General features: G+C 50.5%; 1 protein-coding gene, 2 non-coding genes and 4 pseudogenes across 6 annotated transcripts; 3 read left to right on the forward strand and 4 right to left on the reverse strand.

Annotated features, from left to right (window-relative positions):
• Positions 1-16074: 16074 nt before the first annotated feature.
• LOC139011305 (butyrophilin-like protein 9) lies at positions 16075-35249 on the forward strand. 4 transcript variants are annotated; one of them, XM_070416813.1, is made up of 12 exons: positions 16075-16353; positions 16624-16754; positions 20601-20732; positions 24728-25081; positions 26693-26974; positions 29638-29769; positions 30174-30206; positions 30439-30459; positions 31306-31326; positions 31559-31585; positions 32855-32881; positions 34327-35249. In XM_070416813.1, the coding sequence occupies exons 3-12, from the start codon at positions 20621-20623 to the stop codon at positions 34953-34955; spliced, it is 1638 nt and encodes a 545-aa protein (XP_070272914.1). In that variant the 5' UTR covers positions 16075-16353; positions 16624-16754; positions 20601-20620; the 3' UTR covers positions 34956-35249. The 4 variants fall into 4 exon arrangements, with proteins under 4 accessions (XP_070272914.1, XP_070272913.1, XP_070272915.1 ...); XM_070416812.1 differs by lacking the exon at positions 16624-16754; XM_070416814.1 differs by lacking the exons at positions 16075-16353; positions 16624-16754 and adding an exon at positions 18185-18354.
• LOC139010077 (glyceraldehyde-3-phosphate dehydrogenase-like) lies at positions 20829-23764 on the forward strand (annotated as a pseudogene).
• A 14534-nt stretch (positions 35250-49783) lies between the features above and the next one.
• LOC139010015 (snRNA-activating protein complex subunit 2 pseudogene) lies at positions 49784-51505 on the reverse strand (annotated as a pseudogene).
• Positions 51506-54234: 2729 nt separating this feature from the next.
• On the reverse strand, positions 54235-56322 carry LOC139010016 (mRNA export factor GLE1 pseudogene; annotated as a pseudogene).
• Positions 56323-62632: 6310 nt separating this feature from the next.
• TRNAV-AAC (transfer RNA valine (anticodon AAC)) lies at positions 62633-62705 on the reverse strand. The gene has a single exon. It is a non-coding gene; the product is annotated as a tRNA-Val (tRNA).
• A 287-nt stretch (positions 62706-62992) lies between these two features.
• Positions 62993-63068, reverse strand: TRNAP-UGG (transfer RNA proline (anticodon UGG)). The gene has a single exon. It is a non-coding gene; the product is annotated as a tRNA-Pro (tRNA).
• Positions 63069-66495: 3427 nt separating this feature from the next.
• LOC139011540 (splicing factor 3B subunit 1 pseudogene) overlaps positions 66496-70270 on the forward strand; it is a 5319-nt pseudogene continuing 1544 nt past the window's right edge.

Consider the following 70270-nt stretch of genomic DNA (forward strand, 5'->3'; position numbering starts at 1 on the left):
TAGCTATTGATATGAAAAGTCAAGGGGTCCAAACCACATGACCAGCAATATGCTAGTGGAGGAAGGTTACCCTGAGGGCAAGGTTCTTGTTTTCCCAGTTTTGCACATTGGAAGGAATACACATCAGAGTAGGGGAAGCCGAGAATGGGATCAATGAATTGGAAAATAGGGTAGAAAAATCACCCAATCAGAGAACAAAAAAGGAAAAAACAATTAAAAAACAGTAGGGCCCTAGCCCAGTGGTCGGCAAACTCATTAGTCAACAGAGCCAAATATCAACAGTACAACAATTGAAATTTCTTTTGAGAGCCAAATTTTTTAAACTTAAATTATATAGGTAGGTACATTGTTATTAACTTAATTAGGGTACTCCTAAGGCTTAGGAAGAGCCACACTCAAGGGGCCAAAGAGCCGCATGTGGCTCGTGAGCCACAGTTTGCCAACCACGGCCCTAGCTGGTCTGGCTCAGTGGATAGAGCATCGGCCTGCAGGCTGAAGGTCCTGGGTTCAATTCCGGTAAAGGGCACATGCCCAAGTTGCAGGTTCGATCCCCAGTACAGGGTGTGCAGGAAGCTGCCAATCAATGATTCTCTCTCATCATTGATGTTTCTATCTCTCTCCCCCTCCCCCTTCCTCTCTGAAATGAATAAAAATATGTTAAAACAAAACAAAACAATAGGACAGCATAAGAGAGCTGTGGAACAACATGACATGTAACAATACTTGTATAATAGGTGTGCCAGAAGGGGAAGAAAGTGAGAAACGGGTATAGAGGGTGCTTGAAGAAATAATGGCAGAAAACGTCCCTAACTTGGTGAAGGAAAAAGTCACACAAGTCCAGGAGGCACAGAGTCCCAAGCAAGAAGAACCCAAACAGGCCCATGCCCAGACACATCATAATTAAAGACAGAGAGAGAATCTTAAAAGCAGCAAGAGGAAAGCAATTTGTTACCTACAAAGGAGCTCCCATAGGCTGTCAGCTGATTTTTCATCAGAAACTCTACAGGCCAGAAGGGAATGGCATGAAGCATTCAAGGTAATGAAAAGCAAGAATCTGAAACCAAGATTATTATAGCCAGCAAAACTATCGTTCAAAATAGATGGTGAAGTAAAGTGGTTCCCAAACAAAGCTAAAGAAGCTTATCACTACCAAACCAGAACTACAAGAAATGCCAAAGGGATTGCTGTAATGAGAAGAAGAAATATATATAGAGAAACATAGGCATACAGAATTAAACTGGCTATAAATAAGTACCTATCTACACTAATAAAAGACAAACATGCAAATTGACCGTACCTTCGCTATGCCTTAAGCCACGCCCACCAGCCAATCAGAGCGACTATATGCAAATTAACCCAACCAAGATGGCGGCCAGCAACCACAGAGCTGGAGCAAGCAGGAGGCTTGGTTGCCCCAATGATGAAGGAAGCCAAGCTTCTTGCCTGCCGCGGCGGCTCTAAGCTCCACTCAAAGCAACAAAGTTTCAATTATAGAAGATAAATAAACCCCAGATACCTTCTTTCAGCTGGCTGTGGCCATGGAGCTGGAGCAAGCAGGAGGCTTTCCTCCCGCCCGCCCTGGCCGGCTCTAAGCTCCTCTCAAGGCTACAAAGTTTCAATTATAGAAAGTAAATAAACCCCAGAATAAAAAAGAAAAGAAAAGGAGAGGCTGGGAGCTTCTGTCGCCTGAAAACGGCCCTCAGCCCCTCACCCAGACTGGCCAGGCACCCCAGTGGGGACCCCCACCCTGAAGGGGGTGTGACCAGCTGCAAACACCCATCAGCCCCTCACCCAGGCTGGCCAGGCACCCCAGCGGGACCCCCACCCTGATCCGGGACACCCTTCAGGGCCAACCAGCCAGCCCCCACCCATGCACCAGCCCTCTATCCTATATAATCCTATATAATAAAAGGGTAATATGCAAACTGACCCTAAGAGCAGTACGACTGGGAATGACTGGTCACTGTGACACACACTGACCACCAGGGGGGAGACGCTCAATGCATGAGCTGCCCCCTGGTGGTCAGTGCACTCCCACAGGGGGAGCTCTGCTCAGCCACAAGTCAGGCTGACTGCTGCCAGTACAGCAGTGGTAGTGGGAGCCTCTCCCGCCTCCTCAGCAGCGCTAAGGATGTCCGACTGCAGCTTAGGCCTGCTCCCTGCTGGCAAGTGGACATCCCCTGAGGGCTGCTGGGCTGCCAGAGGGATGTCTGACTGCCATCTTGGGCCCGATCCCCCAGGGAGCAGACCTAAGCCAGCAGGTGGACATCCTTTGAGGGGTCCCAGACTGCAAGAGGGCATAGGCCGGGCTAAGGGACCCCTCCTGGTGCACAAATTTTTGTGCACTGGGCCTCTATCCTATCTAATAAAAAAGAAACATGGTAATTAGCCGTACGGCCGCTACCCTTCCCATTGGCTAATCAGGGTGATATGCAAATTAACTGCCAGCCAAGATGGCGGCCGGCAGCCAGGCAGCTTAAAGCTAACAGGAGGCTTGCTTGCTTCAGTGAAGGAGGACTCCAACGTTCCCCGCCTGCTGCTGCCGGCCTCTGAGCTTGCAGTTTGAAACATTGTAACAAATATAGAAGCTAAACAAAACCCCAGTAACCTGTTTTCAGTCAACCAGGTCAGCCAGACGGATACAACAAATTTTCAAATACAGAAGGTAAACAAAGGCCAGAAACCTGCTTTCAGCAGCCAAGCCTCAGAGAGAAAGCCGGCTCTCAGCTCCAGTGACAGGCATAGAAGGTAAATAAATGCAGAATTTTAAAAAAAGAAAAAAAGGAGAGGTTTGGAGCTTCAGTCACCCGCCAGCCTGAAAACAGCCCTTAGCCCCTCACCCAGACTGGCCAGGCACCCCAGTGGGGACCCCCACCCTGAAGCAACAAGATGGCGGCTAATTTGCATACTGAAGGCAGGCGGCAGCAGGCAAGGCTGTCTGCGGTCTGGGACCCGGATCTGTGACCCTGCCAGACGGGGGGCACTGCCAGACGCTGTCCGAAGTCCAGGACCCGGATCTGTGACCCTGCCGGGCGGGGGGCAGTGCTTGAGGCTGTCTGCGGTCCCAGGACCCGGATCTGTGACCCTGCCAGGCGGGGGTCAGTGCTTGAGGCTGTCCGCGGTCCCAGGACCCGGATCTGTGACCCTGCCAGGCGGGGGGCAGTGCTTGAGGCTGTCCGTGGTCCCGGGACCCGGATCCATGACCTGGTGGGCAGGGGGGGCAGCACGGGAGGCTGTCTGCAGTCCGGGACCCGAATCTGTGACCCTGCCGGGCGGGAGGCAGCGCTTGAGGCTGTCCACGGGACCAAGACACGGATCTGTGACCCTGCTGGGCGGGGGGCAGCGCTTGAGGCTGTGCACGGTCCCGGGACTCAGATCCGTGACCCTTCACGGCAGGGAGGCAGCCATCAGCGCCCAGGAGTGACTGCGCAAGATCCGCCTCCTGTCCCAGAAGGTGCAGGATCGCAGGGACAGCCACCGTGGTGGGCCAGACTGACGTCCTCCTGGCCGCACCATGGGGGTTTGCAGATCTGCAAAGCCAGAGGCCTCTGGTGTGCACATACCCCCCTGGCGTGCGAACATCCCCCAGCACACTGTCACCCTCCCACGCCTGCAACAGTTGCAAACCAAGGCATGCACAAGTTCCCCCCGCCTCTCCACCGCACTTCCATCAGCCCGGCATGCCTAACACCCCCACAGGATGTGCACACATCCCCTCTGATGCGCTCACGTCCTTTGGAGAGTGTCTGGGTGTTCTGGGTGCTGAGGGTGGGCGCCTGTGAGATGACAGTGAGAGGGCGGAGTGGTGATGCCCTGTTCCCACGGAGGCCAGTGAAGCTACGAGATCACCTCTGGGGAGTTAATGCAGGTGCTGAGGCAGGAGCAGGTGCAGACAGACACACCTGGTGGGTGCGGGCGGCTCTCTCTGAGGTGCCTTCGGTCAGCGTTCAAGATCAAGAGCCCAGAGGCAGAGAGGAATTCCGTCCTCTCAGTGAAACAGTGGGATAGTCAGGGCGACTGTAGAGAAGGAATGTGCACTTTGGGTGCCAGCACCCATGAGTGAAGGCTGCCCTGACTGAGCCTTGCTTGCTTGGGGCCTAGCGCACTCCTGCCAGACAACGGGTGACAGGACGTGCTTTTCCGAATTAATGAGAGAAAACAATTCTCCTGCTGCCCACGAAGGTGGAAAGTGAAGTGGGGAGACATGTGGGGAATGAACAAGGTTCCCGGTCTGGGGGTTCCAAATCTGCTATTGGTTTCTTTCACCACTGACTAGAGATATACAGGGTGTCCCCCCAAAATGTATACACACTTTGAATACCTACTAATTCCAATGGTTTTAAGCATAAGAAAGGAACAACAATGGAGCTATTATCTGTTAAAATGTGGGCACAAACAGGTAGTTGGACATTCCCTGAGGGGTCTCAGATTGGAGAGGGTGAAGGCCAGACTGAGGGGCCCCTTCTCCCCCCCCCACCCCAGTGCACGAATTTCGTGCACCAGACTACTAGTCTACACTAATAAAAGAGAAACATGGTAATTGGCGTACGACCGCTACGCTTTTCATTGGCTAATCAGTGAGTATATGCAAATTAACTGTCAGCCAAGATGGCGGTGGCAGCCAGGCCGGGATCAGGAGCCGAGAGGCCTCCCGGCCGCCTGGATCAGCGGAGCCGAGAGGCCTCCTGGCCGCCGGGATCAACGGGGCCGAGAGGCCTCCCGGCCACCGGGATCAGCGGGGCCGAGAGGCCTCCCGGCCCCTGTATCAGCGGAGCCGAGAGGCCTCCCGGCCCCGGGATCAGCGGAGCCGAGAGGCCTCCCGGCCGCCTGGATCAGCGGAGCCGAGAGGCCTCCGGGTCCCTGGATCAGTGGAGCCGAGAGGCCTCCCGGCCCCGGGATCAATGAAGCCGAGAGGCCTCCCAGCCGCCTGGATCAGCGGAGCCGAGAGGCCTCCGGGTCCCTGGATCAGCGGAGCCGAGAGGCCTCCGGGTCCCTGGATCAGCGGAGCCAAGAGGCCTCCCGGCCGCCGGGATCAACGGGGCCGAGAGGCCTCCCGGCCACCGGGATCAGCGGGGCCGAGAGGCCTCTCGCCCCGGGATCAGAGGAGCCTGATGGAAGCCCTGTGTGTTCACGCACCCTGGGGGTGCAGAGGTCCTTTCCTAGGCAGAGGCCTATGGCGAAAATTTCGACTCTGAGAAGCAGCCTACGGCCTGGAAGGGGGCTCCTCTGACCTCAGTGCTGGAGAAGACCATTAAGCAGAAAACTAAAGAAACCGATTTTACATCATTTCCCAGGTGGAGAACAGTTGGCATGTAAGCCCCTGACCAGTGCCCAGCCTCTCCTCTGTCAGTCTATCTCACTCTTAGGTACCATGTTCTTTGTTCTGTCTTAACTGCAACTCATTTTTAAACTAGATTGCTTTTAAAAGAAGACTAAATAAAGTTTCCCTTAAGTTATTTAGGTGGTGCTGGGGCTGCTGGGGCTGCTGGGGGCCTGATAGAAGACACAAACACGCAATGGGGGGCCTGTACCCAGCAGCCCCAAGGCCCGCCACCTTGGTGCTGGGGCTGCTGGGGGTATCAGAGACACAAACCCGCAGGCCTGGCACCCAGCAGACCCAAAGCCTTCGTGGCAGAACTAAGGAGCAGCAAGCCAAGCCGTAGGAAGCAGCAAGCAGGTGGGCAGTAACAAGGGAGGGGTCCCGGACTGCAAGAGGGCACATGCTGGGCTAAGGGACCCCCCACCCATCCCCAGTGCACGAATTTCGTGCACCGGGCCTCTAGTATATATATAAAAGGCTAACTTGCTAAGTGTCCAACCATCCAACCAGTCACTATGACACACACTGACCACCAGGGGGCAGACGCTTACCACAGGAGCTGCTCTAAAGCGCACTGGCCATATACAGAGAAACAGCACCATGGACCTGGTGCCCACAAAGCAACACTTGGCTTCCCCCAAGTGGGACACAGGTCCTGCCACCACCCCAGAGTGACAGCCCACCAAATCGCAGCTGACACTGCCAAGACCCCATGCCACAAAATGCGTCCCACAGCCCAGCCTAGCCCGGAAATGGTGGCTGTGGGCACTGGGTAATGACGTCACATAGCAATGCCCAGCTTCCTCTCCCTAGAGACTAGCCTCCTTGCAGTTTCTTCAGCCCAGGAACACAACTTGCTTTATAGCCAGGTGCAAACATTTTACAGTTTAACCAAATGTCTGTGAAGCATTTTCATGTGCCTCATCTCATTTGATCCTCACAGAAGTCCTGGAGTAGGTAGATAGGAGACTTGGTGGAATCCTATTTTCTTTTCATTAGCTGGAAAACGAAGATTTAGAAAGCTTAGAAACTTGACCCGACTGAAAAGAAGTAAGAAATGATGGACCTTGAAAATGATTTCAGGTTTTCTTACTGTGCAGAATATAGTCAAACACTGATGCAGTTAAATATTTTACCCTTTGTTCTCCCTGTGTGATCTACAATAATAATATGCCTCTTGTTGATATTTACTGCTCTATTGCTGACAATTACCTGAAAGAGAAGTTGGGATGCTCTACTAGGCTGGAAAAAGTTTAGCTAAATCAGAAAGCAGGTCTAATTAAGCAAGTTTAATAGCAAGCAGGTCTAATTAAGCAAGTTATATATATGGCTAAGTTGACTCGCACATGGGCGATACATATAAAGCTCTCACTGGCGCCAATCATACACGTGTGTTTCCATCTGTCATTGTAGATTGTGAATTTGGTTGACACTTCTATTATAGAGATAGGGTGAATAGTAATATTAAAATATTTCTTCTAACTAATTTCCTTTCAATGTGCACAAATTCATGCACTGGGCCACTAGTCAATAATAACCTTAAATGTATGGATTAAATGCTCCAATCAAAAGACATAGGGTAGCTGAATGGATACAAAAACATGACCGAATTATATGCTGTCTACAAAAGACCCACCTCAGAACAAAAGACTCACACAGGATGAGAGTGAAGTGATGGGGATAAAATTTCCATGCAAATAGAAACAAAAAAAAATCTAGGGTAGCAATCGTTATATCTGATAAAATAGACTTCAAAATAAAGGCCATCACAAGAGATAACAAAGGTCACTACATAATACTAAAGGGATTGATCCAACAAGAGGATATAACTCTGGTAAACATATATGCACCCAAAATAGGAGCACCTAAATATATATATTTAGAAAAAACTTCTAGAGGACTTTAACAGAGAGATCGACAACAATAGTCATAGTAGGGGACTTTAACACCCTGATGACTTCACTGGATAGATCTTCCAGACAAAAAATTAACAAGGAAACAGTGACCCTAAATGACACACTGGATCAGATGGATTTAATTGACATTTATAGAACATTTCACCCCAAAGCTTCAGAATATACCATTCTTCTCAAGTGCACATGGGTCATTCACAAAGATAGACCACATGTTAGGATACAAAACAAGTCTCTACAAGTTCAAGACAATTGAAATCATATCAACCATCTTCTCAGATCACAATGGAATGAAATTAGAAATCAACTACAGTAAAAACACTCAAAAACATTCAAAAACATGGAGGCTAATAACATGTTTTTAAACAATGAATGGGTTACCAATGAGATCAAGAAAGAAATAAAAAACTTCTTGGAAAAAAAATGAAAATGAACACACAGCAACCTAACATCTATGGGACACAGCAAACACAGTCCTGAGAGGGAAGTTTATAGCACAACAGGCCTACCTCAGAAAAACAAGAAAAATTAATAACAAACTATTTAACCCTACAACTTAAAGAATTAGAAAGATAACAACAAGAAAAGCCCAGAGTAAATAGAAGGATGGAAATAATAAAGATTAGAGCAGAAATAAATGACATAGAGATTTAAAAAACGAGACAAAAAGTCAATGAAGCCAAGAGCTGGTTCTTTGAAAAGATGAACAAGATTGATGAACCGTTAGCCAGACTCATCAAGAAACAGAGAATGACACAAATAAATAAAATCAGGAACCAAAGCAGAGAAGTAACAACTCACATCACAGAAATACAAAGGATTGTAAGAAAAATACTACAAATAACTATATGCCAACAAGATGGACAATGTGCATGAAATGGACAAATTCCTAGAAAAATACAATCTTCCAAAACTGAATCAGGAAGAATCAGAAAACTTGAATAGGCCAATAACAACTAAGAAAATAGAAGTAGTAATAAAAAAACTCCCAGCGCTAGCCAATTTGGCTCAGTGAATAGAGCGTCAGCCTGCAGACTGAAGGGTCCGGGGTTCAATTCCGGTCAAGGACACATACCGCAATTGCAGGCTCCTCTCCAGCCCAGGCCCTGGTCAGGGCACGTGGAGGAGGCAACCAAACGATGTGTTTCTCTCTGTCTTTCCCTATCATTTCCACTCTCTCTAAAAATCAATGGAGAAATATCCTCGGGTAAGGATTAAAAAAAAACACACACAAAACTCCCAGCAAACAAAAGCTCTGGTCTGGATGGCTTCACAGGGGAATTTTACCAAACATTCAAAGAACTAACTATACCCCTCAAACTATTCCAAAAAATCCAAGAGAAAGGAATGTTACAGAATTTACCAGGCGATCGGAAAAAATATGCAGGAGTACCGGAGGCACAGGAAAACCCATTTATTTCCAGACATTTCACATGTACTGTACCAGTACAGTGACTCAGGGGAGTCTATTTTGAAGAAGTGGCATTAGAAGAAGTGGGGGGTGTCGGTCGGTCAGGTGACGGGAGAAGTGGTGTAGGCGGGCCATGGGTACGCAGCGGCAGGGGGAGTTGAGGATGGGTGAATTGGAAGGGGTCGACCTCAGCGAACGTACCTCCATCAGATTGAGGACGTTTTTAGCAAAGGCCAGCTTAGGAGTACCCTAATTAAGTTAATAACAATGTACCTGGAGAAACCAAGATGGCGGCATAGGTAAACACCGGAGATTGCTGCCGCAAACAACCACTTCAAAAATACAACTAAAAGACAAAACAGACATCACCCAGAACCACAGGAAGGCTGGCTGAGGAGAGATTCTTCAACTAGAAGGAAAGAGAACAGCATACCGAGGCTCAGAGGAGGCGCAGTGTGGAAAATACAAAGGTACGGAGGTGCGTGTGAAGCCGGCTGGTGGCTGAGGGCGTGGTTGTCATTTTCAATCAGGAGGGAGTCTCAGACTCTGAGCTCCAGATCTGGGCGAGTCTCTAGGGACTCAGACTCAAACGGGAGAAGCGGGGTTGTCTGGCATCAGTCGGAACGTGAGGGCAGCTTTCTCTCTGAGGTTTGCAGTGGTTGCTGGGGTTCTGAGAAGCAGAGCCTCTGGGAACGGGACTGAGAGCCACCATAACTGCTCCCTCCACCCGCCCTGTTGATCCCCTGCGACCCGACCTGCCCAAACCCTGCACAGAGCCATTTGCCGGATCGCCTCAGGCAAAGGCTAGATTAGCACCTCTCCAGAGGACAGAAGTTTTCCCACTGCAGACACAGCTGATTCTCACAGCCAGTCGGCCTGGTGGTCAAATCCCTCTAGTATTAACTACAACAATCAAGGCTTAACTACAACAAGACTGTGCACAAAGACCACAAGGGGGTGCACCAAGAAAGCATAAAAAATGCGGAGACAAAAAAACATGACAGAAATGGAGGATATAGAGCTAAAAAATGCACTTTTGAGGGCTTTCAATAATTTGCTAGAAACTGCCAATAAACTTGATGAGAGCCTCAAGAAATCTAATAAGACCCTCGATGTTGTGATAAAGAACCAACTAGAAATTAAGCATACACTGACTGAAATAAAGAATATTATACAGACACCCAACAGCAGACCAGAGGAGCGCAAGAATCAAGTCAAAGATTTGAAATGCGAAGAAGCAAAAAACACCCAACCGGAAAAGCAAAATGAAAAAAGAATCCGAAAATACGAAGATAGTGTAAGGAGCCTCTGGGACAGTTTCAAGCGCACCAACATCAGAATTATAGGGGTACCAGAAGATGAGAGACAGAAAGATATTGAAAACCTATTTGAAGAAATAATGACAGAAAACTTCCCCCACCTGGTGAAAGAAATGGACTTACAGGTCCAAGAAGCGCAGAGAACCCCAAACAAAAGGAATCCAAAGAGGACCACACCAAGACACATCATAATTAAAATGCCAAGAGCAAAAGACAAAGAGAGAATCTTAAAAGCAGCAAGAGAAAGAGACTCAATTACCTACAAGGGAATACCCATACGACTGTCAGCTGATTTCTCAACAGAAACTTTGCAGGCCAGAAGGGAATGGCAAGAAATATTCAAAGTGATGAATACCAAGAACCTACAACCAAGATTAATTTATCCAGCAAAGCTATCATTCAGAATTGAAGGTCAGATAAAGAGCGTCACAGATAAGGAAAAGCTAAAGGAGTTCATCACCACCAAACCAGCATTATACGAAATGCTGAAAGGTATCCTTTAAGAATAGGAAGAAGAAGAAAAAGGTAAAGATACAAATTATGAACAACAAACATGCATCTATCAACAAGAATCAAGTGAATAAAGAATCTGATGTACAGAATGAACAGGGACATAGAAAGGGAATGGACTGACTATTCTTGGGGGGGGGGGGGAGGGGAGTGGGAGATGTGGGAAGAGACTGGACAAAAATCGTGCACCTATGGATGAGGACAGTGGGTGGGGAGTGAGGGTGGAGGGTGGGGCGGGAACTGGGAGGAGGGGAGTTATGGGGGAAAAAAAAAAGAGAAACAAATGTAATCTGAACAATAAAGATTTAATTAAAAAAAAATAACAATGCACCTACCTATACAGTTTAAGTTTTAAAAATTTGGCTCTCAAAAGTAATTTCAATCATTGTACTGTTGATATTTGGCTCTGTTGACTAATGAGTTTGCCAACCACTGTGCTAAGCGAAATAAGCCAGTCAGAGAAAGACAAGTATCACATGACCTCACTCATATGTGGAATCTAATGAACAAAATAAACCGATTAAGAAAATAGATACAGAAACAAAGAAGCATAGAACAGACTTTGAAATCTGAGGGAAGGTGGGGGAGGGTGGGTGGGTGGAAAGTGATCAACCAAAGAACTTGTACGCATATATGCATAACCCATGGACAGAAAAAATAGGGCGCTCCCTGGCTGGTTTGGCTCACTGGATAGTTGGTTGGCCTGGGGACTGAGGGGGTCCCAGGTTTCATTCCAGTCAAGGGCATGTACCTTGGTTGCGGGCGCATCCCCAGTAGGGGGTGTGCAGGAGGCAGCTGATCGATGCTTCTCTCTCATCGATGTTTCTACCTCTCTATCCCTCTCCCTTCCTCTCTGTAAAAAATCAATAAGATATATTTTAAAAAATAGGGTGCTGAAAACCTGGGGTAGGTGGCGGAGTGGCCTGGAGGGGGACATATGTAATACTTTCAACAATAAAGATTTAATTAATAAAATAAAATTACAGACTGTTTGGAAATAAACAATAATAAATAAACTATATATGGGATGTTGTCTAGGGAATACACACAGAGAATAACAATTAGCCTTACATGTATTTATTAGAAAGCAAGAGAGATACAAAATAAATAAGGTCACAGGCCTATAAATCAAGATGTCAAAACAAGGGTAATGAAATGACCTCCCAAAAAAGTAGAAGAAAAAAACCAAAAGATAGCCCAGCCAGTGTTGCTCAGTGGTTGAGCACTGGCCTAGGGACCAGGAGGTCATGGTTCCATTCCGGGTCTGGGCACATGCCCGGGTTGTGGGCTTTATCCCCAGTGTGGGGCGTACAGGAGGCAGCCAATCAATGATTCTCTCTCATCATTGATGTTTCTATCTCTCTCTCCTCCTCCCTTCCTCTCTGAAATCAATAAAAACATATATTTTTTTAAATGTCCACTCAAATAAATAAATAATCCGTGGTTGTGCCAGTGGCCCCTCGTGATATTGAAAACACACATTGTCCACCTTTTGCCTTATTTAGAAACTGTAAATACTTTTTCTCAAAATGGCTTCACCCTAACGGAACAAACAGGTACTATTTGTTAGCCAAAGGCGCCAGGAGAGGCTGTGGCTGACCCAGGGCAGCCCGCCCTGTGCTGGGGGAGGTTTGGTGCCCTTGGGTGTAAAACACTATCTTTCAGAAACGACCTAATCATTTTTTCCCGTTACAACCTCTTTATGTAACTCAGTCTCCGGCAAATTCTGAGCTTGGGCTGGCTCCTTGAAAAAGCACCATCAAGGTGCACCCACCAAAGCCATCCACTCCCCGCTCCAACTGGACAGGACTCCCGTGGGCGCTGCGCTCCCTGGGCCTGCATTCAGCTGGTGGCGCCTTATTCCACAGGGCGGAAGGCAGGAGCCCGGGTTCCCTGTCCCAGCCACTTGTGAGTAAGAGAGGATGCGAAGGGAATCCTGTGAGGTGGGAAGTGCCTGTTGACCTTGGAGAGCTCGTGCTGGTTGGGCAGTGAAGGGTGTGTGCAGCTTTCTCTGCCCCTTATGTTCCTCGGGACCCAGAGAGAAGTCAGTGGGCTTCCCTCTCTCTCAATGTGTGTGTGTGTTCACTCCCGTGTGACAAAGGCACAACGGTGGGTGCCATGCCAGCTGACAGCACAGGGCTGTCGGTCTGACTTCCTTGGAGAACAGAGGAAGGTGTGGAAAGAGGAAGGTTCAGGGGCCCACACTTTGGTGCGGGGAAAGGTTGAGAAGTTAGCAAATCAGTTCCTTCTGCTCCTGAGCCGCGCAGAACAACCACCATCTCCCTTCCTGGCGGTCTCCTCCTCTTTTATGTGTCAACCCACGGCTGCCGGCTTTCTCCGTGAGGAGGAATTTCTGCTGGTGCCTGTGAGAATGCACCAAGGGCCCAGCAGACTGGGTTCCTAACTCCAGGGGCCAGCATTGTAGATGGAAAGAACAGCACCGTCACAGAAAGACAGCTGCCGGCGTGTCCCCTGAGACGTCCATCCAAGTTCCCACTATATCGGGCAAATGGGGAGAAGGAAGAGGGGTCCGCACGGAGGAGCTGCAGTTCACCCATGACATGGGGAGAGGAATGTTGGGCAGGACCTTGGGAAAGAGCATGGATTGGCGGAGAGAAGAGCTGGGGAAGGTGCCACAGGCAAAAGCATGAGGGTGGAAGTGCCAGCTGCATGTGCTTGTCTGGTGACAATTTGGAGCCAAGAATAAAAGGAGAGAAGGTGGGAAATGCTAGGATGAGCCCCGAGAGGCGGGGATGGAGGCGACAAAATCCCTGGATGGGTCTGAAGATGAGGAAAGACATTTTATTTTCAAACTCAGGAGCAGAGGTGGCTCTCCATTCTTCCAAGCCCACCTCCGTACTCACAAGTGTTTTTCTTTTTAATATGTTTTTTATTGATTTTAAAGAGGAAGGGACAGGGAGAGAGGAAGGGACAGGGAGAGAGGAAGGGACGAGGAGAGATAGATACATCAATGATAAGAGAGAATCATTGATCGGCTGCCTCCTGCACGCCCCACACTGGGGATCCAGCCCGCAACCCATACATGTGCCCTGTCTGGGAATCGAACCGTGACCTCCTGGCTCATAGGTCGGCGCTCAACCACTGAGCCACGCCAGCCAGGCTCTGTGTTCACAAGTTTATCTTCAGCTGCTCTAACTGCCCATTCTTTTGCCACCTTTCCTTCCTTGGCAGAAGAGAAAGATTGAGCTCTGGGCGGTATAGTTCAGTTGGTTGGAGACTCGTCCCATGCACCAGCAGGTCATGGGTTCGATTCCAGGTCAGGGTACATACCTAGGTTGTGGGTTCGATCCCTGGTCAGAGCGTGTACAAAAGGCAACCAATTGATGTGTCTCTCTCACATTGATGTTTCTCTCTCTCCCCATCTCTCTAAAAAAATCAATAAGCATATCCTCATGTGAGGATTAAAAATAGATAGATAGACAGATAGATAGATACTAGTAGATAGATAGATGATAGATAGATAGAAAGATAGATAGATAGATGATAGATAGATATATGATAGATAGATAGATAGATAGATAGATAGATAGATGATAGATAGAGAGATAGATAGATAGATAGATAGATAGATAGATAGATATAAAAACAAGAGAAAGATTAAGTCATCTACTTGTGAGTTTGGCATGACTGTATTCCATCTCCCTGGTGCCCCATACTGGGTGGAGATGGCCTTTACGCTGCCCCTGAATTCCCTCAAATGGCCTCATTGTGAGGCTGATGGGCACCAAGGAGACTCTGCCTAAAGGACCCAATGAAGAAGCTGTCACAGGTGGGGGGGGGGTTCTCCATCGTCCACCGAGAGTCCTCTGCTGGTCCAGCCTTCATCGTTCTTGGATACAACCCTCTATGCGTCTCGTGAGGCCTTGGATGGAGATGCCCTGACGTGCAGGCCCCGGCAGGTGGGGTCTCTCCCACTTGCCCCCAGGACCGTGTCTGGGGCCGCAGCATGGACCCTGCCTGCTACCGTGGCACTCTGGCTTCGACAGCCTCCCCCCTCCCCGGGTGGCATGGAAGACCCCAGGGAAGGGTAATGAAAAGCCAGGATTAACATTCCCAAATAGCCCCTCCATAAGGTTGCCATTTTTCTTCAGCCTGAATTGCTTCAGGTCCTTCACACTTTCAAAGGGCTCCTGGCTGCTCCTAGAACAGTGATGGCGAACCTATGACAGAGGTGACACGCGAACTCATTTTTTTGGTTGATTTTTCTTTGTTAAATGGCATTTAAATATATAAAATAAATATCAAAAATATAAGTCTTGCCCTAGCTGGTTTGGCTCAGTGAATAGCCTGTGGACTGAAGAGTCCCAGGTTCAATTCCAGAGATGGGCACATGCCCGGGTTGCGGGCTCGATCCCCAGTAGGGGGCATGCAGGAGGCAGCCGATCAATGATTCTCTCTCATCATTGATGTTTCTATCTTTCTATCCCTCTCCCTTCCTCTCTGAAATCAATAAAAATATGTTTAAATATATATATATATATTAGTCTTTGTTTTACTATGGTTGCAAATATCAAAAAATTTCTATATGTGACACGGCACCAGAGTTAAGTTAGGGTTTTTCAAAATGCTGACACGCTGAGCTCAAAAGGTTCGCCATCACTGCCCTAGAACAACGTTCTCCTGCCCTGCGTGGCATGAGAAGACCTCGGCGATTTGGTCTTATCTGTTCTTGTCCAGCCTTCCCTTCTGCGGGAATTTCCATACACTCCCCCAGCAAGCCACATGCTAACCACGTGCCCCCTCCGAGAGGCTACCGCCTCCCCTGCGCCCTCATCGCTTCCCTGGCACTGCTCCTTGGTTAGTGTCCATTTTAAGTTTCATCTGTCCCTGAGCTCTCCTGTGTCTCCCAGCCCCGGGGACCTGCCTCCGTCACCTGCGCTCACCACTCAGCCCCGTGTCCTAGGACATCTCTGTGCACGCATGAGCCCAGGATGCATGCACCGGCTGCTTGCACGTAACAGGTCACCCACCCGCCCTGGTCACCCAGAGCCTAGCACCTGCACAGGCCACCGAACAGCAGGCATTTCTGGGAGTCCCTGGGGCCGTGTGGCCCACAGGTGCTGGGCGGCCGTGTGCCACTGTGGTTGCAGCCAGGCTGCTGGCACCTCGATCCACCGCACTCCTCTCACTGACACCGAAGTTGTACAGCGGCCTATGGCACAGCGGGGCCCACGGTGAATGGCTGCCTCTTTCCTGAGCTCCTCTCCTTTAGACAATTCCCAGGACAGGCTTCATTTCATTTCCAAGCTGTGTGTGACCAGCTCCTGCAGCTTTACTCACGGCGGTGGCCCCAGCCTATCCTACGCCCTGGCCTAAGAGGAGGGCAGATCTCATTAAGAGCTGGGCACCAGATCTTTCCTAACCCTCAGTTAGTGATGTTTCAGGCCAGTCTGTACCTTTTGCTGTGATGGTGAGGAGGGAGGGGCCCGCTAGCGAGGCCGGCCTGCCTCCCTGGAGCCCCAAGCCCCCGTCAGCCAGCTGAGTGCCCCCCCCCCCCCCCCCCCCCCCCCGCCCCACCGCTCTGAGCATCCGCAGTCTGCCGTCTCTACCAAACCCCCAGGTACCTTTGCCCTCTTTTTAAGCCCTTGGAATGGTTTTCATGGAAATTTAATTCACGATCTGCCTCACAGAGACAGGATGTGACAGGGACTTCCTCCTTTTGTCTATCTCTCGTGGCTTTTATAGCAAAGGGCAGGGCAAGCAGCGGGTGTGTTAAGGTAGAAGGTAGATGGGGACTTGTCACCCGTGAGCTGCCCCTCAACTGGACCAAGACTCTTTACAACGAGCATCTTCTTTGCCCCAGAGTTGGGATCGCCAGGACTCGTCTGCCACTTCGGACCCTCGGCCGCAGCCTGCCAGGTACGTGGCTCACTCCCAGGCCTGTCCGAACCTCCGCCTCTCAGAGCCGGGAAGCAGAAAATGATGGCTGCTTGAGCGAGCACAGGTTGGCCCCATCTTCCCAGCAGGGCCTGGCTGCAGGGAGGGGGTTTGGAGTGTGGCCACGGGGATGCAGCTCCGCTGAGGGCCCCTCTTGGGGAGGTTCATCTGCCTGGGGGTCGGGGTAGAAGCTCCCTGTGGGCCTGTTGAGATCAAACCAAAGCGAGCCAGTGAGCATCGGTCCATCCGCAGCTTGTGGACGGCCAAGGTGCAAACCCTATCCCGGGCTCGGGTTTGGGCGAAGCTCACGAAAGTAGCAAAAGCACAAACTAACCTTTGAAGAGATACTCAAAGCTGAGGGACCTGCCATCTGGAGACCGTGGGTGAGTTCTAGGAACTGGAGAAGCAGGAGGAGCAAACTGGAATGGGTTGGAGGGGGCCGGGGGGCGGGGGGGGGGGAGCGTGAGGAGGAAAGGAATGGGGACACCTGGGCTTCCCCTGGCAACGGCGGCAGCATTTGTGCGCCCGTGTGGCCGAGCCTTCCTTCCCTCCACCCCCCGCCTCCCGGGTCCCCAGGAGGGAACACGCCGAGGCTCCCTGGAGAGCAGGGAGAAGGTGCCCACCAGCAAAACTTAGCTCCCGCCTGAAACCCCCGCGTCTGTCCATCCCCTCCCCACTGACCCCTCCATCTTCCCCGAATATTCAGCGCATCCAGGCCTTTCCCACAGCAGAGCCTCCTCACCCAATCCAGAACCTGAAATCCATGCCCTGTGGTGTCACAGCTGAGGGGGAAGTGCGCCCTCACAGGGTCCTTGCTCTCCGGAGGACCGAGCCTCTAAAGCAGAGGTCAGGAGGGTGAGCTGCAGGCGGCAGGCGGCAGGCGGCAGGCGGCAGGCGGGGGATTTCCCTGCGCAGGATGCAAGGGTGGTTTCTTTCCCAGGCTCTTGTCCAGGTGGAGTTGAAAAATGAAGCCACGGACAAAAGATGGCAAATGAAAATAGTGGAAATTTATTGGAAACAAGTACAGACTCCCACGTGGGGAGGGGGTCCCCAAGGGGGTGGCCCACTGAGCCCCTTTTTTCTAAGGTTTCTTAAGGCTGCAGTTCTTTGCTTCTTGATGCTGCCTTCCAGTTGGTAGAACATCAGCTTCAAAGCTCACACTCCCCCTGTTTCTCCCCCTTCAGCGGTAGAATTCTCTGTCTGCTGTGGAAATCTGTTTCCCCCTTCTCCCATGTGTGGGCATTTCTCTGTTCCCTGTGGGAGTCTGCTTCCTTTCTCCCCGTGCCCGTGGCTTCCCTATCTTCTGTGAGTGGGTGTCTCCCTCTCCCCTTATCCTGTGGCACCTTTGTTCTCGGTGAATGGATGCCTGTTGGCAGCTCCAAGCCCCCACCTACGGGCTCCAAGCCTTCCTCCCCCAAGGACCCTCTTAGGTTCTAAAACTCCCTAAACCCGCCTATTTTACCCCTAAAAGCTCCTTTCGGTAGCACAGGGCATTCAGCCCCTCTGAAGCCCCTTCAGGAACTGCCAGACTGTCTCCCTCTGAGTGAAGGCTTCCCTGGCACAGCCTTGTGTGTTGGGAGCAAAGAGACCACAGGGCACGTGCCTTCTGTTCGAGAAGATGCTGCTCACGCGCTCTAAGGGAGACTCCGTTTTGAGGGGGCTTTTAGAATTCTATTCATTGGCTGGTGGTTGGTTGGTTGGCTCATTGGTTTTGGGGCTGACGCCTGGGGACTCAGTGCACAAGAGGTGCTGTCAGGGCAAGGGCTGTGGCCGGGAGGTCCCTACAGGGGTCACGATGGGTGGGGGACAGGAGACTGAGGGGGCACCCAGTCCTGACACGTGGCACTGCTGATGAGAGATTCAGAGAAACGCAGAGCTTGAACCCCCTCTCCACCACCACCTCTGGCGCAGGCTGGTCAGCTGGCCTCTTCGTGCCTCCGTTTCCTTGTCTGTGGCAATAATAGTCTTAATACTCTGGTGTAGGTAAGTGATTGGTAAGATACTAAGGTCTCGATTTGTGCTAATTTTTTATTACTGTGTGTGTGTGTGTGAGAGAGAGAGAGAGAGAGAGAGAGAGAGAGAGAGAGAGAGACCGCCTCCTCCAGCCTTGGTGACAGAAATCACATGGGTGCATCACAACAGACACCTGCAGTCCTACAGTAATCTCAGGGTCTGGAACACGCTGACAGCCCCAGCCCCCCGGAATATCGGGGCATGCGCTCCTCCTGTGAAGCACACCCGCTCCAGCTGTGGGCCTGATGAGCCATGGCTGCCACAGAGGACTCAGGTCACAACTACCGTAAGACTGGACTAAGTCCTCAGAGCCCGGCCAGTCCAAACAGAGCCGTCAGGTGTCCTGAGCCCTCCTGTCTGGCTGCTGCTAATAGACCTCATGGTCTTGCCCTCCTGAGCCTCTAGTTAAGAGTCCAGAAGTAAAGACCGAGACCCAAAAGAGAAGAGAACGGGAGGAGAGGAAACGCACCCCCCTGTTCTGGGATTCTTGCTGCTGGTTTCCAGGCCTGACACATACATGTTGTTGCCCTCAGCCCGGAGGGTGAGAGGCTGGACTGTCTGGTTATTGTGTGAATAGTCACCGCAGTAGCTGCTGGCCTGGAACACAGCCAGGACCCTCCAGAAGGGACTCTGACTTCCTCCCCCTCAGAGGCCCCCCCGAAGCACAAACCAACTGGTCCAGCCTGTCTCCCCCTCCCCCTTCCTGTGAGCTCCTGGAGGGCAGGGCCCCTCGCCCCTGGCCCACTCACCTCACAGGCTGTCACCTCCCACCCCCATGGTATTCTATTGACCCCGTCCTTCCAGCTCAGGGCCCCCTGGGGAGTCTCCCCTCTCCCATTAAGTCAGCCTCACACCTCCTCTGGCCCCTCTCCTGCTGAATAACCCAGCAGCTTTCAAGTCTTTCATCTCAACCCGGCCAGTGGTGTTGCTGACCGTTGGTTGGGGCTCTGCGGCCACAGGACCACAGGAGCATGTGCCGTGTCCCAGGTCTGTGTGAAAGGAAACCAAACCGCGGCGTGGGAGGGAGAAGGAGGGGGAAGGGAGGCTGAGGATGATGAGAGTGGAAACTTCATGGGGCTCCCTCACCCCTTGGGGTGCTATGATGGAGTGAAAGGAGGGGGATGCGTCTCCGGAGGAAGGTGGAGGGTGGCGAGCAGCTGTTTAGAAGGTGGAGGCGGAGGGGGGAGGTGCTGACTTTTCTTTAGAGCACCCAGCCAAGCTGTGGGAGGCTTAGCGACCCTCTGAGTTGGCATTGGTTTCTTCTATTGTTCAAGCAAAGAAATTGAGGTTCCGCCAGTTATAAAATTTGCCTACAGTCCCACAACTAAACAAAGGACAAATGTAGAGAGGATTGTGTATCTCCCAAGATGCGTCGGCTGCCCGCACTCACTGGCTATAGGACTGTGGGACATGCTGCAAGTCCCAAGGTGGTGTCAGGAGTAAGAGGGACAGCCCTCACCTGTACTGGGGGTGGGTTTCCTGGACCACATGTGGGGGTTGGTGTAGCTAGATGGGACCACACCATCACTGTGGCCTCAAAGATGCCATAGACTCGGGGCAGTCACCAGCTAACCTCCTGGAGGTCACACCTGAGGGTCTAGGACCGGAGGGAGGTGTCCCAGGTGCAGTTGAAGTTGGTCAGCAGCTGCCAGGCATGCGTCCCATTTCTGAGAGATCAGAACTCGGTGTTTGTTCATCTGTTTTGTGGACCTGATGTTCCAGGCCAAGGGAAATGGGAACAGGGCTGGCAGGGAGAGTGAAAATGCATGTGAGAGTTTTTATAGATTTCCCTTTGTAGAAAGTCACTAAATACTAGCTGAGCCCCAGTATAACACGTGGCTCTATTTCTGGCTCTAAAACAATGTGAACCTCAGGAACTGCTTCCTCTGGGACCTTGGGCCCTGTCCCCATGTGGCTCCGTGAGGCCAGGCAAGGCCAGTGATGCCATTAACAGAGCTGCCTGGTAAAATTAGAAGCAGCTCTCACATCCGGCTATGGTTTAGAAGAAGCATGTTAAACTCAAAGGCTAACACAGGCCACATAAATGAGGCATGTGGCCTGCAGGCCACGAGTTTGACATGCTTGGTTTAGAAGAAGCCAGGTACTGGGGTTGTTAAAAACCAGACGAAAGATCATTAAGGCACTGATAGACCTCTGGCCCGAGGGGCCGGGTTCCAGCTCTCCTGTGTCACCCCAGCATCTCTGTCCCTCTACAGGTGACCCTACTGCTGAGGAGATGGTAAAGTCCCCAGTTTCCCTGGACTCGTTTCAGCGGGTACCTCAGCCCAGCAGTCTTGTCTTCCTCATCCACCTCCTCCTCTTCCTCCAGCCTCGGGAGTCAAACTCAGGTAGCGTATCCGATCTGCAGCCCAGCCAGCCAGGACGTGAGCATATCAGCTCCTACCTACCCTTCCTGCAGGTGCTCCCAGCTGAGATCTGTAGCCATGCCGGGTGCTAGTATTTAAGAACATTTCCATCCCAGTGGTTAGAGCAGCCGTGGGCAAACTACGGCCCTCGGGCCGGATTCGGCCCGTTTGAAATGAATAAAAAAAATAAAAAAAAAAAAAAGACCGTACCCTTTTATGTAATGATGTTTACTTTGAATTTATATTAGTTCACACAAACACTCCATCCATGCTTTTGTTCCGGCCCTCCGGTCCAGTTTAAGAACCCATTGTGGCCCTCAAGTCAAAAAGTTTGCCCACCCCTGGGTTAGAGCCATCGGCCCCACACACCAGCCAGCCCCACCCGCAGTGTTCTTTCCCCATCTCTCCAGCCACCCAGCATATTCCTACACACTCCCCACAGCTCACAAGCATGGCCGGGGCAGAGCAAGAGAGTGCCAAGAAACTCTTACTGGTCTGTGCTTGGGCTGAGCCAGTTGGGAAATACTTTTAAATCCATCTGTCCAGCTGTTTGTGATCAGGGTGCAAGAGAAATGTACCCAAGTTTTGGGAGCAGAGCTAAGAGAATCATTTGGGGTTTTTTTTTTTCCCAGAAAGCCAAAAAGAGCCCTAGATAGGAGGACGTGTCTGAGCAGAGCCTTGCAGGGTACATATTAGGCAGAAAGATGACAGGTGGAGGGTAAACTGAGGGAGGGTGCACCCAGGGAGAGGGCCAGGCATCAGGTGTGGGGGTGAGGGAGCTGGAGAAGGAAGCTAGTTGGAAGGGTGTTGGGGCTTCACCCGTGGCCACAAGGGATCTCAAGTGGAGTGAACAAAGAAGGCACCACCATGCCCCACCGAAGTGGGGGTGGATCCATGATGGGAGAGCTGGGAGTGAGGTTTTAGTTAAGCTTGGGATGAATGTAGCTTTTAGCTGATCTTCGAAGGAAGGAAAGGAGGTTCCCAGAAGGCAGAGAGAAGAGTGAGGCATGCTGGGCGGCAGGAAACAGCTCGTGAAGAACGGCAGCAAGACTAGCACCTCTCCTGGGAATTGCAGAAACCGGAGGGACCAGATGGACACGCCAAGAAAGAGGATGATCAAATGAAAGATCCTGGTGAACAGAAGTCTCCACGGCATGGCTCTCTGCTCCTCCTGCTCATCACACAGCCTTGTCTTCCCGCTCAGAGCCAGCGGCAACCCTGACACACAATCGTCAAGGTCAGAGTGAACAACTGTGGCCACCTGGTCACCAGGCTGCTTTTAAATCTGGGAAAGTGGACATCGTCCCCATCAATGACCCCCTTCATTGACCCCAACTGCATGGTGTACATGTTCCAGTAGGATTCTATTCAAGTGCAAAGGCACAGTCGAGGCTGAGAATGGGAAGCTTGTCATCAGTGGAAAGTCCATCTCCATCTTCCAGGAGCGAGATCCCGCCAACATCAGATGGGGAGATGCTGGTGCTGAGGATGTTGTGGGGTCACTGGTGTCTTCACTCCCATGGAGAAGGCTGGGGCTCACTGGAAGGGTGGAGCTAAGAGGGTCATCACCTCTGCCCCTTCTGCGGCTGCCCCCATGTTTGTGATGGATGTGAACCATGACAACTCCCTCGAGACTGTCAGCAATGTCTCCTGCACCACCAACTGCTTGGCCCCCCTGGCCAAGGTCATCCATGACAACTTCAGCATCCTGGAGGGACTCATGACCACAGTCCGTGCCGTCACCGCCACCCGGAAGACCCTGATGGCCCCTCTGGGAAGCTGTGGTGTGATGGCCGAGGGGCTGCCCAGAACATCACCCCTGCTTCTACTGGCGCTGCCAAGGCTGTGGGCCCGGTCATCCCTGAGCTGAAGGGAAGCTCACTGGCGTGGCCTTCCGTGTCCCGCCCACAGTGTCGATTTTGGATCGGACCTGCCGCCTGGAGAAAGCTGCCAAATATGTGACATGAAGAAGGGAGTGAAGCAGGCGTCAGAGGCCCCTCAAGGGCATCCTGGGCGACACTGAAGACCAGGCTGTCTCCTGTGACTTTAACATGATACCCATTCCTCCATCTCTGATGCTGGAGCTGGCATTGCCCTCAATGACCACTTTGTCAAGCTCGTTTCCCGGTCTGACAATGAATTTGGCTACAGCAACAGGGTGGTGGACCTTATGGTCCCCATGGCCTCCGAGGAGTAAGAACCCCCTGGACCACCAGCCCCAGCGAGAGGAAGGGGGCCCTCAGCTGCTGGGGAGTCCTGGCCCCAGATCAATCCCTCAACACACTGAGAATCTCCTGACCTCCACAGTTTCCACCCCAGACCCCTGAAGAGGGGAGGGGCGTAGGGAGCCCTACTTTGTAGTGCACCATCAATAAAGTTCAGTGTACCCCCCAAATAAACATCTTCAAGGAAGGATTTGACCTTTTTTTAAAATATATATTTTTATCCACTTCAGAGAGGGAGAGAGAGATAGAAACACCCATGAGGAGACAGAATCATTGACTGGCTGCCTCCTGCACGCCCCCCACTGTGATCCAGCCAGCAACCCAGGCATGTGGCCCGACCAGGAATCAAACAGTGACCTCCAGGTTCATAGGTCAATGCTCGACCACTGAGCCATGCCAGCTGGGCAGGATTTGACTTTTAGGTTAAAAATTTTAAAAAAAGTAAAGTGCCCTAGCTGGTTTGGCTCAGTGGACTAAAGGGTCCTGAGTTTGATTCTGGTCAAGGGCCGTACCTTGGTTGCAGGCTCAATCCTGTGTGTGGGAGGCAACCAACCCATGTTCTCTCTCTGTCTCTCCTCCTCCCTTCCACTCTTTCTAAAAGTCAATGGAAAAAATATCCTTGGGCCCTAGCCGGTTTGGCTCAGTGGATTGAGCATCAGTCTGCGGACTGACGGGTTCCGGGTTCAAATAGGGTCAAGGGCACGAACCTTGGTTGCAGGCTCCCAGCCCTGTTCAGGGGCATGCAGGAGGCAACCAATCGATGTGTCTCTCTCAGATCATTGTTTCTGTCTCTCCCTTTCCTTTCCACTCTCTCTAAAAATCAATGGGAGGGGGGAAAGGAGACATATGTAATACTCTTTGTAATACTTCAAGCAATAAAATATATATATATATATATTAAAAAATCAATGGAAAAAAATTTCCTCGAGTGAGGATTAAATATATATATAATCTCCTCAGGTGAGGATTAACAAAAGAAAAGGCAAGGAGCCCCATAGATTATTATTATTATTTTAAAAATATTTTTTTTATTGGTTTCAGAGAGGAAGGGCGAGGGAGAGAGAGATAGAAATGTCAATAATGAGAGAGAATCGTTGATCGGCTGCCTCCTGCACACCCCCCACTGCAGATCAAGCCTGCAACCTGGCATGTGTGCTTGACCGGAATCAAACCTGGGACCCTTAAGTCCATGGGCTGCCGATCCATCCACTGTGCCAAACCAGCTAAGGCCCCATAGATTATTTTAATACCCTTTGCTGTTACAGAGGCTGTGTATATGTACACTATAAAAAATATAAAACCAGACAAAACAAAAAAAGAAAATATTCCCATTATTCAGAAATTACCAATTCATTTCTTTTTTAAAAACATATTTTTATTGATTTCAGAGAAGAAGGGAGAGGGAGAGATAGAAACATCAGTGATGAGAAAGAATCATTGATTGCCTGCCTCCTGCACGCCCCCTACTGGGGATCAAGCCCGCAACCAGGGCATGTGCCCTTGACCAGAATCAAACTCGAGACCCTTCAGTCTGCAGGTCGACGATCTACCCACTGAGCCAAACCGGTTAGGGCCAAATTCCTTTCTTTCATGACAATAACTTGTTCAAGAAACCTGATGGCTGTCTTGTAGGGTGTCTCACCTTCCTCGTCCGAATGGTTTACTGCAGATTTCTGAGCTGCAAAGGGATATGACAAAGGCCTATATGTGAGGAGAGCTGTATTTGGCCATTGTTCTGTCTTCTTATCCTAGAGGAGGTCAAGGTGATTGGCCCTGGGGAGTCCATCTTGGCGAATGTTGGGGAAGAGGTGGAGTTCCCGTGCCACCTGTCCCCCTACCGAGATGCGGAGCACATGGAGATCCTCTGGTTCCGGAGCCAGGCCTCCAACGTGGTGCACCTGTACCAGGACCGGCGGGAGCTCCCGGGGCGGCAGATGGCGCAGTTCCAGAACAGGACCACACTCATCAAGGACGACATCTTGGATGGCGCCGTGATCCTGCAGCTCCAGGACGTGCTCCCCGCCGACCAGGGCTCTTATGGGTGCCGCTTCCTCTCCCGCGAGGACTCCTTCTCCGGGGAAGCTGTGTGGGAGCTGGAGGTAGCAGGTGCGTGAGCTGTGAGCTGGCCGAGCGCCAGCGGGGGGGGCCGTAGGGAAGGGTCCATTGGATGTAACTGCTTGGCTTCAGAGTAGACGGGGAAGCGCGGAGAACAGGGGAATTGCTCTGTTAAAAAAATTAGGAAATGAACAACAAAATGTTGTTCACAAAAAAAAAGATACACAGATAGCCCGTAAACATATGGAAAGATGATTGATCCCTTTTACTCATCGTGAAAGGCAAATTAAAGCCACACTGACATGCAATTTTTTACTTCTCAGTCTGGCAAAAACTTTAAAATTGGTGGGATTGTGGGGAGGAGCCTCTGCACCATGTAGACAAAGTTCAAGGTCCCAAAGCGCCAGGGCCTGGGGATTCAGCGAGTGCAGGGTCGTCTGCGCACCTACCTTTGAACACCAATTTCACCTCTAGGAGTTTACCCTGAAGAGACACCGCCCGCAGCTAAATAGAAGAAAGGCATAGGGATAAGTTTAATCTGTGTAGCATTCTTTGTAATTGCAAATTAGCGGGAGCAACCTCAATGAGCTAGCGCGGGTGCTGAGTGTGGCCCGTCACATGTGGGATGATCCATACCGCGCACCTGGAGACACAGCAGCTCTGCGAACTGGTGCGGAGTGATTTCCAGGTTGTTCAGACAAAAGGAAAGCAAGATGCATGAGATGTTCTATAGTGTGTAAACTTTAGTGTAAGAAAGAAGGAGAAACACTGCATAAGACAAAACACAGGGAGGATACGTAGAAAAGAATGAAATGAGTTCCCTAAGGCAGGGGCTGCGAGGGGATGGAAAGGATGGAGAAAGGTCTGGGGCTCTCCTGACATACATCTTTACAGTATTGGCATTTAAACCATATTAACGTTTTGCATATTTAAAACGTAAAGCTAGCACCACAAGGATGAGTCGATAAAGGAATGTGTTTATCACAGGCACTTGAGCCGTGGTGGGATTCAGGAGAGAGAGAAGACAAGCTGTTGAACTCTGGGGAGAGATTATTCTTCATTCTCGGGGACTGTCCCTTGCATAATATGACTAAACTAGAGGCCCAGTGCATGAAATTCGTGCACTTGGGGGGAGGTCTCTCAGCCCAGCCTTACCCCCCCTCACAGACTGGGAGCCCTCAGGGGAATGTCCTACTGACAGCTTGTGTCTGCTGGGGTGGGGGCGTGCTCCAAGCTGTGCGGAGGCCACCGGGAGCACACCCCTAGCCCTGCATTGTGTCTGCTGGGCTGAGGGCATGCTGCCTGCCCAGACACCCTCTCTCCCTCCACCGCTGGGGTGTGGGACGCTGGCCTCGTTGCTGGGGCAACAACGCCAGCGTCCCGCCCCGGCTGCTATGGGCGCCACCATCTTTGTGACAGAGGGACAGTTAATTTTCATGTTACCCTTTTATTAGATTAGATGTCAGTAGCCCCTTCGAGTGCCTCCTTCATGTTTCCAAATGTTCCAACGGACTCCTCGTTGGCAGTCCGTGGGTGGAGGCTAGGAGCCCATGTGTGCTCAGAGCAGTCATAGTTCGTGATGCCTTATGGTGACTGCAAATGATAAGCTTTAACCAAAACTTCTGGAAGGAGCCTAATCCTTCCCACTCCTGCCTCTCCCAGGAATGGGGTCAGACCCTCACATCTCCCTTGAGGGCTTCAAGAAAGGAGGCATTCAGCTCAGGTGCAGCTCCAGTGGCTGGTACCCCAAGCCTCAGGCTCAGTGGAGAGGCCACCTGGGACAGTGCCTGCCTCCGGAGTTCGAAGCCATCACCCAGGACGCCCGTGGCCTGTTCAGTCTGGAGACATCTGTGGTCGTCCAAGAGGGGGCCCACAGCAACGTGTCCTGCTCCATCCAGAACCCTGTTCTGCTCCAGAAGAAAGAATTTGTGGTCCAAATAGCAGGTCAGTGGGTGCTGGCTCACTTTCATCTTCCTAATCATCACATCCTCCATGTCCATTGTCCCAAAGTCCATCTACAAGGTCACAATAGTATGGGGGCCTGGCTGGGGTGAGCTGACCTTGACATCTGAAAAGCCAGCAATTTGGATATCAGGAACCTACTAAGAATGCAATTGGCAACCCCACCCGTAAACAGAGAAGGCCCCCGAGAGCCACCATTACAAGACCACCAGCTAAAACCCAGAAACCCTACTCACAGGAGGCAAATGTTCCTAATGTGATCCCTAACAGTAGTTACTGAGGCCCGACAATGTGCTCCAAACCCCTATCCTCAGTTCACATTCCAGTGGGAGAAACACACAAACAGGTGAATTACATTGTACATTAGAAGGTGTTAGGCCTGTATGGAATAATGAAGCAGGGAAGACTGATAAGACAGGGTGGGGGGTGTGTGTGGACTCAAAAGTGGTGGATCAGGGAAGAAGTCAGGCAGTGAGTTGAAGGTGAGGCCATCATTTAACATCAAAGTCTTTTTCTGAGGCTCCCGCTGAAAGGTTTAATGTTCATGGCTCTAGTTGTTTTTAAGTCTTGAGGACAAACCCAATCTATGAGCCGTTTATCCATATAGGGTCCAAATCAATAGTTATAATAACAGAAAGAGATTTCATCCTTATAAATGATGATTTATCCTCAGGTAAGAGGACTTGACAGTCCACATAGTTCATTTAAATATGGCTGGCAGTTGGGGTGGCCATCTGTGTTAGCTAATTGTCCTTTTTACTTATTTATCTATTTTAGAGAGAGAGAAAAGGCAGGAAGAAGGGAGAGAGAGAGAAAAAAAAATCTACTTGTTGTTCCACCTACTTATGCATCCATTGGTTGAGTTTTGTTGGTGCCCTGACCCACAACCTTGGCACATTGGGATGATACCAACTGAGCACCCAGCCAGGGTGACCTTAGCTGATGGTCCTTACCCAAAGGGAAGCTAAAACATCGCATATCTTTATGACAAGGATGTAGCTACAACTTGGAGCCAGGTGCCTCCGTGAAATTCCCAGGACACAGGATAGAGGTGTTTTCTCTTGGATGTTTACATTTCAAAGAGATGGCTTTGAGCTCCCGAAGAGAAACGTTCTGGGGTGTAAAGCTGGCTGGTGGGAGGCTTATTTAGCTTTCAAAAGAATTTGCATACATCTCAATAGGCTAGAGAAAAGATTTACAAGTTTTCCAAAGAAAATGGTCTAAGAAAGGGGAAAGGGAAGGGGACGTCTCTTTTCTTACACCAGGGAATTTTTATTTATTTTTTTAGATGTGTAGATGTTTTGTTGATATCAGAAACCCAGTTTGCTTCTTGTAAACACTTAGCTTCTACGTCTCATCACATCTTTGGAAGAATCGATAGCAAAGCCGCGCACGGGGCTTTATGAAGGGTGTGAGTCACATGGATATCTATTAGGGGGGCGTTGAGGTAGAGGGAAGAGGAAGTGCAAAGGTCCTGAGGTGGGACTGTGTGTGGCTATTGGAGGAGGTGGGAGGGGAAGGAACAGGGACAAGATCAAGGGTAGCTGGTCAGGGTGGCATCACATCCTGAGACTTTGCTCTCAACCTGAGGTGAAGGACCAATCCGCGTGGCCCAGTAGTTTCGTACCAGATAATAAAAATGCACGGCTAGAAAAATTAAACAAACAAAAGAGCACATTGTGCTAAGTGGAATGTCAGACACAAAGGGACACCTGTTGTCTGATTCCACTTTCATAAGGTAGTTAATTCATAAAGACGGAAAGTAGAATAGAGGTTCCCTGGGTAGGAGGGCGGGGACCTGGGAAGTGAGTGCTTACTGGGGACACTGTTCCTATTGTGACCCCTAACAGTATTTACTGAGGACCAACGACGTGCTCCAAACCCGTCCTCAGTTCACATTCCAGGGGGAGAAACACACAAACAGCTGAATTACGTTGTAGGGAAGAAGAAGAAAAGTTCTGGTGGTTGCACTGAACTGTAAGCTTAAGAACGGCCAAGATGGTACATTTATGTGATGTGTATGGAACCACGATAACAAGAAGAAAAAAAGTTTTAAAAGGCCACTGAGATGAAAGCACCAATTTTTTATAATTACTGCCGCAGACACAGAATCACCCTGTTAAACTGTCACTCGGGTTTCCAAAGGGTTAGTCTCCGTGCTGCACCTGTGAACTGTCGGCAGCGGCCTCCGAGGGGACCCGGGGAGGAAAGGGCGGGCTGTCCGTCCGCCCGCGCGGCTTTGCCATCGATTCTTCCAAAAGCGATGAGACGTAGAAGCCAAGGGTTGGCAAGAAGCAAAGTGGGTTTCCGGTATCAGCAAAAGCCCTGGCCCGAAGGCGCCGGGCGACAGCAGTCAGGGCGGGGGAGGGTCATTGACTCCCCGGTTCATTCTCCCCGGCGCCCGCTGGTCCGTCCCCAGTTTGCGCGCTTTCCCTCCCCGCGGAGCCGGTCCAAGGCCCCGCAGCTCCTCGGGACCCACCTTCCCCGAGCCTGGGTGGCGCCCCTGGTCGGTGGCGGCGCGGCCCCGGAGGCTCAACTCCCCAACCCGTCGCCCGCGGGGTTTCCCGGCCCCCGGGGCCCAGCCCCCGGGGAACGGAGCGCGCAGAGACGCCTCAGTCAAGACAACGCCCGTGGGTGTCTTCCAGACGCGTTTCTCCCCGGACCCGCGCCCTGGAAGACAGCCTTCCTCTGGACGTCGGTGGTCGGCCTGCCGCTCCTCCTGGCCCTGCTCGCGGCGCCGGCGCTGTGCTTCTTCCAGCGGCAGCGGCGGGCGCTGGGTACCGCGGGGAGCCGTGCGCGCGGGGCGGGCGGGGCGGGCGGGGCGGGAGGGGCGGGGCGGGACGGGGCGGGGCGGGGCGGGGCGGGCGCTGGGTACCGCGGGCGGGGCGGGGCGGGGCGGGGCGGGGCGGGGCGGCGGGCGGGGAGCGGGACGGGGCGGGCGCTGGGTACCGCGGGCGGGGCGGGGCGGGGCGGGGCGGGGCGGGGCGGGGCGGGGCGGGCGCTGGGTACCGCGGGGAGCCGTGCGCGCGGGGCGGGGCGGGGCGGGGCGGGGCGGGGCGGGGCGGCGGGCGGGGAGCGGGACGGGGCGGGCGCTGGGTACCGCGGGCGGGGCGGGGCGGGGCGGCCGCGGGGGCCCTCCCGGGACTCTGCCCACACCTGCTCCTTTCCTTTCTCCGTTCAGAAAAGCTGAAGGTGCAGGCGGACAAGGACCGAGGTGAGCGGGATGAGGCGCCTCCAGAGGGGCCCTGGGCAAACAGGGGGAGTCAGACTGGGCGGCTTGGGAGCAGCGCGGGGACGCCCTCGCTTCGGAGCCCGGGCCCGCTCCCCGCGCGGTCCAGCCCAGCCTGGTCCCCAGAGCGCGCGGGGACCGAGGCTGTGCACTTTGGAAAGCGAGGCGTCAGCGTTTCGTTGATGGAGATTTCCTCTTTTCTTCGTTCCTTCTCCAGGGAAACTCACCGCGGAGCTGGGTATGTTCTGGGCGCCGCGCGCACGTAACGCACCCCATGCGCGGCCTTTGGACGGCGATAGATGGCAAAGATCTCATTCTTAACCCGTCCCTCCGCGCCTCCCCATCCTCTCTCACAAACGGACTCTAGCGAAGCTGCCCCGGAGGCCCGGCCTCACTCAGACCCTCTGGACAGACCCTCCCAGCCCCTTCCCTGCCGCTCACAATTCCACTTAAAGGTGTAGCCCTCTGGCTCATGTTCCTAGGATGGCCTTCTATTTTAAATGCAAGTGCCACTGGCAAGGGTGGCACCGTGAGCTTGCACGGAAGTGGTATAGCATATAGTATCGTCTACAGGAGTGCGTAGCGCTGCCCTGCTCAAGGGCATTTACTTTTAAAAGATACAGGGCGGACAGGTCAAAGGCATGCATTTCCAGTGGCAAATGATCAGTCCTGGCATCCGGCCAGGAGAAACAACTCAGTGTGCTGTCCGCCCCGTCCCTTAAATAATGCACCACGCTCCTGAGGCGCAGGCGGGCTGCGCTCCGTGGGGGGACTCAGCCAGGACAGCTGGTGATTTCAGGGCGGATGAGCAGTAGTTTCTTCAAACCAGACCTGAGCCCTGGGAAGAGGCTCCTCAGTGCCAAGACCTGCTCCCACTCCCACGCCCCTCCCGCGGTGGGGATTTCTGCCCTAAGAGCAAAGACTGGGACAGGTGTAGGGATCCTGCAGGGGAGGGTGCAGAAACTGGGATGGGCTTGAGGGGAGCGGTGGGATAAGACTGAGGAAACACCTTCCCAGTGGCCTGGCTGCCTTGGGAAATGGTCCAGCCAGCCCAAGGCTGATGCGTCCTCTGTTCTGCTTATAGGAAAGGTGCAGTCAGAGCTTGGTAAGTGACCCCTCTTGGAACTGTTCCTTCTTGTCCACCTTTTAGCATCTGGTTACCCAGGTACGTTCTGGTCTCCCAACCAGGTGTGATGGCCAGGCTGGAACCGCTGGCTCTGTGGGCCTGGGCGGCAGGAGGAAGGGGAGGGGGCGGAGTGGGTGCAAATTCCACCTGTGAGCAGGGAAGCTGCAGGAACCTGGTGTTCTAATTCCGTGTTTTTCCTTAACTGCTTCAGACTGGAGGAGGGCTGAAGGCCAGGCTGGTGAGTGAAGTCCATTTCTCCCCCATTGTCCACTTTACATCTCAGCGTCCCAGTCACTCTCTCTGATCAACCAAACCACATCTCCTCCCATTTATTCCACAGCCTCACTCAGCATAACTTAGTCTATGCCACTGGTAGAGGTTATATTCGAGTTTTTCATATTGTCCTGAGGTGTATGCATACTGTACAGCATGGGTGCCAAGCCTGGCTGCAAGTAAGAATCCCCTAAGCTCCTGGTGCCAACCCTCAAAGACTGACCTGTGGGTCTGGGGTGGGCATGCTACCCCACACGTAAACATTTCTCCCTGTGTCTCCCTCCATCCCCCCATAAAGCAACCAATCTAAAACCCACCTCTGTTCTGTGTATTCTTGCAAAATGTGCACTTGTTTTGTGCACATGCATTTTAGTTTATGTAAATTACCTTTACATCTCATGCTACTCCTGGCTTTTCTCACCATCACGGTGTTTTAATACCCATCCTGCTGCCACATGCACATCTGGCCTGCTTCCCCTTGGTGCCGAGCCTCCATTTCAGCCAGCCGCCCTCCTGAGGCAGCAGCCAGCCTGCTCTAACCCACTCCACCACACGCAACACAAGCATGCCGCCTTCTGGCTGTGTGGAGGCTTCTCCGGGATGGACGCCCAGGAAGGGGATTGCTGGCCCAGGGAGGATGTCGCCAAGTAGGATAGAGGGGTCCCGCCATTGGCAGTGCCTGGAGCCCCACGTGCCCCGTTCCCTGTGAGCCAGGTGCTAAGCTTGCCAGGCAGTAGAGAGCAGTGATTCTCGCTGTTTTCTCAGCGTGCATGCCTCTGAACACTAAGGAGTTTGGGCACCTCATGTGCTAGTTGGCTGGTGGGGGTTCCTCTTCTGAGGTGAATGGCTCCCGCTAAGAAAGGAGGCAAGACAGGTTTCCAGAGGACGCGTTAGGACAGGAGCCAGCCTCAGCGGGGCCTCCTGGGGACCGAGCTGGCCAGTCCCAGGCGGAGGCTTTCTCTCCATCCTGCAGACACCCGCACTGCTTGTCCTGGGCTCTGTGCTCTGGTCCCACCCTCCTGAGCACACTTTGGCTTTGCATGCAGCTTGGGTATAACCTAGCACCGACACCAGCCCCTTACTCCATCCTGAATCCTCCGGAAAATGGGCCGAAACCAGCTGTCATGGTGGGAAAGGGCTCTTCAGTGTTACAGTGTCCCTCCTGCATCCCTCACAGTCCCAGGGACACCGACTCAGCCCCCTGAGCCTCATTTTCCTCTCTGTTTGGTTTCAGAGTGGAGAGCAGCCCAGCAATATGCAGGTAACTGGAGGTGGGGCCAAGGAATGATGTGACTTAGGTTGGCTGGACTTTAAACAGAGGGAGGTGGAGCGACCTGAGATTAGAGGAGGAGTCTGTCCAGAAGCCGAGTATGAGCCTGCATACACAGACACACAAGTCCACTTGCACAGATATAACACCACCCACACGCCTGCGTATGCACATATGCACACATACATGCTTGCATGCATAGATGTGCTTAGCTCACACAGGTATACATTGGTGTGCACATACATACCCCCACAAGCATATATCTTTCTTGGTCTTATTAATCCTCACCAGAGGATATTTTTTCCCATTGATTTTCGTTGAGAGTGGAAGGGAGAGGGAGAGACAGAGAGAAACATGATGTGAGAGAGACACCTCGATTGCTAATTGGTTGCCTCCCGCTTCTGCCCTGACCTGGGCCGGGGATCAAGCCTGCAACTGAGGTGTGTGCCCTTGACTGGAATCAAAACCACAACCAACCCTTCAGTGTGTAGGGCCCACGCTCTAACCACTGAGCAACCAGCTAGGGATCTTTCTTGGTTTTACTGGGTCTTTCCATCTGCAGGAGGCTGTTTGCAGGAGCCAATGCAGAGTTGCAAGGAACCTTTCAGATGGTCTGGCAGAGGGATCCTTTGGGTTCCCATCCATCAAATGGGTGTGTTCCGGCAGCTATGGTGATGGCAGGGTACTGGACTAGATCATCTCAGAGGTCCCCTGCAGCTTTAAAATCCTAGACTTGTGCCCTAACTGGTTTGGCTCAGTGGATAGAGCGTCGGCCTGGGGACTGAAAGGTCCCAGGTTCGATTCTGGTCAAGGGCATGTACCTTGGTTGCGGGCACACCCCCAGTAGGGAGTGTGCAGGATGCAGCTGGTTGATGTTTCTCTCTCATTGATGTTTCTAACTATCCCTCTCCCTTCCTCTCTGTAAAAAAATCAGTAAAATATATATTTTAAAAAAATAAAAAATAAAATCCTAAAATTGCTGTAAAACTGAGGCAAACACACACACACACACACACACACACACACACACACACACACACACCTGAGGCTCAGAGCTCAGTGATGCTCTCTAGGCCACACTGATGGTGAGACAGCTGGACTAGCCCAGCCCAAGGCTCCCTCCCCTGGACCAGGACTTGAGGGCCGTGAGCTCCCCATCCCCAGGAGCCTGCCTGTTGCTGTCTCTCCTCTCCAAGGCACTGGCACCAGGCACCGGTATAGAATTCAGGAACCTTCCAGGTCAGGAAGGAAATAGGGTTCCTCTTATCACATTCAAATGCCCCGGGTGCCTGCAGGCCACTTCAGTCTCCCAGTGTTTGGGGTGACGGTGGGGGTGAATATTCCACCAATTGCTCCAAACATAGAGGTTGGCCAGTTGGGAGGAGACAGGTAGGGCCCGGCACCCTGCAGGGCACTGACTCAGAGCCTCTGCGCAGTGAACGTGACCCTGGATTCGGCCTCAGCGCACCCCAGCCTGGAGGTCTCCCAGGACGGCAGGAGCGTGTCCTCCCGCGGGGCGGCCTTGTTCCGGGCGGTGCCGGGAGACCCGCAGCGGTTCACCGAGCAGACGTGCGTGCTGAGCCACCAGCGCTTCCGGACCGGCCGCCACTACTGGGAGGTGGACGTGGGCCGGCGCAGCCGCTGGTTCCTGGGCGCCTGCCTGGAGGCGGTGGCGCGCGCGGGGCCGGCGCGCCTGAGCCCGGCCGCGGGCTACTGGGTGATGGGGCTGTGGAACGGCTGCGAGTACTTCGTGCTGGAGCCGCAGCGCCGGGCGCTGTCCCTGCGCGTGCCGCCCCGGCGAGTGGGCATCTTCCTGGACTGCGAGGCCGGGAAGCTGGCCTTTTTCAACGTGTCCGACGGCTCCCACATCTTCACCTTCACCGACACCTTCTCGGGGCCGCTCTGTGCGTACTTTAGGCCCAGAGCCCCCGACGGCAGCACACGCCCCGATCCGCTCACCATCTGCCCGTTGCCCGTTCGAGGAACACGCGTCCCCGAAGAGGAGGACGGTGACACCTGGGCACAGCCTTACGAGCCCTCGGCGCCCCCCATGGACCCTTGGTGAGGCGCGCGCTCGCCGGGGTGGAGGACTAGCCGCCAAAATGCCAGCAAAGGCGACAGACAGACAGCACAGCGGAAGGGAAACAGACAGGGGCTTGGCCTGCGTAGATGTGTCTGTGTGTTTATAATTTTCTTCTTTTAAAAAATAGGCAATTCCCAAGCTTGTCTGTGTGTATCATAGGATTGAGAACATATTGATGTTGCCAGGAGCCACTGTGCTCACTGCGCAAAGGGGGAGGAAAGGGGGAAGGGGGGAGAAGGGAGACATATGATTGCATTAAAGATATCCATTAACTTACATATTTGTATACAGCGTATTTATTTTCTAGTTCATAAGGAATGAATTCACCTAGGGCTCATATCCCAGTTTTAAATGTCAATTCCCACTAACATGAACTTGGGAAATGGCTGATTTCCGGGCTGGGACTGAGAAAGCACAAGGCGGATCTGGACCGTTTTGTGCCTTAAAGTGTAAACGTGCTCAAAAACTGATGGGACACAGCCAAGGACACAGGAGCGAGGTGAAGAGGCGCCGCTGGCCATGGCGGGACGATTTGAACTTTAAAGAGAATCTTTTTAAAAATATATTTTTATTTATTTCAAAGAGGAACAGAGAGGAAGAAACATCAATGATGAAAGAGAATCATTGATCGGCTGCCTCCTGCACACCCCCTACTGGGGATCAAGCCCAAACCCAGGCATATGCCCTTGACCGGAATCAAACCTGGGACCTTTCAGTCCACAGGCCAACGCTCTATCCACTGAGCCAAACTGGCTAGGGCTTAAAGAGAATCTTGGCAAGAATGAATTGTGACAAGAATTGCTCAACACGGGGCTGAGCAAATAAATGTCGTGAAGTCTGCTGAGCATCAGGTTTCTCAGAGAAAGAAAACAAACAAAAAATACAGAGAGGGGCAAGGAGAGAGCGGAAGAACGCCTCCGAACTCGTGGTTTTCACGATGTGCAGGTGGGCGGAACACGTGTGAGATGGGGCGGAGGGCTGTGTGTATGAGCATGGTATTGTTCCTGGCTCTGCTTTGAGGACTTAGGAACGGTAACATCCAGGACCAATGAGCACACACATCTGGCACCATAACTTGTTGTTTTTTAGCCTTTTCCACTAAAAGAACAAGGCTCCTTGGAGAAATGATGGGCTCTGGGTCTGGGAAAACAGACAGGTGTGACATTGAGATTTATTATACATCCTATATAATAAAGAGCTAATATGCTAATTAGACCGGATAGCGGAATGACCTTCCAGAGAGACCAGTGGGTGGGGGGGCAGGGCCATGAGGCAGCCTGGGCTCAGAGGCAGGTGGGGTGGGGTGCGAGGGCCTACTCTTGCATGAATTTCGTGCATTGGGCCTCTAGTTTATATATAGTTTTTTACCCAGGTTCTGGTACAGAGGTCCTAAAACCCTTGGAATTTCCTCAGTGATAAGAGAAATAAGGGTGTCTTTTGATGTCTCTAACAAGCCCCTCTCAGATACTCCAGAGCTCATTTTAGTCAAGGCGATGACTTTTGGAAAGCCGTGAGGATCTGGTCTAGCTGCCTGGGGAACCACCTAGTCATTACAGAGTTGTAATTTGGCCCCACCCCCATCCCAGCCTCACGGAGGGGCTGGAGATTGAGCTCTATTGCCAGTGACCAATGATTTAATCGATCATGCGAATGAAATAAAGCCGCCAGAAAAATCCAAAAGGACTGGGTTCCAGAGCTTCCGGATTGGTGAACACCTGGGGATTCAGAGAGAGTGGCACTCAGAGCATGGCAGCCCTGTACCCCTTCCCACACACCTTGCCTTTGCGTCTTTTTCTTCTGGCTCTTCCTGAATCATATAATCCTAGTAAACCTGGAATCTAGTAAGTAAACTGTTTTTCCTGAGTTCTGTAATTCACTCTAATAAATTAATCAAACCCACGTAGGGTGTTGTGGGAACCTCTCACTTACAGCTGGCTGGTCAGAAACACAGGTAACAACCTGGACTTGCAATTGGTGTGTGAAGTAGGGGGCAGCTAGACCCAAGGAGAGATATCACTTGAGGGATATTAGGCAGGAAAGATAGCTCTAGGGCATGAGGGAAAAGGGAGAGAAAAGGGAGTTTATCTCACCCACTAAACAAAGAAGTCAGCCACCTTAGTACTTGCCAAACAAGATGACCAGATGTCTGTACAAACATTCCAGAATAAGCCACAACAATGCAGAAGGGGACTTTGAAACCTACAGGGGGAAGGGTATAAAACCTCTTGAACCCTCACTGGGCACACTCTCAGACTAGCTGAGTTGCCCACTTATGCTTTATGTCAAGTGTATTCTTTTTAAAAAAAATTTTTTTAATTGATTTCAGGGAGGAAGGGGGAGAGAGAGGATAGAAACATCAATGAGGAGGCCCTAACCGGTTTGGCTCAGTGGATAGAGCGTCAGCCTGCGGACTCAAGGGTCCCAGGTTCGATTCTGGCCAAGGGCATGTACCTTGGTTGCGGGCACATCCCCAGTGGGGAGTGTGCAGGAGGCGGCTGGTCGATGTTTCTCTCTCACCGATGTTTCTAACTCTCTATCCCTCTCCCTTTCTCTCTGTGAAAAATCAATAAAATATATTTTTTTTAAAAAAACATCAATGAGGAGAATCATTGATTGGCTGCCTCCTGCAGACCCCACACTGGGGATCGAGCCCACAACCCAGGCATGTGCCCCAACCTGGAATTGAACTGTGACCTCCTGGTTCATAAGTTGATGCTCAACCACTGAGCAATGCCAGCTGGGCTCAAGGGTATTTGTAATAAATTTGCTTTCTTTGCTTCAACACTGCTGTCACTCATCCGAAGTCTTTCTTGCAAGATTGACAAGAGCTGAGGAGAGAACAGCCCCCACCTCTGACTCAGGGGCTGCCAGGTAACATTAACATGCTACTACTTGTCTTGAGAACCATAGAGGCTGTGCCGGAGGCCACCCAGGAGGCCAGACCACTCAGAGTAGACACTTGTCCCCTTCCAGCTCTGCCCATGACTCTTTGACAAGTTTATAAAAACAGAGCATGATATATTTAGTTTTTCCTGCTGTTCACATGTCCCATGCAGCTATCCCTCAGAACTGTGACAGGTGAATCATGGTACGGATCCCTATCCAGTGTGCAAACACACCTGTGACATATCTGGCTGTGAGGCTTCTGCCTGAAGCAGCCTGGGCACAACTAAAGCACAAAGGCTATCAGAGCTAAGAGAGGATCTTGACCTCCACTGGGAGGGCGAGGAGAACAAATCAAGTTATCATTGGCCCTGCGGGAATCTTACATGGAAGACAAAGACCCCAGAGACATGGACCAGGCGCTCCCACACATTGTTGGTGGCTTATAAGTTGATGCAGCCGTTTTGAGGTCAATTTTGGGAATGCCAACCAATTTCTAAACGTGAACATCCTCCGACCAGCGGTTCCACATCCAGGATCTGTCCTACAGAAATGTTCACACAAGCACCTGAGACAAAGGATGCTCACAGCACCCGTGTGAAAACATAGACCCACTTGCCAGTAGGAGGATAAATAGGTTGAAATGGCCTATTCGTACTTCGGGGACTACCGCACCCTAAGTTTTTGTGGTGTACCTCAATTTCTTCAGGGAGAACATATTGCTTATGTTATTGAAAATGTGAGCCAATGCTTCTTTCCTTTCTGCTTCAATGGTAAACAAGCACCAGAAAATCCTTTTAAAATATACAAAAGGAAGCCATCTGATGGACATCTTAGCACTCAGGGGCAGTGACGTGACTTCTTTTGTCCTCTGAGTGCTCAAATCGCTGCCTGTGATCGCCTCTGCGGAATGCTTTCTTGTTCCTCTACAGCATCTTGGGTAGAGCTCATAGTGTTCATATAACTTTCATTGTTCAATGATCTGTCCAGTTTGCAAACTCTTGTTTCCTATTCAATACGAACAGTGAAGAGGGAGTCGTTCTGCCTCTGGAAACCCTTTCCTCCCTCTGTGCTGATGTAAGGAGAGATGCAGCCATAACTTCCCAGGGCCAGCCCCACTGCTCAGCTCCCCAGTGTCGCTGAACACCTCACCTCTACTCCACCTGCTCACAGGACACCCCAATGCTCCTGTGATGCTCGCCCTCACCTGCAGAGGGCGTGCTTGGGAAGGATGCAGCAAAGTGGCTCGGGTTGGCCAGGTTTCCAGACGATCTTTGACCCCCACCAAACTCCCACGCTGTGTGTGTGCCTGCTGAGTCGGGGTTGGGTGGGCTCCTCTGGGCAGATCAACAATCCTATCAAACAAGATGCCAGGCTCCTCTTCTTGCAAGCATCCCCCAAAGTTACATTTGATTCTTCTAGGGTCGGCTTAGGGCAGTGGCAAGTACTTCCACTTGTGGAGGGCAGGAAATTGCTTCTGGAATGTTCCACCACCCCAGGCCTCCAACGGACGCCAGTCTCCCCATCCCACACTCCGAAAAGGAAATCAGTTCCTTTTGTGCCACTTATTTCACATTTATTTCTTTTATTTATAGCTTATGGTCAATGCCAATCAACTCCATAAAGTGAAACATTATTAAAAAATTAAAGCATTATGATGCAAAAAGCATAAAAGCAGGCTCAGAGGCACACTCGGCCGCAGGAGACCCAGCGGCTGCTTCAGACAGAGGATGCCTCGGCCGTCACTGTGTGCACATTCGAACCAAAATCTGTATCTAAAAATGTTTTTCCCATCGAAACTGTTGTTACTCTGATTCTTAACGGTTAAAGCAGGTATTTTCAGAAAGAATTTAAAAGAATGATTACAAACTTAATCCTGCTGGTGCCCGACCAGCCTTCCTCCAGCAGGGGCGTCCTCATGTCTGGTTTGGCTTCTGAGGCTCCGGGCCGGGCCTTCACCCCCACCCCCACCCCCACCGCTGCTGGCAGCTCCACCCCGGCTCCAGGCAGCATTCTGGCTGTGGCGGCACCTGCTTCCAAAGTCCTGGCCTGGAACCCCGTCCCACAGGGGCCAAGGCTCAGGAACGCCCCCGCAGTGCTGAGACTGGGGGGGCTCCTCCTCCAGCCAGCGGACCCCTGCATACTGGCTGCCACAGTTTACATCGGGCTGAGGAGCTTCTACTGTCTTTGTCTTTCCCAGCAGCAATTTGGAGATTTTGGAGATAAAGGTCCAGAAACAGGTCATTGTCTCTGTCACTGCCGCTGCCTCCCTGGGGGAGTCTCCAAACCTCCCCGGAGGTGATCTTGCAGAAGCGCTGGTCAGCGAGAGACCTGGGAGAGCCTGGGACTGGGAAACAGAGAAGCAGTAGGTGAGCTGGGCAGCTTGCGGGGAGGGGCGGAGGAGGGGGAGAGAGTAAGGGGGTGGCTGGAGTCCTCACGGGGCCTGAAGCTAGTTTCAGAAGGGTGAACGCAAGCAAGTGGGGGCCCAGCTCTCATCTGCCTTCTAACCTGGGAGCTCAAGCCTCATTGTAAGGCCAGGTACTTACTTAGCTGCTTTGTAAACTTTTCAAGTTGTCACCGTCTTGCTGAACAGGGTGCTCACAGTAGATCTAAGAGGCAAGAGAAAGAACCAGGATCGTTAACACCAAGCAGGGCCAATACATGGAAGTGGGATGCTTATGTGGAATTAGGTCCTTCTGTGGGCATTTCTAGGAGGGACCCCGAGATGCAGTAAAAAAGGATCCGACACTTCAGGCTTCTGCTCTGCGATGCAGAGAGCTGGGAGCATCACTCTTATCCTTACGACAAGGAAAGAACTGGATAAACTAAAAGCGATGACTCTCCTTAGGTCCATCAGAGATTTGGGGTCACAAGGCAAACGGTTGCCTTGAAAACCAGAGACAGGCCCTGGCTGGTTTGGCTCTGTGGATAGAGTATCAGCCTGCGGACTAAAGGGTCCGAAGTTCCATTCCAGTCAAGGGCACTTGCTGGGGTTGCAGGCTAGATCCCCAGTAGGGGGCGTGCAGGAGGCAGCTGATCAATGATTCTTTCTCATCATTGATGGTTCTATCTCCCTCTCCCTTCCTTTCTGAAATCAATAAAAATAAAAACAATGATTAATATGCTAAGGATTGTCATGGAAAAAGTGGATAACATTGCAAGAAAAATGGATAATGTAAGCAGAGAGATTGAAACTCTGAGAAGCAAAGAGCCTCTAAGTTTGAGACTGGGGATAGAAACTTCCCAAACTGAAATACAAAGAAAAAAGTGAAAGAAAACAAAAACAGAACAGAATATTCAAGAACTGCAGGACAAATACAAAAGGTATAACATATGCATATAAGAATACCAGGAGAACCAAGATGGCGGCATAAGGTATAGACCTGTGCGTGCTGCCTCCCACAACAACATCGAAACTGCCAACTATAGGGCAAACAGCTATCATACGGAACCATGGGAAAGCTGGCCCAGTGGAAGCTCTACAATTGGAAGGAAAGAAAGAAGAGCAATGAGACTGAGTAGGATGTGCAGAGACACCAAGTACAGAGCCCAACCCAACAAACTGCAGATTTCAACTCCTCGCATAGAAAGAAGAGCATTGAGACTGATTAGGATGTGCAGAGGCACCAAGTACAGAGCCCAACCCAACAGGCTGCAGATTTTGGCTCCTTGCATCCGGGAGGGACGCGCTCGGGGGGTGGAGTCGGGTTCGGGGGAGGCCGGGGCCGGCCCAGCTGGGCCGGCAATGTGGAACCGCTGTACCAGCAGGCGCACAAGCACGTTCACCGGTTCTAGTCTCACGTGGGACGCTGGGGGACCGCAGATGGACACAGTCTGTGCACTTGGTGGAGGGCGAAGTCTAAGCAGGCATGCCGGATGTTCAGCCACCAGGAACACCTGGAGATTTTGTCTGGTGGGGAGCCGCCCGGCAGGGGACAGAGTGCCAAACTTCGTGTTACCCCGGTGAGGTTGGGACAGCTCTCGTGAGGCCGATAAGGCCCCGGTGAGGCTGGGACAGCCCCAGTGAGTTTGAAACGGCCCCAGTGAGGTTGAAACGGATAATGGGGACCAGTATAGACTGATGAACAGGGGGAGATGCAGAGGCAGAGCAGCATTGAACAGACTGTCAAACTACAGTGGGAAGCCTGGGGAGGGTTTGGGGGGGTGTTAAGAGATCAACCAAAGGACTTATATGCATGCATATAAGAATAACCAATGGCTGAACCGGTTTGGCTCAGTGGATAGAGCGTTGGCCTACGGACTCAAGGGTCCCAGGTTCCATTCCAGCCAAGGGCATGTACCTTGGTTGCGGGCACGTCCCCACTGGAGGGCATGCAGGAGGCAGCTGGTCGATCTCTCTCATCGATGTTTCTAACTCTCTATCCCTCTCCCTTCTTCTCTGTAAAAAATCAATAAAATATATATATTTTTAAAAAATAATAACCAATGAACACAAGACACTAGGGGGTAGGGGGGGCCAGGGGAATGTCAAGGGGGGTGGGAAGGAGACATATGTAATACTCTTTGTAATACTTCAAGAAATAAAACTTATTAATAAAAAAAAAGAATACCAAAGGAGAATTATGCTCAGTGAAATAAGTCAGACAGACAAAGACATGCCATGTGGTTTCACCTGCATGTGGATTCTAAAGAAAAAATAAATGAACAAAAAAACTGAAAAAAACCCTCATAGATGCTGAGAACATTTTGATGGTTGCCAGAGGGGAGAGGGAGTGGGGGCAGAGGTAAAAAGGTGAAGGGATTAAAATGTGCAAATAAAAACTGTGTCAGGGATGTAAAGTACAGCATGAGAATACAGTGAAAAATATTATAACAACTATGTATGGTCGTAGGTGGATACTAGACTGATTGGGGGATCACTTCATAAGTTACATAAGTGTCTAAATCACTATGTTAACCACCTGAAACTAATATAACATTGTATGTCAATTGTAATTGAAAAATAAAAAAGTTATTTTAAAAAATACCAAAAGGAGGAGAAAAAGAGAAGGGAACAAAATAAATATTTGAAGTAATAATGGCTAAAATTTTATGCACATTAATAACAGCAAACTACACATCCAGGAAGCTCAGAGAATACCACATAAGATAAAAGACTAAAAATCTATACCTAGGGCCCGGCCCGCATAGCTCAGTGGTTGAGTGCCGACCTATGAAACAGGAGGTCATGGTTCGATTCCCAATCAGGGCACATGCCCAGGTTGTGGGCTCGATCTCCAGTTGGGGAGGTGGGGGGCAGAAGGCAGCCCATCAATGATTCTCTCTTGTCCTTGATATTCCTATCTCTCCCTCTCCCTTCCTCTCTGAAATCCTATATAATAAAAGGCTAATATGCAAATCAACTGAATGGCAGAATGACTGGTCGCTATGATGTACACTGACCATCAGGGGGCAGATGCTCAATACAGGAGCTGCCCCCTGGTGGTCAGTGAACTCCCACAGGGGGAGCACCACTCAGCCAAAAGCCCTGAGCCGAACTCACCGCTGTGAGCACAGAGGCAGAGGAAGGAGCCTCTCCTGCCTCCACAGCATTAAGGATGTCCAATGGCTCCCAGACTGCAAGAGGGTGCAGGCTGGGCTGAGGGACACCACCCCCCCGAGTGTGCAAATTTTGTGCACTGGGCCTCTAGTCAATAATACAAATATATCTTTAAAAAATAAAATAGCCCTAACTGGTTTGGCTCAGTGGATAGAGCATTGGCCTGTGGACTGAAGGGTCCCAGGTTCGATTCTGGTCAAGGGCATGTACCTTGGTTGTGGGCACATCCCCAGTAGGGGGTGTGCAGGAGGCAGCTGATTGATGTTTCTCTCTCATTGATGTCTCTAGCTCTCTATCCTTCTCTCTTTCTCTCTGTAAAAAATCAATAAAATATATTTTTTAAAAAATAAAATAAAGTAAAAATCTACACCTAGTCCTATCATATTCAAATTGCAGAAAACCAAAGACAAAAAGGAAAATCTTGAAAGAAGTCAGAGGGAAAGCATCTTACCTATGGAGAAATAAAGATAAGAATTGCATCAGAGTTCCTGTCATAAACCGTGCAAGCAAGAATTGAGTGAGGCGAAATATTTAGTGTGGAAAGACAAAACCACCAACCAAGAATTCTTTATCCACAACAAATAATCTTAAAATTTATGTGGAACCACAAAAGACCCAGAATATCCAAAGCAATCTTGAGAAAGAACAAATTTATAGGTGTCACACTCCCTGGTTTTAAACTACATTGCAAAGCTATAGTAATTAAAGCAGTATGGCACAGGCACAAATCAGACACACAGATCAATGGAACACAATAGAGAGCCCAGAAATAAACTCTCACTTACATGGTCAATTAATCTATGACAAAGGAGACAAGAATGTACAATGGAGAAATGAGAGTCTCTTCAACAAGAGGTACTGGAAAAACTGGACAGATAAATGAAAAAAGTGAAAATGAACCATTCTCTTACAACATATACAAAAATAAATTTAAAATAGATTAAATACTTAAATGTAAGACATGGAACCATAAAAGTCCTAAATAAAACATAGAAAGTAAACTCTTTGACATCACTTTTAACAACACTTTTTTTAATATCTCCTTGGGCAAAAGCAACAAAAGCAAAAATAAATAAATGGAAATATATCAAACTAAAAAGCCTCTGCACAGTAAACCATTAACAAAAGGAAAAGACAATTTACTGAACAGAAGGAGATTCTTGCAAATAGCCCATAAGGTATTAATATCCAACATATATAAGGAACTCCTACAACTCAGTAACAAAAATATAAATAAACAATGCGATAAAAAGAAGGGCACAGGAATGAAGAGACATTCCTCTAAAGAGTACACACAGATGGCCAGCACATCTAAAAAGATGCTCAAGCCCTAGCCGGTTTGGCTCAGCGGGTAGAGCATTGGCATGCGAACTAAAAGGTCCCAGGTTTGATTCTGGTCAAGGGCATATGTCTGGTTTGTGGGCTCAATAAAAAAATAAAAAATATGCTTAAGCCCTAGCTGGTGTGGCTCAGTGGATAGAGCATCGGCCACAGATTGAAGAGTCCTGGGTTCAATTCCAGTCAAGGACACATGTCCAGGTTTGGGGCTCGATCCCCAGTGGGGGCTGTGCAGGAAGCAGCCAATCAATGATTCTCATCATTGATGTTACTATCTCTCCCTTCATCTCTGAAATCAATAAAAATATATTTTATTTTTTAAAAAATATATTTTATTGATTTTTCACAGAGAGGAAGTGAGAGAGATAGAGAGTTAGAAACATCGATGAGAGAGAAACATCGATCAGCTGCCTCCTGCACACTCCCCACTGGGGATGTGCCCGCAACCCAGGTACATGCCCTTGACTGGAATCGAACCTGGGACCTTTCAGTCTGCAAGCCGACGCTCTATCCCAGGGGTGGGCAAACTTTTTGACTCGAGGCCCACAATGGGTTCTTAAACTGGACCGGAGGGCCGGAACAAAAGCATGGATGGAGTGTTTGTGTGAACTAATATAAATTTAAAGTAAACATCATTACATAAAAGGGTAAGGTCTTTTTTTTTTTTTTTTTTTTTAGTTTTATTCATTTCAAACGGGCTGGATCCAGCCCGCGGGCCGTAGTTTGCCCACGGCTGCTCTATCCACTGAGCCAAACCGGTTTCGGCAAAAATATATTTCAAAAACACAATGAGATATCACCTCACGCCTATCAGAATGGCTACTATCAAAAAGTCAACAAATAACATGAATTGACAAGAATGTGGAAAAAAGGAAACCCCTGTGTGCTGTTGGTGGAACTGCAACTTGGTGCAGCCACTACAGAAAACAGTGTGAGGAATAGAACAACCCGATGACCCAGCAATTCTGTTTCTGGGGGACTGTGTGAAGGGAGCAGTGTTACCCAAGGGGCAACAGGAAACCATGGAAAATTAGTCACACCCACAATTCAAATCAGGTCTCCACTGCTAAGTATTCATTCAGGATGCAGAATTTAGAACATGAACTGTCTGGATATAAAGAGTGTGTAGGGAGACAGGTCATTTCTCAGGTCTCAGCAAAAGGGATGGTGTCTTGGAGGGCGGCAAGAGCCCATATCCCCCCTCCCACAGCAGCCTACTCCCACCATCACAGGGAATGGTGACTCCATTCTTCCTGTCCCTCAAAACACAGCCTCTGTGTCATCCCTGATTCCTCCTTCTCACATCCCAACCTAGTCTGTCAGCAAATTCTGTCAGTTTCACCTTCCAAATAAACCCAGAATTGGACCACTGAGACATCACAATCAGCTGTGGAGGGCAGCAGCAGCCCCCGCTGGCCTCACTGCCTCAGGCCAAATCCACTTTGACAAGCTCCCCCTCAGGGCTGCCCACCCGCCCTGCAGCCTCTAGCATAGAGTAGGCTCACCATCACTTCATTCCCAGACAATTCAGGACTTGCCCTGGTCAGCAAGGCCAGGTTGACATTGGGGACTGGGTGGCTCAGTCTGAGGAAAGCAGAGCATGTCACTCAGCTTAAGTCGAGTTTGCAGCCAGTCTCACCCTGGCTAGTATTTGGTCATCACCCACCTTCCTGGAGATGCTCCTGTAGTTCTAGGGCAGTGGTTCTCAACCTGTGGGTTGCGACCCCTTTGGCGGTCTGTTGGGGTCCAACCCCAGCAGGTCCGGGGTTCCCAAAGGTGTGGACAGAGTCGGCGAAGAAGGAATGACACAGAGGCTGCGTTCAGTTGATCAGCAGCCTAGCCAGGTTCTGTCATTTATTGTCTTTTTTAAAAAATATATATTTTATTGATTTTTTTACAGAGAGGAAGGGAGAGGAATAGAGAGTTAGAAACATCGATCAGCTGCCTCCTGCACACACCCTACTGGGGATGTGCCTCCAACCAAGGTACATGCCCTTGACCGGAATCGAACCCGAGACCCTTCAGTCCCCAGGCTGACGCTCTATCCACTGAGCCAAACCAGTTAGGGCACGTCATTTATTGTCTTGTTACATCTGTATTTGTACCAGTTGACTTTAATCCTGTCAATTTCTATTCCAAAGGTTAGGGCATTTCTTATCTCCATTCCAGGGAGTAAAGATTAAGTAGCTTAAGCGTGATTGTTCGTAGTTACTGTGATTAACTACCCGTCTGGCACTTAGGGAGGGGATAAAATCCCTTAACTAACTTCAGGGAAAAATCCCTACCTGGGGAGACAACCTTTCTCAGAGAGGTGACCCTGGTTAAAACACATAGCACCAAGAAGGGGAGCAAACATATTAAGAACAGTATGCCATATACGCCACATCCCTTGAAACATGTGCTGTGCAGATGTTTCTTCCCTGCAGCGACTGTGTCAAACAGCAAGGATGGACTGGCTTCCGGCAGTGGTCGAACGACCCTTTCACAGGGGTCACCTAAGACCATCCTGCATATCAGATATTTACATGACGATTCATAACAGTAGCAACATGACAGTTATGAAGTAGCAACGAAAATAATTTTATGGTTGGGTCACAACATGAGGAACTGTATTTAAAGGGCCAGAAGGTTGAGAACCGCTGTTCTAGGGTCACGTGGACCGTCAGACGGAATCCCATAGCATTCATTTCCTACTGGAGCCACTTTCACGGGGAATTCCGTTTCTGCTCACTCCCATGTCCCATTTGTGGGCTCAGCGTCTCCTCCAGACTCTGGAATTGGATGAGGCTCCTGGGGTGCTCTCGGCAGAGGAGTCTTGAATCGCTGTGTCAACCAACCAGTCACAAAGACAACGGCTGCTTTCCTGACAGCCCCGGGGCACCCCCTCCACAAGCTTCCTCCAAGACTTTGTCGGGCATCTGCGGTTAGTGGGCTGAAGGGGGAGCCCTGATCGGAACCCGCTACCTGCCAGGCACTGGGACGAAAGACAAATGCTGCTTCCAAGGAGTGTCCCGCCTGAGGGACAGCTGCAGACCATCACAGCCACCTCTGAGGCCGGACAGGTGAAGCCGGGACCAGCGGGGCGGGGTGCGGAGCTGGGAAGCCCCCACAGGAGGCAGCCCTGGAACCTGGTCCCCACCCTTCAGGGCAGCGCTTCAGGTGCCCCCAGGCTTGTCAGGGCGTTCTGATGCAGGTGGGCCGAAGTGGAGCCCTGGTACCGACTCAGGTGGGCCTGTTTGGGAGCCTGGAGAGTCGCTGCGGTGGGTGGGGTAGGGGAGCGACCAGCTGATGGTCATTACCGCTCCCTGGAAGGTCTGCAGCCCCAGAACAACTCCCAGCATTGGCCGGCCCGGGGCGCGGGATGTGGGGTGTGCGAGGCGTGTACATGGGTACAACCCAGTGAGACCAAAGGGCAGCCCGCGTGACAGGGGTCCCCAGGCGAGTGTAAAAGGAGACACTGTCCTAGATGTTCTCGGGGGTGAAGGGGCTGTGCAGAGGGACCTGTACCCTGACCCCTTCTCTAGAGCAGATTCACTCCTCCTCCACGCGTCCCTCCCCGGGGCCTGACAGCCTGGGTGCGGCTCTCACCAGCCCTCATCCCCACGCCGGCTCTGACTCCCTGATTCATCCCACCTTAGCTGAGAGCCCCCCCAGCTGCCGCTCTCTGAGCCACAGAGACAAGCAGGAGACGCCTTGGGGATTAGAGCTGAGGGCTTGATTGTTTTTTACTAACCTTCATGGAGAATTTCAGAACAAGGAGCAGAAACATCTCAGGGAGCCACCCCACGGCCAGATGAGGGCAGGACCTGCCGGTGTCAAACTCCAGGACGGACTGACTCCCCCTCCATTGATGATTTTTCTGAGAAAAATAGTTAGGAAGATGCTCAGCAGGTGGAAGGCGAGAGAAAGGCCGAAGACCCAAGGTCAGCGGGACAGGGACTGCGGGAGGAGGCCTGTGCTGCTGCAGGAAGACGGCAGTTCCCTGGGGGCAGGAGACGGGAGAGCATCACGGGGCAGTGGTGGGAGGTAGTCACCCAGTGCAGGAGCTGCCCGGGCTGGAGGCTGCGCGCCAGAAGCTGTGGGGCGGGCTAGGGGGAGGTCGGAGGACGGCAGAATTTGGTTTTGTACCTTCTTAGCCTTTACTGAAATTAGAGGGCCGTGAATGGGGCTTTTCCCTCAGGAGTTGGTACCTCTCCTTTCTCCACGGGCCCCACCCCTCCACCCCAAGGCGGCAGAAGGCTGTTGGAGGCAACTGCTGCCATCATTGGGCTCACCTGCTCCGCTGTCCTCCCAGAGGCTTCTGGGAAAGTGGCTTCCTGAGCCCACGCCTGATGCACTACATCAGAACCTCTGGAGGTAAATCCCCCAATGCACTCCAGCAAAAAGCAACCCGGGCCCTAGCCAGTGTGGCTCAGTGGATAGAGCGTCGGCCTGGGGACTGAAGGCTCCCAGATTCCAGTCAGGGCACATGCCCGGGTTGTGGGCTCATCCCCAGTAGGGGGCGTGCAGGAGGCAGCTGATCGATGATTCTCTCTCATCATTGATGGGTGGCTTTTAAGTGTGGTCAATCTGAAGATACCCATGGTCAAGGCCCTGAGCGTCCATCTGGGCCTTTCTGGGCCTTTCTCCAGCTTCGTGACAATGCGCTGGGGAGAGCGCTATACAGCATTCTGCTGCTTTCCCAGGCAAACCAGCCATCTCAGCTTCCTCTCCCGCCTCTAGGATTTGAGCGGTGGGTAGAGGTCATCGCAAGCAATAGTTTAAAATGTTGGCTGCTTTTCAGAATCATGTGGTGTCTTTCTAAGAGTTGCCGTGGTCCATAGACCAATGGAAGTGCCAGCCTTCAGCTGGGACACAGATCCACACATGAAAGGAGTGAGGTGACGAGGGGGCAGTCAGGAGGAGACTTGGCCCCAGCCCACCTTACCACAGACTCCTTCTCAGAATAATTGGTAAAAACACAAATACATAGAAAATAAAAAGAAATGCCATTATATTCACATAGACTAATAAAAAATTAACAGTTTATTAGGTGAGCCAGTTTTCCATGTCACTAACAACAGTAATTTCAACCAGATATAATACTGTACTTATTGTACTGTAAATAAGATATAGCAGTGGGTCTAATGAATGATATCATTTCAAAAGAGTGATAAACAATATTTCAAGATGTCTTCAGCAGCCGCAATGTAATCTCAATGTAATGTGACAGCTGGCATTTCTTTTGGTGACAAGTCATAGTGCTACAGTGATTGGTTGCTTCCATTCATAACTTCCAGAGAGCATCGCCTCCTGCTGGCCGTTGTTATGAATGCAAGCCCTCAGGCCCCACCCCAGATGGCTGTATCTCCCTCTTCCATAGGAAGAGCCAGCTCCACCCCCTTTCCATCTAAAGTAGAATGGTTTTCAATATGTGAGAATTTGGTAAGTGGAAGGTTATCTCATGTTAAAAAGGAAATTAAAAGCCCGGCTGGTGTGGCTCAGTGGAACAGAGCAGAGAACCCAGAAATGGGCCCAAGCCATTATGCTCAATTAGTATTGGACAACGGAGGCAAGAACATACAACGGAGAAGAGACATTCTCTTCAATAAATGGTGTTGGGATAATTGGACAGAGACATGCAAAAAAAAAAAAAAATGAAACTACACCAACTTACATCATACACAAGAATAAATTCAAAATGGATAAAAGACTTAAATGTAAGTCATGAAACCATAAAAACCTTAAAAGAAGAAAACATAGGCAGCAAAAATATCAGACATTTCATGGAGCAGAATTCTCACTGATACAACACCAAGGGCAAGGGAAACATAGGAGAGAATAAACAAATGGGACGACATCAAACTAAAATTGTCCTGCACAGCAAAAGAAACCATCCTCAAAATGAAAAGGGTTGGGAGATCATATTGCCCTAGAGCCAGTCCCACAAACCTCACCTCCTGGTCCCAGGTTCCCACCGCTGGGGGCAGACTGGGGGGGGCGGGGCCATCAGATGTAGGTATGTATCCATCATATGCTCAACCAGGGCTGCACAGGGCAGGTGAGACAGCTCCTCAGGAAGTGACATGAGCAGGTGGAGGACCACAGCTGACTCAGCGGGGGAAAGCGCAGGGCCATGGCAGCCGTGGGACATGGATGACAGGTACTTGTAGATCTTTTCAAAATCCACTTCGAGGTCTCCCTCAACAGAGCGGCCAGCAGCTGCTTCAGGGGTGGGGCCAGCAGCCTCAGGGCGGGTTCTCTTGTCTGCTAGGGGTGTTAAGGGGCAGTAGTTTTCCATGTGCCTGCGTTGGCTTGGACGGCTTGGAGTACAGGAGGCTGACGGGCTCCACGGCCATGATGGTGAGCGCCTGTGAGAAAACCACAGTCAGAGCTTCCTCCGGGGGCCTGTGACCTTCTGAGCCAGGTCCGTCCACACCTCGACGGGAGCTGGGGGCTGTGTTTCCCGACGCCTTGGACCCTTTAGGCCACCTGGATGCACCTTCTGAATGGCTTCCCGGGCCACACGGTTCTTGAACTGCTGGCGGAAATCCCGAATCTGGGCCTCGCGCCGGCCCCGGGCAGCTCCCCGGCCAGCTCCCCGGCCAGCTCCCCGGCCAGCTCCGCGACGTCCGGCCCCGGCTGGCCCCGCCGCGTCTGCCGGAGTCAGAGCAGCTGCCGCTTCCCGAGGGCGCTCCAGACGGCGCCAAGGGCCACGTCGCCCCGATAGCGCGCCCCGGGGGGCGGGGGGCAGCCTTGGTGGAGGCTTCATGCTGGCGAAGGCGGAGTTGGCGGGCCAGCCCCGCCCCTGGGGGCGGGGTTACGGAGCCCGCTGGGGCCCGCAAAGCACTAAAGTTGCGTGTTTTTTTTTTATTTTTAAAATTCAAGTTTTATTCTTTTTTTTGGCACCATAGTAAATAATTCCTAGAGCGGGTCACTTCAACAGTACCAGGGAACCTCCTCAAACACCCCATTCCCCACACATGACTGTTACAGAGCGAGTCCCCCAGAGACAGACCACTGACTCAAAGATGGTTTGAGCAAGCAAGCGTTTATTGAATTACAGATCCGGATCTGGGCCCCTGCTGTAACTGACACCGCAGCAGGCAATCGCCGGGCGGGCGAAGGGCGAAGGGGCAGTCCCTCCTTTTATCACCCCTCCCGACCTGGGCTGCCCCCCGAGCGAGGGCCAGGCGGAATTCCTGGGATTTTGCTAAAGCTATTTTTCTCCCTGACAGGCTTTGCTCAGCTTCCTTCTTTCCCCAGATGCCTCCTGTGATTTGGACATGTTTTTCAAGTCCGGTCTTCCCCTATGTCTGATTCAAGTTACAAGCTATGTTTAATACTTGTCCACCCTGGTTGAGCCCCCAACCCTGTGATTTCTATCTCAGTGACATTTAAGGAGGAAGAGACCGTGGCCGCTGCCTCTGCAGTACAAAAGGCAGTAAATCTTTCAAATCTGAAAAGCCAGGCTTTGGATTTTTGGAGTGCGTTTTATTTACTTATTTATTTATTTATTTATTTTTTTAAATTAAATCTTTATTGTTTAGATTATTACATTAGTTACTCTTTTTTCCCACCATAACTCCCCTCCACCCAGTTCCAACCCCACCCTCTGCCCTCACTCCCCACCCACTGTCCTCATCCATAGGTGCACGATTGTTGTCTAATCTCTTCACTCACCCCCACACCCCTTTCTCCCCCCGCCCAAGAATAGTCAGTCCATTCCCTTTCTATGTCCCTGATTCTATTACAATCACCAGTTCATCAGATTATTTATTCACTTGATTTTTAGATTCACTTGTTGATAGATGTGTATTTGTTGTTCATAATTTGTATCTTTACCTTTTTCTTCTTCCTCTTCTTACAGGATACCTTTCAGCATTTCATATAATACTGGTTTGGTGGTGATGAACTCCTTTAGCTTTTTCTTATCTGTGAAGCTCTTTATCTGGCCTTCACTTCTGAATGATAGCTTTGCTGGATAAAGTAGTCTTGGTTGTAGGTTCTTGGTATTCATCACTTTGAATATTTCTTGCCATTCCCTTCTGGCCTGCAAAGTTTCTGTTGAGAAATCAGCTGACAGTCGTATGGATACTCCCTTGTAGGTAACTGATTTTCTTTCTCTTGCTGCTTTTAGGATTCTCTCTTTGTCTTTTGCTCTTGGCATTTTAATTATGATGTGTCTTGGTGTGGTCCTCTTTGGATTCCTTTTGTTTGGGGTTCTCTGCGCTTCCTGGACTTGGAAGTCTATTCCTTTCACCAGGTAGGGGAAGTTTTCTGTCATTATTTCTTCAAATAGGTTTTCAATATCTTGCTCTCTCTCATCTTCTGGCACCCCTATAATTCGGATGTTGGTACACTTGAAGCTGTCCCAGAGGCTCCTTACACTATCTTTATATTTTCGGATTCTTTTTTCATTTTGCTTTTCCGGTTGGGTGTTTTTTGCTTCTTCGTATTTCAAATCTTTGACTTGATCCTTGGGACCCTCTGGTCTGCTGTTGGGAGTCTGTATAATATTCTTTATTTCAGTCAGTGTATGCTTAATTTCTAGTTGGTCCTTTATCACAACATCGAGGGTCTCATTAGATTTCTTGAGGATCTCACTACATTTATCGGCGGTCTTACCAGTCTTTTCGAGGGCTTCTAAACAGTTCTTTAAAGACCTTAAAAGTGTGGTTTTGAACTCTATATCCAACAGTTTGCTTTCCTCCAATTCTGTCGTTTGTGTCCTGTTTCTTTGTCTCGGCATTTTTTTATGCTTCGCTGTGTCGATAGAGTGCCTTTCTGTGCTAAGTGTCCCAATTACCTAAGGTAGACACTCTTGGTGCACCCCCTTGTGGGCTTTGTGCACAGTCTTGTTGTGGTTAAGCCTTGATTGTTGTAGTTATCACTGTGAGGAATTGACCTCCAGGTCAATTGGCTGTGAGAATCAGCTGTGTCTGCGGTGGGAGAACTTCTGTGCTGGAGACACCCCTCTGGGGCTAGACTTGCTTCGATGGGGCTTTGGTGCTCCTGGAGTGCGTTTAATCAGGCAAATTTATCATCATTCATTAGTCAGAACAAGCAGTAATAATAATAATAATAATAATAATAATAATAAAGCAGTTCTCAACTTCTATGTAAGGATTCGGGCCTCAACTACTACAGGACTCTTGGAAGTGGTGGGCTCACTTCAGCTCAGAGCGAAATGCTTAGGTATTACCGGCTTTCTGAAAGATTCGAGACAGAAAGGTAATAAAACAGTGGCATCCAGTGCTAACCACCTCAAAATGTTTGCAAAAGTGAGAAGGCCAAATCCATTCCTTCTGTCATGTGGATCCCTTGAGGAGTCATCAGTGGCCCATGAAGACCTTTCCTAGTCACAAGGCATAAATATATAAAAATACATATTGGTAGGTTACTAAATCTGACAGTGCTCTCTCAAACACAGCTCTGCTCAGTGGCTTTATTACTGCGCCTCTGCAACAAAACGGTGCCGCCAGTGGGTGACGAGTGACGTCAGGAACGCCAGAAGGAGGAAGTCAGAAAGCCCTTGGGGACAGGAACCTCCTTGCGCTGCAAACATTCCTCCAAGAACCTCTTGAGGCGAATGAAGGACCCCATCTGTCCCGGGCTTGTAATGGCTTCAATCCTGGGGCAGTAGTCCTCTTTGATGAGAAGCATCATCTTCCAGAACTGGGCCTGATACTGCTTCATGAGGGCATTCCCACACACCTCTAAGAAGTCCAAGAGGAGGGTGGCCGTCACGTCTGGCAGGGGCTCCATGTTTAGTATCTGTGCCAACCAGCGCCAGCCATGGTTTAAGCCATGAGGGTGAACCTCTTGTCGAGTTCCATACGGCCACCGGAGCTGGATGATGGCAGCATAGAGACGCATCATCCCGGACATGCGTTTCAGAAAGTTGTCCTGCTGCTCCACCTTGGAACCCTTCACTTGGTAGCCAAGCATTCTTTGGTAGTCTTCCAAAGCCATTCCCTCCCTGAAAGCCGGGTAGAGAGGGACAGAGTAGGGACAATTCTTGTGCAGATGAGCCAAGATGAGGTCCCCCACCCTCGGGTGCAGCTCCCAGATCCCGGACGCTACGGCGGCGATGGGGAACGCAGCTTCATGGTGAGAGGCCACCTCCTCCGCTCCTTGTTTCACAAATTTCTCTGCCAGTTTGTACTGGACAAAGTCCAGGCCCTGTGGATTCAGTGTGACGGACACAGAGCGCCCACCAGATTGAACAGGTTTCCCAGAGAGCAGGTTGTGGATCTTGTCGAAGATCTCCTTCAGCTGGGAGCCTGCGCTGGTGGAGATCTGGCTCACTGGGATAGTGGCTGCCTTCTGGAGGTCCATCTTTATCTTTTTGACCTGGCTGTCCTTGCTTCTGGCCAGTCCCTCAAAGGCCAGCATACACTGACGGGAGGCCTCCTGCAGCTGCTGGTACCACTGCATTGTACTGTCTTGCACCTTCAGCTGGAGGCCTTCACTCCGTGTCCCTCCCGGGCCCTGGCTGGGAGCGGGGCACTCGTTGTGGACCTCTGGCCTCTGCTGCACCTGTGCCTCTTGCCGCTTCACCTGGGCCTCCTCTTCATCCTGCCTCCTCTTGTCTTCACACGCCCTGGCGTCCCTCAGCAGGTCCCGCACTTGTTGCAGCGCGCTCTCGGCCAAGGCTTGGTCCTCTGCCGTGGGAAAGCCGTTCTCCGAGGTGGTCCGAATGAGCCCCGAGATGAGGCCGCACAGCTGGTTGCCTCGGCTCCGCAAGGCCAGCGGGTCCACCTTCGGGCCTCTGTGCTGGCCCACGGAGTCCAGCTGCTGGTTGAGATGCAGCAGCTCCTCCTGCGCGGCACAGAGGCTCCGCAGGTGAAGCTGGCCTTCCTCCCTCCGCAGCCGCTCCTGCTCCACCCGCTTCAGGCGCTGCTGCTCTGCCTCCCGCAGCTTCAGGTTGAGAATCTCCGCTCTGTGGCGATGCTCCGCTTTCAGCTTTTCTTGCTGCCCCAGGGCTTCTCTGGAGCTCTTCTCCATCATTTCCCTCAAGTCCTGGAATTCTTGACGACGCTTCAGTTCCTTCCGTTCATCAAAACGCTTCAGCTGTTCGGATGCCATCTGAGAGAGCGCTCGCACCTTCCTCTCCTGCTCCTCCTGCCGCAGCCGCAGGCCCTCTGTTCCTTGCATTCTGTGCACTAGCTCATACATTCGGATGCAGCCTTCCACCTCGATGCCCCTGGAGGACCGAAGTAACATGGGCTCCGTGGGCTGGGACTCACGTGTGCCCTTGGTCCCACCTGGTGTTGCTGGTGTTCTTGGGGATGCTGCTGAGAAGGCAAGGCTTCTTATGGGAGACTTGGGAACAAATGAAGGTTGGTCCAGGCCTGAAGTGGATCTAGAGGATGTTGAAGTCTCGGAGGGAGACAGGGTCTCTTGTGCGTGGGGTAGGACATGATCTACCACCCATCCGGCGTAAGAAGATAGCTGGGGAGTGGACGCACGTTCTTCTAAAACATCCTCGCCCCGCAGGAGCCGGTCGCGGTGGTAGCAGAGGCGACCTTTGTCGGAGCTGCGCAGCGCCTGCAGGGTCTCCCAGCAGCGACTCTCCGACGGCATGGCCGGTGCTGCAGCCGCTCTTCCGAGATGCCACGGGTGGAAAAACAAACCCCTCGAATCCGCCGCCGGGTTAAGGAGCGCTCTCCAGCGCTCGCTTCCGCTTCCGGGGCGTGCACTCCAGAGTTGCTTTGTAATTGCTCAGTTCAAAGTGTGGTTGGGACTCCCTCCGGATTGGAAAGGGCAACCGCGCCCTCGGCCGCCGGCCCGCTCCGTGTGCGCCTCTCTCCGTCGGTAGTTTACGTCCGCACCGCGCCTCCTCTGAGTCCCGGTATGCTGGGGTCCAACCCCAGCAGGTCCAGGAGTCCCCAGAGGTGTGGACAGAGTCCGCGAAGGAGGAATGCCACGGAGACAGCGTTCAGTTGATCAGCGGCCTAGCCCGGATCTCTAGCCAAGTTCTGGATCTCCAGCCAAGTTCTGGTTTGGATCTCCAGCCAGGTTCTGTGTCTCCTTGTCTCGCTACAGCTGTATTTATACCAGTTGGTTTTAATCCTGTCAATTTCCATTCCAAAGGTTAGGGCGTTTCTTATCTCCATTCCAGGAAGTAAAGATTATGTAGCTTCAGCGTGATTGGTCATAGTTAAGGTGATTAACTACCCGCCTGGCACTTAGGGAGGGGATAAAACCCCTTAACTAACTTCAGGGAAAAATCCCTACCTGGGGAGACAACCTTTCTCAGAGAGGTGACCCTGGTTAAAACACATAGCACCAAGAAGGGGAGCAAACATATTAAGAACAGTATGCCATATATGCCACGTCCCTTGAAACATGTGCTGTGCAGATGTTTCTTCCCTGCAGTGACTGTGTCAAGCAGCAAGATGGACCGGCTTCCGGCATGGCCTAGCCTGAGAAGTCCTATCATGTCACTTCTATCAGAGCCTTGGTACATTTAGATTTCCGGAGAGGGAACCTAAACCCAACCTGCCCATGGGAGAAGCAAATTATATTGTTGGAAGAACAGGTAAGATGGAAAATCTTATTGAAGCCATTTTCAGATAATACAACCTGTCACACTTCATATTGCAAAAAAATAACAGTGATCTACCCGCCTTTTCCTAGGACTGCACAAATGGTTAAACATCTTCAAATCTTTTCTATAACTAAGTCCATGAAAGAGTTTGGAAGAAAAATACCCCCAGTAGATTTAAAAAGTAGACATTTGATAAAATGCAACCTAAATTCATGATTAATTAAATAAAGAAACCTCTGAGAAAATTAAGAATAGAAAGAAACGTCCTGAATCTAATAAAGGATAAATAGTAAACTCTTGCAGAAGGCAGCGGACTTAATAATGAAACTGTCACCCCAACTATTCAGTATTACTTTACACTGGAGTTCCAGTCAGCTTAGAGACAGTCATGGAAGTAAGTAGCACGAGGCCATTCCTTATGTCCTTGCTATTGTCTGCCCTTATTTTGACATTGAATCTCCTGAATTGTCATTAAAATTTATTTTTCACACCTAAGCTTCCCCATTATATTTTAGACATTTTGAGGACAGAAATCTAAATTTACATATTCCTCAGAGTCCCAAGTATATGCCAACTAGCTCAATAAATGATTTTTTATTATTTAAAGGCTACAGGAGAAGGAGACAAAGGAAGAAGCAAAAAGAAACCAAATGCTTACTTTTCCACTATGAATGTAACTCCTCGGGAAGTTATTCTTGTATGTGGGGATAGAGCCGGCAGCAACTTGCTTTCCAAATAATTAAGAGAAATGGGTTCTGCTGCAGTTTTGACTGATGGCTCATCTGCGGTGCCCCTCTGCTATGTTTTTTGTTTGTTGTTTCAGCATTTAGTGAGTTGTTTCTCTCTACTCCTATACTTGCCTGTATCGCCTGCAAGGGCCCGTTTCTGACAGAAGTGGAGATGTCCGCACTGCTGCTTTTCCCTGCCTAATAACAGTCATCCTGGTCTGTTATGCTACCCCTGTATTAATTCCCTGGGGCTGCTGCAAGCCAATGTCACTGACCAGGTGGGCTTAACCAACAGAAATGTATTCTCTCACAGGTCTGGAGGCCAGAACTCTGAGTTCAAGGTGTTGGCAGGGTTGGTTCCTTCTGAGACTACGGCAGAATCTGTTCCAGGCCTCTCCCTTGGCTTCTGGGGGTTTGATGGCAATCTTCGGGGTTCCTTGGCTTGTGAAAGCATCACCCTGACCTCTGCCTGCATGCCCTCATGGCCTTCTCCCCACGTGCCTGCCTCAGAATTTCCCCCTTTCCCCGAGTCATTTTGGATGAGAGCTGGCCCTGATCTGATTTTAACTCGATCGTATCTACAAAGATGCTATTTCCAGAAAAGGTCACATCCTGAGGTCCTGGGAGTTAGGATTCCGACGTATCTTTTTTCCAGGACACAATTCAACCTTCTTCTTCTGTTCAGAAACACTAGCCCCAGCTCTACACTGTGACTGCGATATTCGATATTCGTGTCAGGTCATAATGAGTGCAATTATGGTATCAGTACCTACGTTTCAGCTCCAATTTTCGTTTCTATGAACTTTCTCCTTCCCCTGGCCTCTTATTTGCATTGGCTGGTAGGATGCTGCATGCAGAAAGCCCTCTGAGCTCTGCTGACTGTAGACTGGCTGCCTTGTTTCCTTCTGCCAACATGATCTGCCGCTGGGCAAGACTTATATTTTTGATATTTATTTTATATATGTAAATGCCATTTAACAAAGAAAAATTAACCAAAAAAAAATGAGTTCGTGTGTCACCTCTGACACGCGTGTCATAGGTTCGCCATCACTGGGCTAGAGCGTCGGCCTGTGGACTGAAGAGTCCCAGGTTCGATTCCTGTCAAGGGCATGTGCCTTGGTTGCGGGAACATCCCCAGCAAGGGGTGTGCAGGAGGCAGCTGATTGATGTTTCTCTGTCATTGATGTTTCTAACTCTATCCCTCTCTCTTCCTCTCTGTAAAAAATCAATAAAAAATATTTTTTAAAAAAGAAAAGAAAAACATAAAAATAAAAATCAATAAAACATATTAAAAAGAAATAAAAATGAAAGAAATAAAAGAAACTGCTGAATTCTGTCATTGACATAAGAAACATCCAAACCTGTAGAGAATTGTCATGAGTTTCTTTGAGCAAAACTGATGACATGTTGGGGAGCAAGATTTCACATGCTCCGGAGAATGGCAGTGTTGCAGCTTATTTTATACATTAAAATCAAAGATCGAGTGATAAGGAAGGTGCATGAAGTCCATTGGTGATAGATTAAAGGTGCAGGAGAAAGCAGAGGTGGGGGTGGAATCAGCTAGGATTGGATAAATGTCAAAATAGAGAACCAATACATATTTTACATTGGTGGGTAAAGGATAGTCAACATTTCATATTTATAGCACACAGAGATGGTATGCGGCAAGGAGGGGTCTGCGGTCTCCTGCCTGGTGGTCCTGGCCTCTGGTGTGGCGGTTGTGCCTTCGAGAGGAAGGAAAAGAAAATTACTCTGACATTTCAAAGGTACCAGGTGTACCGGTTAATAAAGGCGGATTTTGTAATCAAAGAAAACACGATAATTTCAAGAGAAACATCGAAAGCGCTTTATTCAAAATAATGTCCATCGCCAGCTACACATTTTCCCCATCTTTCAAGTAATTTGTGGATACTGTCCCAATAGAACTTCTCTTGTTTTGAGGCAAACCATTCAGAGCCCAAATTTTCCACTTCTTCCTATGTTTTGAAGTGCTGCTCAGAAAGTGCGTGGGCCATCGATCGGAACTAGTGGTCATCTGAAGGAGCAAGGTCGGATGAATATACTTCCCAGGCAAGATCTTTTAACGTGTCTTTAACTGGTTTGGAAGTGTGTGATGGTGCGTCATCAAGAAGCAAAATTACTTTGCCTTGTCTTCTGGCCCATTCTGGTGGTTTTACGATCAAAGCGTGGTTCAAATTGATTATTTGTTGTCGGTAGCGATCAGTATTAACGATTTCACCTGGTTTTAGAAACTCATAATACACCACACCTTCCTGATCCCACCAAACGCAGAGCATTCTCTTCTTTCCGAAGCGATTTGGCCTTGCAGTTGATGTTGATGGTTGACCTGAATCAACCCATGATTTTGTGCATTTGGGATTCTCAAAATGAATCCACTTCTCATCGCCAGTCACAATTCAATGCAAAAAAGACTTTCTTTCGTGCCATTGAAGCAACATTTTACTGATGACTTTTCAGTTTTTCCATTTGTCTTTCCTTCAGTTGATGTGGCACCCATTTTCCTTCCTTTAAAATCTTTCCCAGTGCTTGTAAATGATCAGAAATTGTTTGCTGCAAGTTGTTTTTGAGTTTGACATGCATCTTCATCCAATGATGCTTGTAATTGTTGGTCTTCAAACTTTTTCGGTTGACCTGGACGTTCTTTGTCTTTCACATCAAAACCATCACTTTTAAAGCGTTTAAACCATCGTTTCACAAGTATTTTGAGATGGAGCATGTTCACCATAACCTTCCCGAAGTATAATGATAGCTTTTTCTTCCAAATAAAGTAATGAATTAGAACTTCCCGCTAATGCTCGTTTTTTGGCACGAAATTCAACATTTTTAAGCGTAAAAATATCTATGATGTTGATACCTTCAGCAAATTTGACATATGAAGTTTTGAAGCTTGCTGTCAATACAACAAAATAGCATACACATCAAATCGCATATATATCAACATATATGTAACTCTATCTGTTGAAAAAATGCACATTATTAACCAGTACACTGGGTATGCTATCCTAGATGCCTAACCACAGTGGTTCGGGCTTACTTCCTTTGCTAAGGGAGCTATAGGCCTGTGATACCCACCATGACCTGCCCAGTTAGAAATTTGTGGTCAGACCATCCCGTGTGGTTGCTTTTGGTCACTAAGCTTATTAGGCCGACAATGTCAGGCTTGCCATGTAGCCCCTGAGCTTGTCGGGTTGACTGCATAGCCCTTTTCATTCACACCGTCCCATTGCTTTATGGTTGACTTGAGTGAAAAACAAAAAGTTTTGTGTAATCTCTGAAGAATTGTGATGAAGACAACTGCTGACAACCGAATTTTGCGGGTATTACAATGACAGCATGGCTCACAGCTGACTGCTCATGTTGTTTATTTATTTGGGTGTTTGTTTATTTTTGAGAAATGAAATAACTGAATCTTTTGCTGGTGGGCTCAGTAGCCCATCCAGGGCAGACCCCAGGTCTACGTTTGTGACAGACCATCCAGCCTAACAGCGAACCCAGGAGAAAAAAGACTCAGTTTTGAGACCAGCTGTGAGGTTTCTCTCCTTTTTCTTCTTTTCCCACCCTTATTCAAGAAAATCGGCAAGTTGATTGGTCTGTCACCCTCATCAGCAATCTCAACAAGTGAGTCTCCATCACACAGTCCCTCATTTTATGTATTTATTTTTAGAGTTTTCTTTTATTTTTTAAATATATTTTTATTGATTTCAGAGAGGAAGGGAGAGGGAGAGAAAGAAACATTAGTGATGAGAGGGATACATGGATTGGTTGCCTCCTGCATATGCCCCATCAGGAACCTGGATGGAGCCTGCAACCGAGGTTCGTGCCCTTGACCAGAACTGAACCTGGGCCCTTCAGTCCTCAGGCCAATGCTCTATCCACCGAGCACAGCCCTTCGTTTTAAATGGCTGCTGTAATTACTCGGACTGGCTGTTTCTGGGTAAACGTAAAAGGCCCCTTTAAAGTCATCTGGGGTTTCCTAGAAGGGGCGGTGGACAGCTACCCAAGAGTATGTTTCTATGAGCTTCTTCACTTTAATTTTCTCCCTCCCACCCCCGTTTTAGTTTGTAAAGGCTCCCTTGCACCACCTCCTTGGCCTATTGCTCTTGGTTTAAAATTCCATACGAAGTTTTCCTGAGGCTGCTGGGGACGTTACCAACACTGAGAATAGACAACCGAATTGACCTCGTCGCTGCGGTTACTTGTCGCAGCGGCCTAAGGTGCTGGCCAAGGCTTCAGGCTCTTTGTGGGTGTGGGTTGGAGTGCCGACAAGCTTTTGCAGCATCTTCTACCCTCTAAGCATTTTTTCCTCTGGGTCACAATAACCCATTTTTTCCAATGGGTTATACGAAATGGAACTCTAGCGGGAAGTTCTGCCCTTATTCGTGCAGAACCCGGTGTGGGGCCAGCGACCTTACGGGGGCAGGTGGCCGAAGCGGGAGATCAGGGCTGTGGTGCCGATCTCTCTGGATCCCGTCTGTCTCTGTAACGAGGTGGAGATGATGACGTGATGTCCTGCATTGTCTCCGAGGGTTCCAAATGGAATGCAACACGAGAAATTTTAAAAGGCCGGGGAGGAAAACAGAGGTCCAGCAAGTCCTGTTTCCACTCGGTTTCGAACCGGGGATCTTTCGCGTGTTAGGCGAACGTGATAACCACTACACAACGGAAACTTGAAAAAACGCTCCTCCAGTTCCTCTATTGACTGCAACAACCTACTCCGACTCGGCCTTCTTGCAATTTCATAGGCCCAAAGGACCGCCCCGCAATGGACTGAGCCCCAAGCAGGAGGTCTTGCACGCAGCCTCTCTCGGCTCCTGCAGATCCCAGGCGGCTCCCCGCTCATCCACGTGCTCTCCTTCCCGAGACCCCGCTCTCCCGGAGCTCGGCCATTCCCACTGCCTGTATAGAACCCAAACTGGCCATGTAACAAATTTTATTTTGTAAAAAGCATAAAACTGGGCTCGTCCGGGATTTGAACCCGGGACCTCTCGCACCCAAAGCGAGAATCATACCTCTAGACCAACGGACGAGCCCCACCTGGTAGGGTGTTATGGGTGGGGCAGGCAGAGACCAGGAGAGGGAAGCAGCCCCTGACTCCTAATAAAAGCCTGTGTAAGAGTACCCGGTCTCCATGCTTTCGAGGGCAGGTGGCCCTGAAGAGGCTCAATACCTCCCCTACCAAACTGTGGCACCTGTTCTTTCACACCCCTCTACCCCCAAATACTCCGTTTCGTTCTGGGACACACTGCCTTTGTTTCATATCGGCACTCCCTCAAATCTTCAGGTGGCTGACAGGAGGGTAAGGGGCCAAGGGCACTGGGCTGACTCTCCAGCTCCAGGATTCACCAGGGGGGCCAAGTGGGGCTCAGTTCCTGGGGTCAAGGAGTGGCATGTAACCTCTTCTTGGGGGGTTGCTACCAGCCCCTCTGGGACACAAGGTCAGAAAGGGAGCTCCTGCCAAGCCCTGGCGGTTGGAGGGGTCCTGAGAAAGGCCGAGTCCCAGACACTGCCCGGGGAGCACCACAGGTTTGTGCAGAAGTGCAGTGGGCCAGGAAAGCAATAGTAAGCGGGCAAGTGTGTGCAGGGCCAGCAATAGTAGGCGGCTGAGGGCGACTTGATGCCAAGCTGCTGTCGGTGAAGGGCAGAGCGACTGTCTCCAGGCCAAAGCCAGTGTCAGCAGCTAAACAGGAAGCATGCAAATCAGGCCATAAATGCCTGGCTTTCACATATGTATAAAAACATGCTAGAGTGTATCTCTATTAAGATATAACTCACATAACATAAAATTCACTCATTTCAATTGTACCACTCAATGGTTTTAAGTGCATTCACAGGGTTGTGCAGCCATCACCAAGGTCAACTTTAGAATGTATTTATCACCCTACAAGAAACCCCACACCCATTGGCAATTACGTCCACTTTCCCTCCAAGGCCCCTTCCCCCAGTCCTAATGCACCACTAATCTATTGTCTCTATGGACTTGCCTATTCTGGACATTTTGTGTAAATAGAATCATATACTATGTGGCCTTTTGATCTGGCCTTCTCAGGTAGCATAATGTTTTCAAGATTCCTCCATGTGTAGAATAGAGCAGTACAATACATCACCCTTTTTTATTACCAAGTAATATTCCATCGTATGAAATGCATCTTATTTACCCACCCATCAGGTGGTGGACACTTCAGTTGTTTCCAATTGGGGGCTATTATAATCATACTGCTATAAACATTCCTGCACATTTTTCATTTCTCTTGGAAATATGCCTCAAAGTGGTATCATATGTTAACTCTGGATCACATGGTAACTCTTATGCTTACCTCCCCCCCACTCCCCAAAGTTTTATTGAGAAACTAGAGGCCCAGTGCACGGGTGGGGTCCCTCTAGGTGGCCTGTAGGGATCAGGCTAAAACAGCCGTGGGCAAACTACGGCCCGTTTGAAATGAATAAACTAAAAAAAAAAAAAAGACCGTACCCTTTAATGTAATGATGTTTACTTTGAATTTATATTAGTTCACACAAACACTCCATCCATGCTTTTGTTCCGGCCCTCCGGTCCAGTTTAAGAACCCATTGTGGGCCTCGAGTCAAAAAGTTTGCCCACCCCTGGGCTAAAACCTGGTGGCGGGGGGGGGGGGGGGGGGGGGGCGGGGGGGGCGGGGGATGAAGAAGCTGTTTAGAGAAAGAGAATGTGGACAGTATTTTGATTAGGAAACCAGTGATGTTTAACAAAAGCAACTTTCCAATGCACTGCAAGAAAAAGAATTAACCCCTGAGATGAACATGTTTCCTTTCTAGGAGTTTTTCTAACCCCAGAGTGGGTGGGTGTCTGAGGTCAAGTTATGTCTTATGTCAAGCACGGTGCACAGAAAGCCTCCTTCTTGCCCAGAGACTCCTGTGTGCCCCCTTCTTCTGGCTGCCAGGCCTGCCCCTGCGGACCTGAAACTCTCATGTCACTCAGCAGTACCTGTCCTGAAAGGGCACCCTTCCTACCCATCTCCTTACTCAGGCCTAGCAGGGGGCCTGCAGCTGGGCTCCCAGACTGATTCAGGGGAATTGACTTCTAAAGGATGCCTCCCACCTGTGGATCCTTTTTGAGGGGTTTCTGGAGGGCTGGGGCAGTGAAAATGGGGACTTGACAGGGCCCTCTTAAACTCTGCGTTTTTCTTTCTTTCCCAGAAACAATGCTGATTTGAAGGAGCTGCTGGAGAAACTCAAATCCAAAGGAGTAACTTCCAGGCAAATGGGCATGACCTTAATGCTCTGTTAGCATCACGGGGCATAATTACATATTCAGCCTGCAAAGCACCTGGCCCTCATTTTCCAACCCAGGGTTCTGCTGGGGGGTGAGAGGGGAGGTTGAGGGGGGCGGGTGGGAAAGCACCTTCATTGCAGGGCTTGGGTGCTGCCCACCATGGAAACCTCCCTTTCTTTTCCTGCTATTGGTGACTTGCAGATCAGGAAATGAGTGATGGGGCGGGTGCTAGCTACTGATTGAGAGGGAGGGAGGCAGGGAGAAGAGAGAACCAGCTGCCCACCCAGAGAGCTTCCAGGTAGAAGTGTGGCTCAGTCTCCACAGCCTATAAAACCCCAGGTGGAGAGTGCTGCTGCTCAGCCTAGCCCAGGGGTGGGCAAACTTTTTGACTCGAGGGCCACAATGGGCTCTTAAACTGGACCGGAGGGCCGGAACAAAAGCGTGGATGGAGTGTTTGTGTGAACTAATATAAATTCAAAGTAAACATCATTACATAAAAGGGTACGGTCTTTTTTTTTTAGTTTTATTCATTTCAAACGGGCCGGATCCGGCCCGCGGGCCGTAGTTTGCCCACGGCTGGCCTAGTCCCTGTGACTGAAGAAAGCTGGGCAGGTGATAGTGGCTCTAAGGCTCCTCTGAGTTGCAGGAGGGCCACAAGAAGAATCCAGGAGGATGGGAGAAGCCTCTCTTTCTTTCAAAATGGAGTGTTCCGGGTGGGGATGCGGGGCTCTCAGTCTACAAAAGCCAGTCTGTCTCTAAGAGCTGGGGTCTGGCTCGCTCTCCCTGGAAAAGCCGTGGTCTCTCTCCCTCGAAAAGACGGGGGCTTGCTCACTCTCCCTTGAAAAGCTGGGGTCTTGCTTTCCCTCGAAAAGCTGGGGGCTTGCTCACTCTCCCTCGAAAAGCTGGGGGCTTGCTCACTCTCCTTTGAAAAGCTGGGGTCTTGCTTTCCCTCGAAAACCCGGGGGCTTGCTCACTCTCCCTCCAAAAGCCAGGGCCTCTCTTGGCAGCCTCCTGGGGGGTCTTCCTCCTGTCCTCTTCACAGAAGTCCTGGAGTCAAGAATACAGGCGCTTTCTGTCTCTGAGATGTTTCTCCTGCTTTCTTACTTCTGAAAACCTGTCTGTTTCCCTCAACTGGAGAAAAAGCCTTGGAAAACTCTCAGGGCAGCTCCTCTCTTCCTTGTGTGGGAAGCGCACCCTTTCTCCCAGGAATGCCCTTTGCTGTGGAGCTGGGAGCCCTGTTGGTGGGAGGTGAGCATGCAGGCAGCTGAGCTGAAGACCACAGCTGCCCACAGCTGACAGAGCTTGGACCCGGGGCCTGCACTGGAACATGTGGCCCGAAGGAGGGTCTGCATGCCCTGGACGCCGGAAAATGCCGACCTCCTTTGCAAATGGCAAGGCCAGTGGGTGTGGAACTTCCCCACCTGAGCCCACCTTGATTGAGGGCTTAGCTGCTGTGTCCCACTCCTAAATACCAAAACCCAAGGCTCCCGGAAGGTAGCCGCTTCTCCTTGGCCTTTCCTCTGGGAGGTGATAAACTTGACTTTCCTGCTTTCACTGGTCAAAGTCCCTCCGTTCCATGCCATGGCCTGGTGTCTGGGCCAGACCTTGGAGATGGCAGTCCTGTTGGCTTAACTTTCTCCTATTCCTTTAAACTTGGAAAGCCCCCTTCTGGAAAGAAGCCCCAGAGTGGTGTGCCATTGCAAAAGCTAGAACAGGCAGATGAACTCAAATATGGCAAAACCTAAGATGAGTCTGGAGACCCACATGTTTCTCTTCAGCTGGAAAGAGTAAATCTCAATGGGGGTTGCCCTGGGCCAGCAACTCACAGGGATGTTTAGCTTCAGCACTAAGCTTAGCAAGTCCCTGGGGGAAGGGAGAAGAGGGCTGAGGTGTGGGCATGTGATTTAAACCCATGTCCAGCATGTGCCTCAGCCCAAAAGAGCCCAGGAATTGGCAGTCAGAACCACCTTGACTGGGGACATTAGGCTCTGCTCCAAGTCACAAGTCTGAAGTTCACAAGGCTGAAGGATACCACCCCCATCCACAAATTTTGTGCACCGTTCCACTAGTCTATAATAATGAAAGCGTAATTTTCAAATCAACTGAACGACCGAATAGAGGAACAACCATCTAGACAACCTTCTGGACAACCACCCTATGACACGCACTGACAGGTGCCAGGCCTGCCAAGGCAGGTGCGATGTGACTGGTCAGGGAACCCCACCATAGCCCCATGATCGCAGAGGGAGGCCCAGGCCACCCTCTGGCTGGGTGGGTGGAGGCTCCCCCTGCTGGGTGATTGATCGCAGAGCAGAGGCCCAGGCCACACCGCCCAGGCTACCTGGCCGGCGATGCTGCAGTGAGTGGGCAGGGACTCCCTCTGTGTGGTGATCAATCTGGGGGTCCCTTAATCGATTGCCTCACTGTGGGAGGCCCAGGCCAGCCAAGTGATCACACCCCACACCTGTCACCGCAGAGGGAGAAAACCAATGGCGGGGGGTGGAGGGGAACAGCGCGGTACAGATGGCAAGCAATGGCAGTGGTGGGTGCAGGTCCAGTTGCCGGCAGCCTGGGGAAGGAAAGCCCCAATAGGCACTGATCGCTGGCCAGGTCTAGGGACCCTACCCGAGGGGTCCCGGAATGTGAGAGGGTGCAGGTGGGGCTGAGGGACACCCCCCACCCCTGTGCATGAATTTTGTGCACTGGGCCTCTAGTTGTGCAATAAATGGCAATGCTGCCCCAGGGTAGTGGCTACTATCACCTGGACACAGTGATTATTTGGGGAGAGAAGTGCAGGGAACACATAATGTGGGTCAATGAGCTGGGAGACATTTGCTGGGGGTTCTCCAACGCTACTTCTTCTTTGGAAGGAACCTCTCAGAGAGAGGCTGTTTGTCTCCACATGGTGTCGTAGCGACTGTTGTGTGGGGTCGGGGGCTAATGCCCAGAAGAGGAAACTGACCCAGAAGCAGAGAAGAGCCCAGGAAACTGCCTAGGAATGGGGCAGAGTCCTGCTGACAACGGGAACCCCTGGGTTAAACCATGCCTGAAGCCAGCAACACTCTCTAAACTTTTTAATAGTTAATTCACTCAAATATGTTGCCTAAGATCAAGCTAATTTTTTATGCTATCATTTACAATAAAAACCCCCAAACAGTGCAATGAGGAGACTCTGAAAAAGAGCCCCCACCCCACCCCAGCCAGGTGACAACAAAATGAATCTCCGATGGCAGAATTTCAGGCACGTGGATGGCAAAGGAATCTCAGAAGGAGATTTGCGGACAGAAGATGCAGCTGATATTCCCCAACCCATGGGGGCTGGATGCTCCAGGACCCACCCTGACCTGAGAGAGCTGGATGGGAAACACACCAATCCCATGGGTCAAGTGGAGAGGTGAGCAGCCCAAGTCACAACAGCAAGAGTTGCTACTCCTGGACGTGGGGATACACCAGGCCATGAAACACCAGGCCATGGAGGCGCAACTTTCAGTGCTCGTAAAAACCGATGGGATGAGACCCCCAAGACAGAAAGAGATACTCCTGGGCATGGACGTGGATGGGCTGAGACGCCTCGAACAGATCGAGGTGGAGATTCCATTGGTGAAACACCCACTCCTGGAGCCAGTAAAAGGGAATCGTGTTGGGACGAAACACCAGCCAGTCAGATGGGAAAACACCACTCCTGGGAAAACACCACTTGGCACACCAGCCATGAACATGGCTACCCCTACTCCAGGTCACATAATGAGTATGACTCCTGAACAGCTTCAGGCTTGGCGTTGGGAGAGAGAAATTGATGAGAGAAATCGCCCACTTTCTGATGACAACTTAGATGCCATGTTTCCAGAAGGGTATAAGGTACTTCCTCCTCCAGCTGGTTATGCCGCTATTCGAACTCCAGCTCGAAAGCTCACAGCCACTCCAACACCTCTGGGTGATATGACTGGTTTCCACATGCAAACTGAAGACAGAATTATGCAAAGTGTCAACAACCAACCATCTGGAAATCTTCCCTTTTTAAAACCTGACGACATTCATTACTTTGATAAACTTTTGGTTGATGTTGATGAATCAACACTTAGTCCAGAAGAGCAAAAAGAGAGAAAAATTATGAAATTGCTTTTAAAAATTAAGAATGGTACACCCCCAATGAGAAAGGCTGCCTTGCGTCAGATTACCGATAAAACTCGTGAATTTGGAGCTGGTCCTTTGCTTAATCAGATCCTTCCTCTGCTGATGTCACCTACACTTGAGGATCAAGAACGTCATCTGCTTGTCAAAGTTATTGATAGAATATTATACAACTTGATGACTTAGTTCGACCCTATGTGCATAAGATCCTGTGGTCATTGAACCATTGCTGATTGATGAAGATTACTATGTTAGAGTGGAAGGCCGAGAGCTTATTTCTAATTTGGCAAAGGCTGCTGGTCTGGCCACTCTGATCTCCACCATGAGACCCGATATAGACAATATGGATGAATGTGTTCGTAACACAACAGCTAGAGCTTTTGCTGTTGTAGCTTCCGCCCTGGGCATTCCTTCACTATTGCCCTTCTTAAAAGCTGTGTGCGAAAGCAAGAAGTCCTGGCAAGCGAGACACACTGGTATTAAGATTGTACAGCAGGTAGCTATTCTGATGGGCTGTGCCATCTTGCCACATCTGATAAGTTTAGTTGAAATCATTGAACACGGTCTTGTGGATGAGCAGCAGAAAGTTCGAACCGTTAGTGCGTTGGCCATCGCGGCCTTGGCTGAAGCAGCAACTCCTTATGGTATTGAATCTTTTGATTCTGTGTTGAAGCTTCTATGGAAGGGTATCCGCCAACACAGAGGAAAGGGTCTGGCTGCCTTCTTAAAGGCTATTGGGTATCTGATTCCTCTCATGGATGCAGAATATGCCAACTACTATACTAAAGAAGTGATGCTAATCCTTATTCGAGAATTCCAATCTCCTGATGAAGAAATGAAGACAATTGTGCT

The sequence above is a fragment of the Myotis yumanensis genome, unplaced genomic scaffold (assembly GCF_028538775.1).
Source record: "Myotis yumanensis isolate MYYU_CA2020_CCGP unplaced genomic scaffold, mMyoYum1.0.hap1 SCAF_5, whole genome shotgun sequence".
In the NCBI taxonomy this organism is placed as follows: domain Eukaryota; kingdom Metazoa; phylum Chordata; class Mammalia; order Chiroptera; family Vespertilionidae; genus Myotis; species Myotis yumanensis.

What these genes read in the sequence shown, in the direction of transcription:
- LOC139011305 (XM_070416811.1), top strand. An exon ending in GCGGCAGCGGCGGGCGCTGG is followed by an intron (nt 29,770 to 30,173) that starts GTACCGCGGGGA and finishes TTCTCCGTTCAG; the next exon opens with AAAAGCTGAAGGTGCAGGCG. An exon ending in AGCAGCCCAGCAATATGCAG is followed by an intron (nt 32,882 to 34,326) that starts GTAACTGGAGGT and finishes GCCTCTGCGCAG; the next exon opens with TGAACGTGACCCTGGATTCG.